The sequence below is a fragment of the Podarcis erhardii genome, assembly GCF_964252035.2.
Source record: "Podarcis erhardii genome assembly, chromosome: 15".
NCBI lineage: Eukaryota > Metazoa > Chordata > Lepidosauria > Squamata > Lacertidae > Podarcis > Podarcis erhardii.
The window spans coordinates 44,479,665-44,550,397 of NC_138505.1; the positions used below are offsets into that span (position 1 = coordinate 44,479,665).

The window sequence follows — 70,733 nt, forward strand, 5'->3', positions numbered from 1 at the left end:
ATTGTTGAGGCTTTGACAGCCAGAAGAGGCTGTGGCAGCAGCGCAGATCGTTGAGGCTTTGACAGCCAGAAGCGGCTGCGGCAGCAGCGCAGGTCATTGAGGCTTTGACAACAAGAAAAGGAAGAGGCAGCAGCGCAGGTCATCGAGGCTTTGACAGCCAGAAAAAGAAGAGGCAGCAGTGCAGGACCTTGAGGCTTTGACAGCCAGAAGAGGCAGAGGCAGCAGCGCAGATCGTCGAGGCTTTGACAGCCAGAAGCAGCAGAGGTAGCAGCGCAGATCGTCGAGGCTTTGACAGCCAGAAAGGGCAGCGGCAGCAGGTCGTCGAGGATTTGACAGCCAGAAGCGTTAGCAGCGCAGGTTGTCAAGGCTTCGACAGCCAGAAGAGGCGGAGGCAGAAGTGCAGGTCATCGAGGCTTTGACAGCCAGAAGAGGCAGAGGCAGCAGCGTAGATCGTTGAGGCTTTGACAGCCAGAAGGGGCAGCGGCAGCAGCACAGGTCGTCAAGGATTTGAGAGGCAGGAGAGGCAGAGGCAGCAGCGCATATCGTTAAGGCTTTGACAGCCAGGAGGGTCTGTGGCAGCAGCGCAGATCGTTGAGGCTTTGACAGCCAGAAAAGGAAGAGGCAGCAGTGCAGGTCGTCGAGGCTTTGACAGCCAGAAGAGGCAGAGGCAGCAGCGATGATCGTTGAGGCTTTGACAGCCAGAAGCGACAGAGGCAGCAGCACAGGTCGTCGAGTCTTTGACAGCCAGAAGGGGCAGCGGCAGCAGCACAGATCGTTGAGGCTTTGACAGCCAGAAGCGGCTGCGGCAGCAGCGCAGGTCATTGAGGCTTTGACAACAAGAAAAGGAAGAGGCAGTAGCGCAGGTCATCGAGGCTTTGTCAGCCAGAAAAAGAAGAGGCAGCAGTGCAGGACCTTGAGGCTTTGACAGCCAGAAAAGGCAGAGGCAGCAGCGCAGATCGTCCAGGCTTTGACAGCCAGAAGCAGCAGAGGTAGCAGCGCAGATCGTCGAGGCTTTGACAGCCAGAAGGGGCAGCGGCAGCAGGTCGTCGAGGATTTGACAGCCAGAAGCGTTAGCGGCGCAGGTTGTCAAGGCTTTGACAGCCAGAGGAGGCGGAGGCAGAAGTGCAGGTCATCAAGGCTTTGACAGCCAGAAGAGGCAGAGGCAGCAGCGTAGATCGTTGAGGCTTTGACAGCCAGAAGGGGCAGCGGCAGCAGCACAGGTCGTCAAGGATTTGAGAGGCAAGAGAGGCAGAGGCAGCAGCGCATATCGTTAAGGCTTTGACAGCCAGGAGGGTCTGTGGCAGCAGCGCAGATTGTTGAGGCTTTGACAGCCAGAAAAGGAAGAGGCAGCAGTGCAGGTCGTCGAGGCTTTGACAGCCAGAAGAGGCAGAGGGAGCAGCGATGATCGTTGAGGCTTTGACAGCCAGAAGCGACAGAGGCAGCAGCACAGGTCGTCGAGTCTTTGACAGCCAGAAGGGGCAGCGGCAGCAGCGCAGGTCGTCGAGGCCTTGACAGCCAGAAGCATCAGTGTCAGCAGCGCAGGTCGTCAAGGCTTTGACAGCCAGAACAGGCAAAGGCAGCAGCAAAGGTCATTGAAGCTTTGATATCCAGAAGGGGCTGCGGCAGCAGAGCAGGTCGTTGAGGCTTTGACAGCCAGACGGGGCAGCGGCAGCAGCAAAGGTCATCGAATCTCTGACTTCCAGAAGAAGCAGAGGCAGCAGCACAGGTTGTCGAGGCTTTGACAGCCAGAAGGGGCAGAGGCGGCAGCACAGGTTGTCGAGGCTTTGACAACAAGAAGGGGCTGCGGCAGCAGTGCAGGTTGTCGAGGCTTTGACAGCCAGAAGAGGCGGAGGCAGCAGCGCAGGTCGCTGAGGCTTTGACAGCCAGAATGGGCAGCAGCAGCAGCGCAGGTTGTCGAGTCTTTGACAGCCAGAAGAGGCGGAGGCAGCAGTTCAGCTCATCGAGACTTTGACAGCCAGAAGAGGCAGAGGCAGCAGCGCTGATCGTTGAGGCATTGACAGCCAGAAGGGGCTGCGGCAGCAGTGCAGGTCGTCGAGGCTTTGACAGCCAGAAGAGGCAGACAGCAGCGCATATTGTTGAGGCTTTGACAGCCAGAAGAGGCTGTGGCAGCAGCGCAGATCGTTGAGGCTTTGACAGCCAGAAGCGGCTGCGGCAGCAGCGCAGGTCATTGAGGCTTTGACAACAAGAAAAGGAAGAGGCAGCAGCGCAGGTCATCGAGGCTTTGACAGCCAGAAAAAGAAGAGGCAGCAGTGCAGGACCTTGAGGCTTTGACAGCCAGAAGAGGCAGAGGCAGCAGCGCAGATCGTCGAGGCTTTGACAGCCAGAAGCAGCAGAGGTAGCAGCGCAGATCGTCGAGGCTTTGACAGCCAGAAGGGGCAGCGGCAGCAGGTCGTCGAGGATTTGACAGCCAGAAGCGTTAGCAGCGCAGGTTGTCAAGGCTTCGACAGCCAGAAGAGGCGGAGGCAGAAGTGCAGGTCATCGAGGCTTTGACAGCCAGAAGAGGCAGAGGCAGCAGCGTAGATCGTTGAGGCTTTGACAGCCAGAAGGGGCAGCGGCAGCAACACAGGTCGTCAAGGATTTGAGAGGCAGGAGAGGCAGAGGCAGCAGCGCATATCGTTAAGGCTTTGACAGCCAGGAGGGTCTGTGGCAGCAGCGCAGATCGTTGAGGCTTTGACAGCCAGAAAAGGAAGAGGCAGCAGTGCAGGTCGTCGAGGCTTTGACAGCCAGAAGAGGCAGAGGCAGCAGCGATGATCGTTGAGGCATTGACAGCCAGAAGGGGCTGCGGCAGCAGTGCAGGTCGTCGAGGCTTTGACAGCCAGAAGAGGCAGACAGCAGCGCATATTGTTGAGGCTTTGACAGCCAGAAGAGGCTGTGGCAGCAGCGCAGATCGTTGAGGCTTTGACAGCCAGAAGCGGCTGCGGCAGCAGCGCAGGTCATTGAGGCTTTGACAACAAGAAAAGGAAGAGGCAGCAGCGCAGGTCATCGAGGCTTTGACAGCCAGAAAAAGAAGAGGCAGCAGTGCAGGACCTTGAGGCTTTGACAGCCAGAAGAGGCAGAGGCAGCAGCGCAGATCGTCGAGGCTTTGACAGCCAGAAGCAGCAGAGGTAGCAGCGCAGATCGTCGAGGCTTTGACAGCCAGAAGGGGCAGCGGCAGCAGGTCGTCGAGGATTTGACAGCCAGAAGCGTTAGCAGCGCAGGTTGTCAAGGCTTCGACAGCCAGAAGAGGCGGAGGCAGAAGTGCAGGTCATCGAGGCTTTGACAGCCAGAAGAGGCAGAGGCAGCAGCGTAGATCGTTGAGGCTTTGACAGCCAGAAGGGGCAGCGGCAGCAACACAGGTCGTCAAGGATTTGAGAGGCAGGAGAGGCAGAGGCAGCAGCGCATATCGTTAAGGCTTTGACAGCCAGGAGGGTCTGTGGCAGCAGCGCAGATCGTTGAGGCTTTGACAGCCAGAAAAGGAAGAGGCAGCAGTGCAGGTCGTCGAGGCTTTGACAGCCAGAAGAGGCAGAGGCAACAGCGATGATCGTTGAGGCTTTGACAGCCAGAAGCGACAGAGGCAGCAGCACAGGTCGTCGAGTCTTTGACAGCCAGAAGGGGCAGCGGCAGCAGCACAGATCGTTGAGGCTTTGACAGCCAGAAGCGGCTGCGGCAGCAGCGCAGGTCATTGAGGCTTTGACAACAAGAAAAGGAAGAGGCAGTAGCGCAGGTCATCGAGGCTTTGACAGCCAGAAAAAGAAGAGGCAGCAGTGCAGGACCTTGAGGCTTTGACAGCCAGAAGAGGCAGAGGCAGCAGCGCAGATCGTCGAGGCTTTGACAGCCAGAAGCAGCAGAGGTAGCAGCGCAGATCATCGAGGCTTTGACAGCCAGAAGGGGCAGCGGCAGCAGGTCGTCGAGGATTTGACAGCCAGAAGCGTTAGCGGCGCAGGTTGTCAAGGCTTCGACAGCCAGAAGAGGCGGAGGCAGAAGTGCAGGTCATCAAGGCTTTGACAGCCAGAAGAGGCAGAGGCAGCAGCGTAGATCGTTGAGGCTTTGACAGCCAGAAGGGGCAGCGGCAGCAGCACAGGTCGTCAAGGATTTGAGAGGCAAGAGAGGCAGAGGCAGCAGCGCATATCGTTAAGGCTTTGACAGCCAGGAGGGTCTGTGGCAGCAGCGCAGATTGTTGAGGCTTTGACAGCCAGAAAAGGAAGAGGCAGCAGTGCAGGTCGTCGAGGCTTTGACAGCCAGAAGAGGCAGAGGCAGCAGCGATGATCGTTGAGGCTTTGACAGCCAGAAGCGACAGAGGCAGCAGCACAGGTCGTCGAGTCTTTGACAGCCAGAAGGGGCAGCGGCAGCAGCGCAGGTCGTCGAGGCCTTGACAGCCAGAAGCATCAGTGTCAGCAGCGCAGGTCGTCAAGGCTTTGACAGCCAGAACAGGCAAAGGCAGCAGCAAAGGTCATTGAAGCTTTGATATCCAGAAGGGGCTGTGGCAGCAGAGCAGGTCGTTGAGGCTTTGACAGCCAGACGGGGCAGCGGCAGCAGCAAAGGTCACCGAATCTCTGACTTCCAGAAGAAGCAGAGGCAGCAGCACAGGTTGTCGAGGCTTTGACAGCCAGAAGGGGCAGAGGCGGCAGCACAGGTTGTCGAGGCTTTGACAACAAGAAGGGGCTGCGGCAGCAGTGCAGGTTGTCGAGGCTTTGACAGCCAGAAGAGGCGGAGGCAGCAGCGCAGGTCGCTGAGGCTTTGACAGCCAGAATGGGCAGCAGCAGCAGCGCAGGTTGTCGAGTCTTTGACAGCCAGAAGAGGCGGAGGCAGCAGTTCAGCTCATCGAGACTTTGACAGCCAGAAGAGGCAGAGGCAGCAGCGCTGATCGTTGAGGCATTGACAGCCAGAAGGGGCTGCGGCAGCAGTGCAGGTCGTCGAGGCTTTGACAGCCAGAAGAGGCAGACAGCAGCGCATATTGTTGAGGCTTTGACAGCCAGAAGAGGCTGTGGCAGCAGCGCAGATCGTTGAGGCTTTGACAGCCAGAAGCGGCTGCGGCAGCAGCGCAGGTCATTGAGGCTTTGACAACAAGAAAAGGAAGAGGCAGCAGCGCAGGTCATCGAGGCTTTGACAGCCAGAAAAAGAAGAGGCAGCAGTGCAGGACCTTGAGGCTTTGACAGCCAGAAGAGGCAGAGGCAGCAGCGCAGATCGTCGAGGCTTTGACAGCCAGAAGCAGCAGAGGTAGCAGCGCAGATCGTCGAGGCTTTGACAGCCAGAAGGGGCAGCGGCAGCAGGTCGTCGAGGATTTGACAGCCAGAAGCGTTAGCAGCGCAGGTTGTCAAGGCTTCGACAGCCAGAAGAGGCGGAGGCAGAAGTGCAGGTCATCGAGGCTTTGACAGCCAGAAGAGGCAGAGGCAGCAGCGTAGATCGTTGAGGCTTTGACAGCCAGAAGGGGCAGCGGCAGCAGCACAGGTCGTCAAGGATTTGAGAGGCAGGAGAGGCAGAGGCAGCAGCGCATATCGTTAAGGCTTTGACAGCCAGGAGGGTCTGTGGCAGCAGCGCAGATCGTTGAGGCTTTGACAGCCAGAAAAGGAAGAGGCAGCAGTGCAGGTCGTCGAGGCTTTGACAGCCAGAAGAGGCAGAGGCAGCAGCGATGATCGTTGAGGCTTTGACAGCCAGAAGCGACAGAGGCAGCAGCACAGGTCGTCGAGTCTTTGACAGCCAGAAGGGGCAGCGGCAGCAGCGCAGGTCGTCGAGGCCTTGACAGCCAGAAGCATCAGTGTCAGCAGCGCAGGTCCTCAAGGCTTTGACAGCCAGAACAGGCAAAGGCAGCAGCAAAGGTCATTGAAGCTTTGATATCCAGAAGGGGCTGCGGCAGCAGAGCAGGTCGTTGAGGCTTTGACAGCCAGACGGGGCAGCGGCAGCAGCAAAGGTCATCGAATCTCTGACTTCCAGAAGAAGCAGAGGCAGCAGCACAGGTTGTCGAGGCTTTGACAGCCAGAAGGGGCAGAGGCGGCAGCACAGGTTGTCGAGGCTTTGACAACAAGAAGGGGCTGCGGCAGCAGTGCAGGTTGTCGAGGCTTTGACAGCCAGAAGAGGCGGAGGCAGCAGCGCAGGTCGCTGAGGCTTTGACAGCCAGAATGGGCAGCAGCAGCAGCGCAGGTTGTCGAGTCTTTGACAGCCAGAAGAGGTGGAGGCAGCAGTTCAGCTCATCGAGACTTTGACAGCCAGAAGAGGCAGAGGCAGCAGCGCTGATCGTTGAGGCATTGACAGCCAGAAGGGGCTGCGGCAGCAGTGCAGGTCGTCGAGGCTTTGACAGCCAGAAGAGGCAGACAGCAGCGCATATTGTTGAGGCTTTGACAGCCAGAAGAGGCTGTGGCAGCAGCGCAGATCGTTGAGGCTTTGACAGCCAGAAGCGGCTGCGGCAGCAGCGCAGGTCATTGAGGCTTTGACAACAAGAAAAGGAAGAGGCAGCAGCGCAGGTCATCGAGGCTTTGACAGCCAGAAAAAGAAGAGGCAGCAGTGCAGGACCTTGAGGCTTTGACAGCCAGAAGAGGCAGAGGCAGCAGCGCAGATCGTCGAGGCTTTGACAGCCAGAAGCAGCAGAGGTAGCAGCGCAGATCGTCGAGGCTTTGACAGCCAGAAGGGGCAGCGGCAGCAGGTCGTCGAGGATTTGACAGCCAGAAGCGTTAGCAGCGCAGGTTGTCAAGGCTTCGACAGCCAGAAGAGGCGGAGGCAGAAGTGCAGGTCATCGAGGCTTTGACAGCCAGAAGAGGCAGAGGCAGCAGCGTAGATCGTTGAGGCTTTGACAGCCAGAAGGGGCAGCGGCAGCAGCACAGGTCGTCAAGGATTTGAGAGGCAGGAGAGGCAGAGGCAGCAGCGCATATCGTTAAGGCTTTGACAGCCAGGAGGGTCTGTGGCAGCAGCGCAGATCGTTGAGGCTTTGACAGCCAGAAAAGGAAGAGGCAGCAGTGCAGGTCGTCGAGGCTTTGACAGCCAGAAGAGGCAGAGGCAGCAGCGATGATCGTTGAGGCTTTGACAGCCAGAAGCGACAGAGGCAGCAGCAGCACAGGTCGTCGAGTCTTTGACAGCCAGAAGGGGCAGCGGCAGCAGCGCAGGTCGTCGAGGCCTTGACAGCCAGAAGCATCAGTGTCAGCAGCGCAGGTCGTCAAGGCTTTGACAGCCAGAACAGGCAAAGGCAGCAGCAAAGGTCATTGAAGCTTTGATATCCAGAAGGGGCTGCGGCAGCAGAGCAGGTTTTTGAGGCTTTGACAGCCAGACGGGGCAGCGGCAGCAGCAAAGGTCATCGAATCTCTGACTTCCAGAAGAAGCAGAGGCAGCAGCACAGGTTGTCGAGGCTTTGACAGCCAGAAGGGGCAGAGGCGGCAGCACAGGTTGTCGAGGCTTTGACAACAAGAAGGGGCTGCGGCAGCAGTGCAGGTTGTCGAGGCTTTGACAGCCAGAAGAGGCGGAGGCAGCAGCGCAGGTCGCTGAGGCTTTGACAGCCAGAATGGGCAGCAGCAGCAGCGCAGGTTGTCGAGTCTTTGACAGCCAGAAGAGGCTGTGGCAGCAGCGCAGATCGTTGAGGCTTTGGCAGCCAGAAGGGGCTGCGGCAGCAGAGCAGGTTGTCGAGACTTTGACAGCCAGAAAAGGAAGAGGCAGCAGCACAGGTCGTCGAGGCTTTGACAGCCAGAAGAGGCAGAGGCAGCAGCGCATATCGTTGAGGCTTTGACAGCCAGAAGAGGCTGTGGCAGCAGCGCAGATCGTTGAGGCTTTGGCAGCCAGAAGGGGCTGCGGCAGCAGCCCAGGTCTTCGAGGCTTTGACAACAAGAAAAGGAAGAGGCAGCAGCGCAGGTCGTCGAGGCTTTGACAGCCAGAAAAGGAAGAGGCAGCAGTGCAGGTCGTCCAGGCTTTGACAGCCAGAAGAGGCAGAGGCAGCAGCACAGATTGTCGAGGCTTTGACAGCCAGAAGAGGCAGAGGCAGCAGCGCAGATCGTTGAGGCTTTGAAAGCCAGAAGCGTCAGCAGCGCAGGTTGTCAAGGCTTTGACAGCCAGAGGATGCGGAGGCAGCAGTGCAGGTCATCGAGGCTTTGACAGCCGGAAGAGGCAGAGGCAGCAGCGTAGATCGTTGAGGCATTGACAGCCAGAAGGGGCAGCGGCAGCAACACAGGTCGTCAAGGCGTTGACAGCCAGGAGAGGCAGAGGCAGCAGCACAGGTCGTCGAGGCTTTAACAGCCAGAAGGGGCAGCGGCACCAGCGCAGGTCGTCGAGGCCTTGACAGCCAGAAGCATCAGTGTCAGCAGCGCAGGTCGTCAAGGCTTTGACAGCCAGAAGAAGCGGAGGCAGCAGTGCAGGTTGTCGAGGCTTTGACACCCAGAAGAGGCAGAGGCAGCAGTGCAGGTCATCAAGGCTTTGACAGCCAGAAGAGGCAGAGGCAGCAGCACAGGTCGTCGAGGCTTTAACAGCCAGAAGGGGCAGCGGCACCAGCGCAGGTCGTCGAGGCTTTGACAGCCAGAAGCATCAGTGTCAGCAGCGCAGGTCGTCAAGGCTTTGACAGCCAGAAGAGGCGGAGGCAGCAGTGCAGGTTGTCGAGGCTTTGACAGCCAGAAGAGGCAGAGGCAGCAGCACCAATCGTCGAGGCTTTGACAGCTAGCAGGGGCAGCGGCAGCAGGTCGTCTAGGCTTTTACAGCCAGAAGCGTCAGCAGCGCAGGTTGTCAAGGCTTTGACAGCCAGATGAGGCAGAGGCAGCAGCGCAGATTGTTGAGGCTTTGACAGCCAGAAGGGGCAGCGGCAGCAGCACAGGTCGTCAAGGCTTTGACCGTCAGAATGTGCTGCAGCAGCAGCGCAGATCGTCGAGGCTTTGACAGCCAGAAGGGGCAGCGGCAGCAGCACAGGTCATCGGGGCTTTGACAGCCAGAAAAGGAAGAGGCAGCAGCGCAGATCGTTGAGGCTTTGACAGCCAGAAGGGGCAGCGGCAGCAGCACAGGTCGTCAAGGATTTGAGAGGCAAGAGAGGCAGAGGCAGCAGCGCATATCGTTAAGGCTTTGACAGCCAGGAGGGTCTGTGGCAGCAGCGCAGATTGTTGAGGCTTTGACAGCCAGAAAAGGAAGAGGCAGCAGTGCAGGTCGTCGAGGCTTTGACAGCCAGAAGAGGCAGAGGGAGCAGCGATGATCGTTGAGGCTTTGACAGCCAGAAGCGACAGAGGCAGCAGCACAGGTCGTCGAGTCTTTGACAGCCAGAAGGGGCAGCGGCAGCAGCGCAGGTCGTCGAGGCCTTGACAGCCAGAAGCATCAGTGTCAGCAGCGCAGGTCGTCAAGGCTTTGACAGCCAGAACAGGCAAAGGCAGCAGCAAAGGTCATTGAAGCTTTGATATCCAGAAGGGGCTGCGGCAGCAGAGCAGGTCGTTGAGGCTTTGACAGCCAGACGGGGCAGCGGCAGCAGCAAAGGTCATCGAATCTCTGACTTCCAGAAGAAGCAGAGGCAGCAGCACAGGTTGTCGAGGCTTTGACAGCCAGAAGGGGCAGAGGCGGCAGCACAGGTTGTCGAGGCTTTGACAACAAGAAGGGGCTGCGGCAGCAGTGCAGGTTGTCGAGGCTTTGACAGCCAGAAGAGGCGGAGGCAGCAGCGCAGGTCGCTGAGGCTTTGACAGCCAGAATGGGCAGCAGCAGCAGCGCAGGTTGTCGAGTCTTTGACAGCCAGAAGAGGCTGTGGCAGCAGCGCAGATCGTTGAGGCTTTGGCAGCCAGAAGGGGCTGCGGCAGCAGCGCTGATCGTTGAGGCATTGACAGCCAGAAAAGGAAGAGGCAGCAGCACAGGTCGTCGAGGCTTTGACAGCCAGAAGAGGCAGAGGCAGCAGCGCATATCGTTGAGGCTTTGACAGCCAGAAGAGGCTGTGGCAGCAGCGCAGATCGTTGAGGCTTTGGCAGCCAGAATGGGCTGCGGCAGCAGCCCAGGTCTTCGAGGCTTTGACAACAAGAAAAGGAAGAGGCAGCAGCGCAGGTCGTCGAGGCTTTGACAGCCAGAAAAGGAAGAGGCAGCAGTGCAGGTCGTCCAGGCTTTGACAGCCAGAAGAGGCAGAGGCAGCAGCACAGATTGTCGAGGCTTTGACAGCCAGAAGAGGCAGAGGCAGCAGCGCAGATCGTTGAGGCTTTGAAAGCCAGAAGCGTCAGCAGCGCAGGTTGTCAAGGCTTTGACAGCCAGAGGATGCGGAGGCAGCAGTGCAGGTCATCGAGGCTTTGACAGCCGGAAGAGGCAGAGGCAGCAGCGTAGATCGTTGAGGCATTGACAGCCAGAAGGGGCAGCGGCAGCAACACAGGTCGTCAAGGCGTTGACAGCCAGGAGAGGCAGAGGCAGCAGCACAGGTCGTCGAGGCTTTAACAGCCAGAAGGGGCAGCGGCACCAGCGCAGGTCGTCGAGGCCTTGACAGCCAGAAGCATCAGTGTCAGCAGCGCAGGTCGTCAAGGCTTTGACAGCCAGAAGAAGCGGAGGCAGCAGTGCAGGTTGTCGAGGCTTTGACACCCAGAAGAGGCAGAGGCAGCAGTGCAGGTCATCAAGGCTTTGACAGCCAGAAGAGGCAGAGGCAGCAGCACAGGTCGTCGAGGCTTTAACAGCCAGAAGGGGCAGCGGCACCAGCGCAGGTCGTCGAGGCTTTGACAGCCAGAAGCATCAGTGTCAGCAGCGCAGGTCGTCAAGGCTTTGACAGCCAGAAGAGGCGGAGGCAGCAGTGCAGGTTGTCGAGGCTTTGACAGCCAGAAGAGGCAGAGGCAGCAGCACCAATCGTCGAGGCTTTGACAGCTAGCAGGGGCAGCGGCAGCAGGTCGTCTAGGCTTTTAAAGCCAGAAGCGTCAGCAGCGCAGGTTGTCAAGGCTTTGACAGCCAGATGAGGCAGAGGCAGCAGCGCAGATTGTTGAGGCTTTGACAGCCAGAAGGGGCAGCGGCAGCAGCACAGGTCGTCAAGGCTTTGACCGTCAGAATGTGCTGCAGCAGCAGCGCAGATCGTCGAGGCTTTGACAGCCAGAAGGGGCAGCGGCAGCAGCACAGGTCATCGGGGCTTTGACAGCCAGAAAAGGAAGAGGCAGCAGCGCAGATCGTTGAGGCTTTGACAGCCAGAAGGGGCAGCGGCAGCAGCACAGGTCGTCAAGGATTTGAGAGGCAAGAGAGGCAGAGGCAGCAGCGCATATCGTTAAGGCTTTGACAGCCAGGAGGGTCTGTGGCAGCAGCGCAGATTGTTGAGGCTTTGACAGCCAGAAAAGGAAGAGGCAGCAGTGCAGGTCGTCGAGGCTTTGACAGCCAGAAGAGGCAGAGGGAGCAGCGATGATCGTTGAGGCTTTGACAGCCAGAAGCGACAGAGGCAGCAGCACAGGTCGTCGAGTCTTTGACAGCCAGAAGGGGCAGCGGCAGCAGCGCAGGTCGTCGAGGCCTTGACAGCCAGAAGCATCAGTGTCAGCAGCGCAGGTCGTCAAGGCTTTGACAGCCAGAACAGGCAAAGGCAGCAGCAAAGGTCATTGAAGCTTTGATATCCAGAAGGGGCTGCGGCAGCAGAGCAGGTCGTTGAGGCTTTGACAGCCAGACGGGGCAGCGGCAGCAGCAAAGGTCATCGAATCTCTGACTTCCAGAAGAAGCAGAGGCAGCAGCACAGGTTGTCGAGGCTTTGACAGCCAGAAGGGGCAGAGGCGGCAGCACAGGTTGTCGAGGCTTTGACAACAAGAAGGGGCTGCGGCAGCAGTGCAGGTTGTCGAGGCTTTGACAGCCAGAAGAGGCGGAGGCAGCAGCGCAGGTCGCTGAGGCTTTGACAGCCAGAATGGGCAGCAGCAGCAGCGCAGGTTGTCGAGTCTTTGACAGCCAGAAGAGGCTGTGGCAGCAGCGCAGATCGTTGAGGCTTTGGCAGCCAGAAGGGGCTGCGGCAGCAGCGCTGATCGTTGAGGCATTGACAGCCAGAAAAGGAAGAGGCAGCAGCACAGGTCGTCGAGGCTTTGACAGCCAGAAGAGGCAGAGGCAGCAGCGCATATCGTTGAGGCTTTGACAGCCAGAAGAGGCTGTGGCAGCAGCGCAGATCGTTGAGGCTTTGGCAGCCAGAAGGGGCTGCGGCAGCAGCCCAGGTCTTCGAGGCTTTGACAACAAGAAAAGGAAGAGGCAGCAGCGCAGGTCGTCGAGGCTTTGACAGCCAGAAAAGGAAGAGGCAGCAGTGCAGGTCGTCCAGGCTTTGACAGCCAGAAGAGGCAGAGGCAGCAGCACAGATTGTCGAGGCTTTGACAGCCAGAAGAGGCAGAGGCAGCAGCGCAGATCGTTGAGGCTTTGAAAGCCAGAAGCGTCAGCAGCGCAGGTTGTCAAGGCTTTGACAGCCAGAGGATGCGGAGGCAGCAGTGCAGGTCATCGAGGCTTTGACAGCCGGAAGAGGCAGAGGCAGCAGCGTAGATCGTTGAGGCATTGACAGCCAGAAGGGGCAGCGGCAGCAACACAGGTCGTCAAGGCGTTGACAGCCAGGAGAGGCAGAGGCAGCAGCACAGGTCGTCGAGGCTTTAACAGCCAGAAGGGGCAGCGGCACCAGCGCAGGTCGTCGAGGCCTTGACAGCCAGAAGCATCAGTGTCAGCAGCGCAGGTCGTCAAGGCTTTGACAGCCAGAAGAAGCGGAGGCAGCAGTGCAGGTTGTCGAGGCTTTGACACCCAGAAGAGGCAGAGGCAGCAGTGCAGGTCATCAAGGCTTTGACAGCCAGAAGAGGCAGAGGCAGCAGCACAGGTCGTCGAGGCTTTAACAGCCAGAAGGGGCAGCGGCACCAGCGCAGGTCGTCGAGGCTTTGACAGCCAGAAGCATCAGTGTCAGCAGCGCAGGTCGTCAAGGCTTTGACAGCCAGAAGAGGCGGAGGCAGCAGTGCAGGTTGTCGAGGCTTTGACAGCCAGAAGAGGCAGAGGCAGCAGCACCAATCGTCGAGGCTTTGACAGCTAGCAGGGGCAGCGGCAGCAGGTCGTCTAGGCTTTTACAGCCAGAAGCGTCAGCAGCGCAGGTTGTCAAGGCTTTGACAGCCAGATGAGGCAGAGGCAGCAGCGCAGATTGTTGAGGCTTTGACAGCCAGAAGGGGCAGCGGCAGCAGCACAGGTCGTCAAGGCTTTGACCGTCAGAATGTGCTGCAGCAGCAGCGCAGATCGTCGAGGCTTTGACAGCCAGAAGGGGCAGCGGCAGCAGCACAGGTCATCGGGGCTTTGACAGCCAGAAAAGGAAGAGGCAGCAGCGCAGATCGTTGAGGCTTTGACAGCCAGAAGGGGCAGCGGCTATTGCGCAGGTCGTCGAGTCTTTGACAGCCAGAAACGGAAGAGGCAGCAGTGCAGGTCGTCGAGGCTTTGACAGCCAGAAGATGCAGAGGCAGCAGCGCAGATTTTCGAGGCTTTGACAGCCAGAAGGGGCTGCGGCAGCAGCTCAGATCTTCGAGGCTTTGACAGCCAGAAAAGGAAGAGGCAGCAGCGCAGGTCGTCGAGGCTTTGACAGCCAGACAGGGCAGCGGCAGCAGCGCAGGTCATCGAGGCTTTGCCCGTCAGAATGTGCTGCAGCAGCAGCGCAGGTCGTTGAGGCTTTGACAGCCAGACAGGGCAGCGGCGGCAGCAGCAGCACAAGTGGTCTCACTGGCAGAGCCTAAGTGACACCAGATAAAGTTGAGCAATGGACTCAATCCTGATATTCACCTGAGATGGTGGTGCTTTGTTTTGACCCCCAGGCTTGTTGTGACCCATGGAAGGTATAGAGCTGCTGCCCCCCCCCCCCCCCTTATCAGACAACAAATATCATGTATTTCATAAGCATATATTTTCATGGTTTTACAGTTTTAGTGTGAGCTCAGTTTCTAAAAAGCACCTCTTGAACGGGTTATTTTGGGATTGATTCAGGTTGGCCCCCAAAGCAGCTCACTTCAAATCAATGGTCTCCAGCAAGAAGCACCCACCACGCATGACCCCTCCTGCCCCTTCTCATCCCAACGTGGCTGCAGCAGAAGCTAGGCTGGTGCTTCCATTTGGAACTATGGAGTTCTCTGCTGGTTTCTGGTGGGCCTGGACCCCGCCTTCCAACCTCTAGGGCTGGGCATGGCCCTCCCAATCTAACTCACCTCTGCTCTCACAGTCAGGTACATTTTGGTTGGAAAGGGAAGGAAAGAGTATGAGCTGGTTGGAATCATGCTGAACCAAACACATCCTAAGCTGGGTCTGAACTGCAGGAGGGTTTGGACTTGGCTCATAAAGAGCATGAGATGACGCTTGAAACTGGAGAAATCTCTTCAGTTCAAAGACTTAGTGGCCTCAATAAATATATGAAAAAAGCGTATTTGGACGAGCAAAGAATTATTATTGTTGTTGTTGTTGTTGTTGTTGTTGTTGTTGTTGTTGTTATTATGTCTCCCCACCCCGATACATAGCGGAACAAAGAGAAAAAAAGATATATAATAAACCAGCAGACATACAAAAATCAATCTTTAAAGCAGGCAAAAATAAATACATATGAACTTATACCAGCTTTAAGGTGTTTCCAATAGTACATATAAAAATGTAATTTTAAGAAAAATCTTAGCCTTCCAAAGGTGAAGACTTGCTCATCCATTAACGGAATACCTGTATGATTGCTGCCTGCAGTAACTTGCGCGCTAGGTCATGGAAGTGTCTGTATCAGAGTCGGACATCCCCTAAGTTGGAGCAAAGCCACTGTAAGTGCATCTTTTATTATGTATACATTCATCTTCTATCAAAAAAACACTGTCCATATATATTAGACATGATAGCAGTGAATGCAGTTGAAGTTGTACAATTAAATAAAAAATGTGTAAATACTAAAGAACATTTGACAGTTAAATTGTGAGGAATAAAGAAACCATTAGAAACATTAGAACAGGCATTCCCTGTTTCCAGTTCCTACCTCCAAGTAAAACGCCATGCCAATGGCTTTCTTCTTGTTGTTCGGACAGCACATATATTTCCGTGCCAATCGGGCAATCCTATTATACTGTTCTGTTGAGGAGGTGAACAAAGTCCTGAAACATAAGAGTAAGAGACAAAGTATTCACAAGTCTGAAGCTGGCAGGAAGAACCACCCAGCGTTCCTGCACAACAACAACCACCACCAGGTTACTTGAACGCTGAGCAGAGCCTCCCGCCTGCATTCGCTCCCTAAGATGCACACACATTTCCCCTTACTTTTTAGGAGGGGGAAAGTGTGTCTTATAGAGTGAACAATATGGTACATTTTCTGAAATAAATAAGAAGTTTATCCCCATTTCCCCAGAAAGCAGGCCTTGCTCTTCATGCCTCACCTGCCAGTCCTTTTCACCTTCTTACCTTGCCAGAAGACGAATGCCTTTGAAAAAGCTTTCTGGACTTGACAGCATATCCCAGCAGCTTTGCAACCCCAAAACCTCAAAATCGTCAAGGTATTCAACACGCCCAATCAGTTGTTTCAGGGCCTGCACAGCGGTCCTGAGTCAAGTGAAGGAATTAAGAATATTATATTTTAAAAATTTGTATACTGCCCTTCACCCGTAGATCTCCGGGCAGTTCACAACATAAAAATGCAAGTTAAAAAGCACAAAATACAGAATAAAAACAAGAACCAAAGCAAACCAATAACTCCTCTCCCTCTAACAAACACAGTTGAAAGGGCATAGGAGGTTAATCAGCCAATGGCCTGATTGAAGAGGACCATTTTTGCCTGGCATCTAAAGGCACCAGGCAAGCCTCCCTGGGGAGAGCAACCCACTAATGGGGAGCCACCACAGAAAAGGCCCCTTCTTGTGTGGAGGAGGCATGTGAAGAGGGGCTTCCGATGATGAGCGCAAGGTCTGGGTAGGTTCATCTGGGGAGTTTTAGGTCCTTGACATCTTGCAGTCCAACCCCAACCATCACCCCCTGCAGCCTCCCCCATGTTTCCAGCACAAGCGGCAACCTTTCGGCTGTGATGGAGACTTAAGGTTTCATGACACGTGAGTCCCACCACGCCCAAATCAGCCCATCATGCGGGAGAGTCTCCAACATCCTCTCCCATCCTAGTGTCCTTCAGATGTTTTGGGCTACAATAACTCCCATCTTCAGCCCCGTTGTGCTGGCTGGGGCTGGTGGGAGTTGTGGTCCAAAGTGACTGAAGAGCACAGGGGTTGGGGAAGCCTGGGTCTCCTAGCTATCTAACCTAAGCAGAACCTCCATGTCCAAATGAAGCCTATCTCTTGGGGGAGAGCTGAGCCATCACCACTATGGGTCAGAGAGAGAAGGGAGGGCCCCCCCCCAAATGCATTAGCAGGTCCCTTACATCAGTGGATCGAGATGCGAAGAGGGCTCCGGGATTAGACTTGCCGCCCTCGAACCTCTTCTTCTCGCCTCATGGACAAAACAGATCTGAGTGCTAAGTGCAAACAGCAGGTGGTGGAACATGCTCTTCAGGATACCTGCAGCCTCAGGGAACGACAGGATATGACACAGAGCGTTGGTAGCCTGGAGGGACAAGGACAGGAGAACGGCATTCAGCAGAGGTCATCGTCAGATCAAGATCTCAGACTCAGACGCGACTCAGAGCCCCGGTCCATTTCCCTCAGTGTTGTCTACACTGACTAGCAGTGGCTGTCCAGGGTTTCAGGCAAGGAACTCCCCGACATGGAGATGCTGGGGCCCTTCTGCATACAAAGCAGGTGCTCACAGGATGGACCACTTATTAAGATGCACCCCCCTCCCAGCAAGAAGCCCCCAGCCCCATCCAGCTCCCATTCAAAACAATCCAGGAGAGAGAAACTGAGTGGTTTCGTACCGCCATTGGCATTTGAGAAGTGCTGCGTCGCCTGGAAGTGACTTCCGCTTTGGGGTCTTCATCCTGCAGCCTTTTCAGGAGAGGTCTCAGCAGCTTGACGCTGGAATACTGATCAGCGACCAAGGCCTTCCAGATCACCGTGGCACTTCTGCAATTTTTCAAAACAGAATTTTTCCCTTTTCCTTTTCTTAAAAAAAGTCAGGCCTTTGATATTTTCTTTATATTGCACATACATTAGCAAAGAAAGAAACCACAACTCGGAGCACAATTTTTTGCAAGTACGAAATTCAATATAAATAAATATAAATTAAGAAACCCCTTAAATCTACCCCTCCCCATTTTCACATCACAAAAACTTACTCATCACACTCCATCGAACAGTCCAACAGGCTGTCTACGACCGGCTGCATGCGCTTGGTGGCTAGGCTGACAAGAGCCGAAAGTGTCACTTCCTTAGTGCGGGTGTCGGGGATCTGGTGGAGACGGTTGTAAATCTCCTTCACAACCATAGGCAGCTGGAAGAAGATAAAAGAAGACCAGGATGAGAAAGTGTGGTGAACCTGTTTCTATTTTGCTTAATGTATGTAGGGTTTGGTGTCAGCGTTACTCGTGCCGGTTCTCTGCCGTTCACTTGTGTTCCTTTGGTGGTGAGAGAGGTTGGGGTTGGCCTAGGGTGTGGTTGTTTGTTTGTGGTTGGCTGTGGTGATCTTTGTTTTGAATCAATTCCAGTACCCTTTTGGTACTAGATTCTGGCTCCTGCAAAGTCAATACTAAATCGTCAGCAAATGCTTTCAGTTTGTACTGTTTAGCACCCACTTGTATGCCTTTAACCAATTGGTCCTTTCTGATCATATTTAACAAAACCTCCAGGACCGATATAAAAAGCAATGGAGAGATTGGGCAACCTTGTCGTGTTCCTTTCTCAATCTTAAACTCTTCTGTCACTGCATTGTTCACAATTAATTTTGCCTTTTGTTCTGAATAAATTGCACCTATACCATTTTCAAAACCTTGACCTACCCCCATCCCCTGTAGATTCTTCTTCATAAAACTCCAAGAAATGTTGTCAAAGGCCTTCTCTGCATCCACAAAAATCAAAACTGCCTTAGTATTGATATTCACTTGTAATTTTTCTAGAATATAAATTATATTCCTCGTATTATCAGACAAATGTCTGCCCGGGAGAAAGCCCGCTTGGTCTTTATGAATTTCTTCTACTAACACCTTTTTTAATCTTTTAGCCAAAATATCTGCAAAAATTTTGTAATCTTCCATTCTATTTCCTGGTTCATCAATTTCATATATTGTACTTGATATAACTTTATCTCTTTCAGGATCTCCTGTGATTTTGGTTTTGCTCTCAGCTTCTTCTCTCCTTCCTTTATTTTTTCCAAGATTTTATCCTTTTTTCATTTTGGGTTCTCTTCTTGTTGACGACTCTTAACGACTGCAATAGGTCTTACAGGAAAAAGCAGGAAAGAGACTGGAAAGAGAAGCTGCTGAATTGCAACTTATTACCAAACTTAAAACCATGGAGAGACCTGGTCTGAACAAAGACATTGGATTCTTATCTCATTATACATGACAAAGCCACTTTTCACCTTCTCACCCCTTGCTTTTTCCTGTAAGACCTATTGCAGTCGTTAAGAGTCGTCAACAGGCTCATCACAGCTATCTGCCAATCACCCATTCCCACCACCCTTCTGAGTAATACCCATCCCCACCTTCTCACTATATAAAAGGGTCTGGTGACTTCTGTTTCAGTGTATTTGAAGAAGTGTGCATGCACACAAAAGCTCATACCTAGAACTAACTTAGTTGGTCTTTAAGGTGCTACTGGAAGGAATTTTTTGTTTTGACTATGGCAGACCAACACGGCTACCTATCTGTAACTCCCCCACAACAAACACTCTGCGAGGTGAGTGGGGCTGAGAGACTTCAAAGAAGTGTAACTGGCCCAAGGTCACCCAGCAGCTGCATGTGGAGGAGCGGAGACGCGAACCCGGTTCCCCAGATTACGAGTCTACCACTCTTAACCACTACACCACACTGGCTCTTCTTACTTCCCACACAATGCCTTCTTACTTCCCAGAAACAAGCTAATTCTAAGTCCGAAGAGAATGTTTGATTTAGAGGAAACCTGCTCCCCCTGCCTCCGTTTTGAGCCTTACGTCCTCCATTTCCATGCCGCATTCCTCAAGGAAGGACCTCAGGAGCTTTCCTGCAGCCTGAGAGACGGCTCTGTCTTCCACTGTCAGGTTGTCAATCGCCTTCAACACGACTTCGTTGATCTGGCTGGGCGTGAGGTGCTCCCCAAAAGCCTGGCACAAAGAAGAAAGAAGAGGGAGTTTTCTTCTGCTCCACACTCTGACCACGTTTCAGTAGTCCAAGGGTGCCTTCACAAACCAAGTGAAAGACATCTCCACTCTGCCTTGAGAGGGTTGAACTAAGTGACCCCCACGTCCCTTCCAACTCTACAATTTGGTGATTCTATTTATGTGTTTATTTAAGTAGCTGAAAGATTTTACAACAAACCAAACTAAAAGTCAGGTGACGCCTTGCTATTTTCGATCCACATCTTAAATTGGTTATGACATTGGAACATGAAGAGGTTCAATCTAAAATCAGACTAGAAAATTTTAAAAAAAAATCCCTCCAGGAACAGAGAGGGTGAATAATAGTGGCTATCCGTTATATAACCAATGCCTAACAGACTGGGTGGGAACCTGCCGGCTGTGTGTTTTGTTCTTAATATACAACAAAAACACCCACCACAAGGTTGGCATAGTCCATTGGCTTGGCAGTGCCTTGTGAAAGATGCATCGAATGAGTCAACTTTTCCTATTCTTTTTCCGCCCTGAGGAGCCCAAGGTGGCAATGCATGGTTCTCTCTCCTCCCCGTTTTAGTCTCATGAGGTAGGTTAGACTGAGAGACTGTGACTGACTCGTGAGTGGGGATCTGAACCCTAGGTCTCCCAGCACCTGGTAGAATTTCAATAAGTAGAATTCTGCATGCAGTTTAGGCTACCGGGCACTTGTCTTTGAGCAATTTATTCTAATACAATGCATTTCTGAATGTTATTTACACTAATAGCTCACGCATGGATTTTTTTACACACTGTTTGGCATTGCGAAATTCAAGGACATGTGAATTTCAAAGGCGGGTTGTGTTTCAGTTCTCCTGTTGTTTCTGAAAGCCTTGATCTGATAGCTTTGGCTTCCAGTGTGAACTGCTCTGAATCTCTCCCTCATCCCTAGAAGGCGTGGGCTGCCTGAGGGCAGGCTGAAGTTGGTGGGGCAGGGCCCCGTTGGCCCGAGTGAGCAAATCTTTGCTAACTGGGAGTGGCTGCGGTCTTAGCAATAAAGAGTACAAAAGGCCACCCCTACCTTGGCCACTTTTGCGATGTTGTAGTGGAAGAGAGAGGGCCCAGGGATGAAGAAGTCTTCTCGGACCCATCTGACCATGTTGCCTTTCTTATTTTTATTCCTCCTCTTCTCCAGTTCCTTACCTAAGCAGGGTCGGGTTTTGGAATATGCATGCAAAAGAACCCAGCATTAGTGCTCCCTGCTCAAAACCTCCAGTTTTCCCGCTGGGACCAACAAAAACAATTATTGGTTTCACCTCAAAAATTATAATTCGGAATTGGAAAAAAGGTTCAGAAGGGGGCAACCAAAAGGACTGGGGTGCTTGTGGAGCAAATGCTGGTTGCAGCATTTGGGGGGCGGTTCCGTTTAGAAAAACGGCGAGGAAGAGGAGACACAATGTATGGCTTGGAGAAAGTGGAGAGAGAAAGCTTTCTCTCTTGCCCTCATAACATGAGAACAACTGGACCTCCAATGAAACTGAAGTTTCAGGATGGTCCTTCTTCTTGCAATGCACAGCTAAACTCTGGAACTCCCTGCCACAGGAGGCACTGATGGCCACGGACCAAGATGGCTTTCAAAGAAGATGAGGCAAATTCATGGAAGAGAAGGCTACCCATGGCTATTAGCCAGGATGGCTATGCTCTGCCTCCATGGTCAGAGGCAGCAAAGTACAGGAGTAGAAAGAGCTTGAATTCTGCTTGCTGGATTCCCACAAGCATCTGATCAACCCCTGTGGGAACAGGATGCTGGACTGGGCTGGGCCACTGGTCAGGTACAGAAGGCTTTTCTGATGAACATCAGCAGTGAATTCCTCCCCCAAGACTGCCCTCTCATCTCTGGCCAACGGGGTGTTGGCGTTAGGCCAGTGCTAGCACAATTCTGGCCCTCCTGAACTCCCTGATCAACCCCAGCAGCAGCCAGCATGGGCAACACTCAGGGATGATGGGAGTTGGAGCAGCCTCTGGAGGGCTACAGATCTCCCACCCTGCGGCTTACAAGAAACCAGCCATTTCCCAGCATCCCCCTCACCCATTTTGGCTATCATGATGTAATGGAGATGGTACAAGGCCTCTGCTGACTGCAGGCCAATCTCCTCCACGTTGTCTGCGAGGTGAAGGGACAAGAGCGCCACCAGCTGTCCAAGAAGGGGGAAATCCTGGGATACCTAAGAAGTGGAGAGAGAGAGATGCACAGTCAGCCCTTGTCCCACAGAGCCCAGCAAGAGAAAACCGTCTGGCATGCTTTCAGAAGAAGAAGAAGAAGAGTTTGGATTTGATTTATTTATTTTTTAATGGATTTTTATTAAGATTTTAAAGGTTAGAAAAAAAAGATAAACAAATATCAATTTAATAAAAAAAAAAAACAAAACAGACAATTAAAAAAAACAAATCAAACCTTTACATAACTGTCAGAGCTGCCTCTAGGTCCCAGCTCACAGAGGACCAACGCCAGGCTGATGTTATGTACAAAAGTCTTTATTGAAGTTTAATTTCCATTTCAAAGCCAGGGCGTGCAGCCCTACGTCTAGACTCTAGATCGGCGAAGTCCCGTCTGAGTCTCCGCCCCTTCCACACCAGTTTAAGATCCTAGCACTGCTCCACCTCCTGCGCTGCACTCTTCTCCTCTGGGTCCTCCTGCCCGCTGGGGCATTGCCCTTTCTGGACTCTTCCGACGCTGAGTCGCTTAGCTCCTCCCCCTGCCTCCGGCGTGCTTTAGGACCCGGTTCCCAATCCTCACTCTCTGCTGTCCCGCGCTCCTGTACATTTGAACTTGCTTCTCGCGCCAACCCAGTGACCTTTCTCCTAACCATTACACTACCACAATAACTGTCAGGGGCTCAGGAGCAGAGGCACAGGGGAGAGAGGAAATGGAGAGCGAAGGGGAAGAATCGGAGGGCAGCGTAGAGGAGTATGAAAGTGGCCCGAGAGATTCCATGAGCTTCTCCAGCGAATCAGAAGATTCCCAGAGGGGGGCGCCGATGGCCAGTGCAAGGGGGGTCCCAGGGGGGACACACCAGAAGCAAGGGGCCAGCGGGGACTCCCAAAGCAGCAGCGGGAGATCAGGACCAGCTCCTCCACCAGAGCGTGGTTTGGGGAAAGAGTCCCATGTATCAGGGCCAGCTTCTCCTCCAGCAGGGAGAGAAGATGAATCAGGGCTGGCCACGCCTCTATCGCAGAGTGAGGGAACGGAGGGGAAGTCAGGTCCAGCTAGCCTCTCCGAAGGGGGAAGCAGTGACAGGAGCAGTGTAACGGTCAGGAGGAAGGTTGCCGGCTGGGCGCGCGCGCCAAGTGCGAATGTACAGGCGCGCGGAACAGCAGGAAACCCGGATTGGGAACCAGGTCCTAAAGCTCGCCGGAGGGAGGGGGAAGACTCAGGGGACTCAGCGTCAGAAGAGTCTAGAAAGGGCGAGACCCCAGCGGACAGGCGGGCCCAGAGGAGAAAAGAGCAAAGGAAGAGGTGGAGCAAGGCTAGAGTCTTAAACTGGTGTCGGGGGGAAGGAGATTCAGACGGAGCTTCAGCGGTCTAGAGTTTGAGACGTAGAGCTACGCGCCGCGGCTTTGAAATCGAAACTGAACTTCAATAAAGACTTTTGTATATAACAACGAACTGGCGTTGGTCCTTTGTGAGCTGGGACCTCGGGCAGCTCTGACAATAACTTTCTTTCCTTTACTTATTTCCTTGACTTCCTCACACCTCCCTTTTTTGTATTCTAGTTCAATTAGATATTTCAGCAAATCCTTTCCATCTTCGTTTTTATCCTAATAATTTATCTTAACATACTATAATTTTACATTCTCTTCTTTCACCAATTAACAATCCATTTTTACTTAGACCTTTATATCATTTCTGCTAAAACCACATAACTTCATTCCAACATCCTTCTAACATTCCTTAATTTTACAATGTTTCTGTAGATAAACTTTAAATTTCTTCCAATCTTCTTCCACCAACTCTTCTCCTTGGTCTCGGATTCTGCCAGTCATTTCTGCCAGTTCCATATAGTCCATCACCTTCATCTGCCATTCTTCCCAGGTGGGTAGACCTTGTGTCTTCCAATATTTTGCAATGAGTATTCTTGCTGCTGTTGTGGCATACATAAAGAAAGTTCTATCCTTCTTTGACACCAATTGGCCAACCATGCCCAGGAGAAAGGCCTCTGGTTTCTTCTGAAAGGTATACTTAAATACCTTTTCATTTCATTATAGATCATCTCCCAGAAAGTCTTAATCCTTGGGCATGTCCACCAAAGGTGAAAAAATGTACCCTCAGTCTCTTTACATTTCCAACATTTATTATCGGGCAAATGATAAATTTTTGCAAGCTTGACTGGTGTCATGTACCACCTGTAAATCATTTTCATTATGTTTTCTCTTAGGGCATTACATGCCGTGAATTTCATGCCTGTGGTCCATAACTGTTCCCAGGCAGCCATCATAATGTTATGTCCAACATCTTGTGCCCATTTAATCATAGCAGATTTCATTTCATCCTGAGTATTCCATTTCAACAGCAAGTTATACATTCTTGACAAATTCTTAGTTTTAGGATCTAACAGTTCTGTTTCCAATTTTGATTTTTCCACCAGAAAGCCAATTTTCTTATCCAAATTGTAAGCCTCCATTATTTGGTAATAATGAAGCCAGTCTCGTACTTTGTTTTTTAGTTTTTCAAAACTCTGCAGTTTTAATCTGTCCCCTTCTTGTTCCAAAATTTCCCAATATTTCGGCCAATTGGCCTCCATATTGAGCTTTTTCTGAGCCTTTGCTTCCATTGGTGACAACCACCTTGGAGTTTTGTTTTCAAGCAAATCCTTATATCTTATCCAGACATTAAACAGTGCTTTCCTGACAATATGGTTTTTAAACGCTTTATGTGCTTTGACCTTGTCATACCACAGATATGCATGCCACCCAAATACATTATTAAAACCTTCTAGGTCCAAAATGTCTATGTTTTCAAGAAGCAGCCATTCTCTCAGCCAACAAAATGCGGCTGATTCATAATAAAGCTTAAGGTCTGGCAGGGCAAATCCACCTCTTTCTTTAGCATCAGTTAGTATCTTAAATTTCTTGCCCTGCCAGACAAATCTAGAGATATCTTTCTGCCACTTCTTGAAACAATCCATTTTGTCCAAAATTTGCAGTGTTTGAAACAAAAACACCATCCTTGGCAATACATTCATTTTTATCGCAGCAATTCAGCCTAGCAATGATAACTTCAAATTTGTCCATATTTCTAGATCCTTTTTCACTTCCGTCCAACATTTTTCATAATTATCTTTAAATAAATTCACATTCTTAGCAGTCATGTTAACCCCTAAGTATTTCACTTTCTTAACCAATGTTAATCCTGTCTCCTTCTGAAACTTCTCTCTCTCAATCACTGTTAGATTTTTCTCTAAAACCTTAGTTTTCAACTTATTCAACTTAAATCCTGCGAGCGGTTGCCGAACAACTCCAGGCACGCCTGGAAGAAGCGGACCATTTGGATCCCTTCCAGTCGGGATTCAGGCCTCATCATGGGACTGAAACTGCCTTGGTCGCACTGGTTGATGATCTCCGGCGGGCTAGGGACAAAGGTGAGAGCTGTTTCCTAGTTCTGCTGGATCTCTCAGCGGCGTTTGATACCATCGACCATAACATCCTTCTGGACCGTCTTGAGGGGCTGGGAGCTGGGGGCACTGTCATACAGTGGTTCCGCTCCTTCCTCCTGGGCCGTGTTCAGAAAGTGGTGGGGGGGGATGAGTGTTCAGACCCCTGGGCTCTCACTTGTGGGGTGCCTCAGGGTTCTGTCCTCTCCCCCATGCTTTTCAACATTTACATGCAGCCGCTGGGAGAGATCATCAGGAGGTTTGGGCTGGGTGTTCATCAGTATGCGGATGATACCCAGCTCTACCTCTCTTTTAAATCAGAACCAGTGAGGGCGGTGAAGGTCCTGTGTGAGTGTCTGGAGGCGGTTGGAGGATGGATGGCGGCTAACAGATTGAGGTTGAATCCTGACAAGACAGAAGTACTGTTTTTTGGGGACAGGAGGCGGGCAGGTGTGGAGGATTCCCTGGTCCTGAATGGGGTAACTGTGCCCCTGAAGGACCAGGTGCGCAGCCTGGGAGTCATTTTGGACTCACAGCTGTCCATGGAGGCACAGGTTAAATCTGTGTCCAGGGCAGCTGTGTACCAGCTCCATCTGGTACGCAGGCTGAGACCCTATCTGCCTGCGGACTGCCTCGCCAGAGTGGTGCATGCTCTGGTTATCTCCCGCTTGGACTACTGCAATGCACTCTACGTGGGGCTACCTTTGAAGGTGACTCGGAAACTACAACTAATCCAGAATGCGGCAGCTAGACTGGTGACTGGGAGCGGCCGCCGAGACCATATAACACCGGTCTTGAAAGACCTACATTGGCTCCCAGTATGTTTCCAAGCACAATTCAAAGTGTTGGTGCTGACCTTTAAAGCCCTAAACGGCCTCGGTCCAGTATACCTGAAGGAGCGTCTCCACCCCCATCATTCTGCCCGGACGCTGAGGTCCAGCGCCGAGGGCCTTCTGGCGGTTCCCTCATTGCGAGAAGCAAAGCTACAGGGAACCAGGCAGAGGGCCTTCTCGGTAGTGGCCCCCGCCCTGTGGAACGCCCTTCCAGCAGATGTCAAAGCGATAAACAACTACCTGACATTCAGAAGACATCTTAAGGCAGCCCTGTTCAGGGAAGTTTTTAACGTGTGATATTTTACTGTATTTTTGGTTTTTATGGAAGCCGCCCGGAGTGGCTGGGGAGGCCCAGCCAGATGGGCGGGGTATAAATAATAAATTATTATTATTATTATTATTATTATTATTATTATTATTATTAACATGACCAAATTCTTGAATCAATTCCAATACTCTTTTGGTACTAGATTCTGGCTCCTGTAGTGTCAATACCAAATCATCAGCAAATGCTTTCAATTTGTACTGTTTAGCTCTGACTTGTATACCTTTAATCAATTGGTCCTTTCTAATCATATTAAGCAGAACCTCCAGGACCGATATAAAAAGCAATGGAGAGATTGGGCAACCTTGTTGTGTTCCTTTCTCAATCTTAAACTCCTCTGTGACTACATTGTTTACAATTAATTTAGCTTTTTGTTCTGAATAGATTGCACCTATACCATTTTCAAAACCTTGACCTACCCCCATTCCCTGTAAATTTTTCTTCATGAAACTCCAAGAAATATTGTCAAAGGCTTTCTCCGCGTCCACAAATATCAAAACTGCTTTGGTGTTAATATTCACTTGTAATTTTTCTAAAATGTTAATTATATTCCTCGTATTGTCAGACAAGTGTCTCCCCGGGAGAAAGCCCACTTGATCTTTATGGATTTCTTCTACTAGTACCTTTTTTTAGTCTTTTAGCCATAATATCAGCAAAAATTTTGTAATCCACATTGAGCAAAGATATGGGGCGGTAGTTCTTAAGCTGTGTCTTCTCAGACTCTGTTTTCGGTATAAGTGTAATATAAGCTTCCTTCCACGACTCTGGTGCCTTTTTCCCTTCCAGTATTTCATTGCAAACTTCCTTTAAAGGCTGTACTAGCCATTCTTTCAAGGATCTATAATATCTTGAAGTGAAACCATCCAGCCCTGGGGATTTGCCCAATTGCATGTTCTGAATGGCTCCTTCTACCTCCTGTTCTGTTATTTTATAATTCAACATTAGCTTATTTTCTTGAGAGATTTTTTGTAATCCATTTATTTTCAAAAATCGATCAATGTCCATTTCTTTCTGAGTCTCCTGTGTATATAGATGTTTAAATACCTCTGAAAGCACTTCCTGATCTCCACTGGATTCTGTATATTCTTTCCCTCCACTTCCAAATTAGTAATAGTATTAAGTTTTTGTCTTTTTTTCATTTGCCAAGCCAGCAGTTTCCCACATTTATTTGCCGATTCAAATGTCTTCGGTCTCATCTGTTTGATCTTCCATTCTATTTCCTGATTCATCAATTTCATTTTGCATAAAGTATTACTCCTCTTTTCTTAACTTTGTCTGATGAAATAAATTCATGTCCCAATCTTTTATTGCTCAATATCTTCCTGTGTAGCCTTATCACATGTGTTTCTTGTAGACAAATCAAATCCAATTGTTCTTTTTTTAATAAATGAAAGACTCTCGCCTTTTTTCCGGGGAGTTGAGTCCATTCACATTCCAGCTTAATACTTGCAGTGCCATGATGTAGTTACTCTGCTTCTCCTCCAACAGCACTTAGTACTTTATCTATTTCTGTCAGTGGTGTTGATTTCCCTCTTTTTGGTGAACTTCTGTCCAAAACTCCTGGCTCTTTTCCAAGTTCTTTCTGCAGATCTTCTCCATGGTTTCCCCAAAACTTATCTTTTTCCTTCACTGATCTTATCTTTATCTTTCTTCCTTTAAAGCTAAAGAATAGGCCTTGGGGAAATTCCCACCTGAAGATGATTTTGTTCCTTCTCAACAGGGCAACCAAATCTCCAAAGTTGGACCTAGGATCCAAAAGATGTTGTCAGGGACCTGACATTGGAGCGTGAGGTGGAGGCTGGGCTCCAAAGCGATGCAGGAGAGGGGACCAGCAGGAGGGAAGGAATTCAACGTAACACCAGTAGAGAAGGGAGGGAGATGGAGGATTCAGAGAGAGGTCTCCGGGACCCTTCATCTGAGACCAGTGGAGAGAGCACGGGCACACCTCTGCCCACTCCTTCCTTGCACAGAAGAGTCCCACGCAGGGAGATAGGCGGAGACTTGGCGTCAAACAGCTCTTATGCTGGAAGAGGTTCAAGAAACGCCCACTGACGGATTCTGCAAGCGACTGAACGGCCACGGAGTGAGGGCTTTCAGCCAAAAGCATGGTTAGCCAGGCAATCTAGCCAAAAGTGACGGCAACTTATGCACAAGTAACCCCTTATAACCATTACAGATGTTTCGGTATATCTTTAAAGATTTCCACTCTTGACTGCAGAATTGTCAAAGAATTCTGAAAGTGCAGACCCAAAATTTTATCTCTCTCTTCTTTAGATCGGAGAGTAATCAGACAGTCCCTTATTTTATTCTTGTTTCCTCCTCTTCCAAGTCTGAAGGCCCTCACGATTTTGAATTCTTCTTGTTTCAAATCCAACTTCCAGAACTCTGCAAATTCTATCAAACTGCCCTTCTCTAATTCAGGTACAGCTCTAATCCTTAAATTCGTCTGTTTTTCCTTAAGTTCAATCATAGAAAGTGTCAATTTATGGTCCTCAATTTGCCTCTGTAGATCTGGGACTTTCTCTGTTTCCAATTGTGTTATCTTAAATTCCACAGCAGCAGCTTTTTCCTTAGCTTCATCTGCAGTCTGTCGGATCAAAGTAGATTCCTGCAACAATTTCTGAATAGATTCTGTATTAGTGTTCACCTTTTGTCCCAAGCTATTTAAGCTTTCTGTATTTAAGTCAATTTTAGTGGTTGCTGCGTCTACCTTCACTTTTGCCTCGTCCACTGTCATCTTTGTCTCTTCAACCGTCTTATTTGTCTCTTCGACCCTCTTATTAAGTTGCTCCAAAGATTCATTAATCTTGGCCAGTGCAATCGCTAAAACATCTTCTGATGACATTCCACTAGGCTTAGATTGTGTTGGTACAGTCGCAGATGGGGTAGGGAGACCAACGGCTGATGGTCTTCACTGCCAAATCTTCCCAGACCTTGTTGTTTTGTCTGGGAATGACGAGTCTACTTTTTCTTTCCCATGTGCCATAACACTACACAGTTTCTCTTTGCAAGTGGAAAATTCCCCTAGTATCGATTTCAGAAACTTCCTCTAGGTGGAAACAGTTGCAATAGTCCAAAATGACACCTTTTAAACTCAAATAAAAAAAATAAACACTTCCAATTTTTTGTTACTTTCCAGTTACTTTCCCTCCTTTTTAAGAGCAGAAGAGGACAACTAACCACAATGTATCTCTCTTGCTGAGCTAGCTGTCAGCAAGTCGTCTATTCACAGTTAATACGCAGTTCAAAGCACAACAGTCTTTGTCTATTGGCAGCCCGTTCCCAAGTTTTGAGCGGTGGATTTTAACTTCTTTCCCTCTCTCTTGCAGGTATATATAGTCCAAAACTCCCCCCTCCTTCCCCTGCTTCCTAGGGGGGGGGTTGATACTTTTTGTGTTAGGAAATTAATCCTTTCCAGTCGGATTTCCAAAACTTTAGCTTGTAGTCTCTTTGCTTTGATCTATTTACAAAAGCGGAAGGCGGACTTCCTGTTTAAACCTCCCCGCATCGGTGCCAAATTAAGTCTTTTTCGTCCTTTTATACTTCCAATTTTTCCTATTCATGGGTAGTTGCTTTTGAGGTCGAATTGTCACAGGAAGAAGTCAGCGCTCTCCGGTAACGGCTGTGCGGCTTCGCTCCAAGGAAAAAGCAGTTGATTCACAGCACCGTGCCGCTCACCCTGCTTTGCTCCGGAACCGTAATCGGTATTCCCTGCGAATTGGGGGGGCCCAAAAGGTGCCCGCCGAATCCCACGCTCACAGGCTTCTCCCGCCTGTGATTTTTGAAGGGTCTCCACTTCGCCGTAGCGGTACAGACCCGATTTCCTCGAGGCAGATCCTCCTAGTCAGAAGGATTCCGCCATTACTGATGGCGCTAACCCGAAAGTCCCCAAGAGTTTGGATTTGATATCCCGCCTTTCTCTCCCTTTAAGGAGTCTCAAAGCGGCTAACATTCTCCTTTCCCTTCCTCCCCCACAACAAACACTCTGTGAGGTGACTGGGGCTGAGAGACTTCAAAGAAGTGTGACTGGCCCAAGGTCACCCAGCAGCTGCATGTGGAGGAGCGGAGACGTGAACCCGGTTCCCCAGATTAGGAGACTACCACTCTTAACCACTACACCACACTGGCTCTCAGTCGGCAAAGGTGGCAGAGGGGCACAGGGCAAGAGAGCTGTGCTTAGGTGGCCCACCCTAGGCTTGCCCCAGGGCTTTTTCCCCAGCCAGAACTCACTGGAACTCAGTTCTGGCTGTTGAATGGTTGAATGTTGAATGGTTGAATGTTGAATGGCTGTGTCAGCATTTGGGTGTAGTATATAAGGAGCAGCACCTAGCTCTCCCATTACCCTGGGGGATTGGTTGGTGGTTGGGTCTGGTTTGTTGTTGATGTATTTAGTGTTTTTGTTTTTGTTATTAAAACCTTGTTTAAGTTATTTTTGAGTCCTTTTTTAATGCATGGTCTCCCCAGCAAGCTCTCTGCAGTGCTACTATACTGCAAATAGCTAACATCTTTGGTTATGGGCCCAGCTGCTGAGTGGATGACTGCCTTATTTTGGACTCTGAGAAAGCTTTGAAAACTCCTTCTCCTGCTAGTGTAGTTTCTGTGGGTCTGGAAGAGTTCCAGAATGGTTGACCGGGTTCCAGAAGCTGAGAAGGCTCTGGTGTTCCCACAGCTAACAGATGAGAACTATAGTTTATGGTCTTTTCGGGTGGAGGCGCTTTTGACCTCTAGAGAAGTATGGACCTATGTAACTGATGACCCTCCTGACCCTGTAACTAATGCTTGGTCGAAAGGAGATGCAAAAGCCAGGGCAATAATTAATTTGGCAGTCAGTGACCAGCAAGTAGTCTATATAAGAAATAAGAAAACTGCCAAAGAAATGTGGGACAGTCTTGCAGCAGTGCATATTAGAAAAGAGTCAGTGTCTGCATTGACGTTTTTCAAGCAGCTGTACCAGACCAAGTTGCAGCCTGGTAGTGATTTGGCAGCACACTTGAGACGTCTGGAGGCAATACACTGCGAATTAATTCGAAGGGACATGGAGATACCTTATATTCAGTATGTTTTTATCATTCTTTCTTCCCTTAATGAGGACTTTGATGGTGTAGCTAGCCAGATATCTGCCGTTCCACCAGCACAATTAACCGTGGAAGGGGTAACGGCATGATTAGTGGACTTCCGGGTTAGCGCCATCGACAATGGCAGCATTCCTCTGACTGAGAGGAACCCGCTCCGTGGAATTCGGGTCGTACCGCCGCGGCGAAGGCGGAGACCCTTTAGAAATCCCAGGTGGATGAAGCCTGGGAACGTGGGATTTGGTTGACACCAGGAGCGCTCCCCTACCCACAGGGAAACCCCTTTTCGGGGGTTCCGAAGTGACGTGGGGTGAGCAGCGCGGTGTTTTGAATCGACCGCTATTTTTACGGAGTGAAGCCGCGTAGCCGTTGCCAGAGCGCGCTGACTTTTTCTTGTGGACAAATGGATTTTAAACAACAACCCGTGAGTAGAACGGAAATTGGAATTCTAAAGTATTTAAAGTTTTTTTTTAAAAAAAAAATAATTGGTACCGATCAGGGAAGGTCCAAACAGGAAGTCCGCCTCCCCTTTCTGTAAATAAACTGAAGCAAAGAACCAGTTAACTAAGGTCGTGGAGAGTTTTGTGTAAAGGACCTAAATTCCATTGATTGAAACTATCATCAATATCTTTTTTGAAAGCAGGGGAACCTGCAGGAGAAGGTTAAAATCCGTGAAATTGAAGTGCCACATCCCCAGACCCGGGAGTGGTCTGTGTGAGCCCGTTGACAGTGATTTGACAGCTGTCAAGTTAGCTGTTAGGATACAAAAGAAGGACTTTGTTTCTACTGCCTGTTTTTGTTACAACTTTATGTTTAAAAGGAAGAAAGGAACTGTTATAATTCAATGTATGGGACCTTTGGGTCTGTGCTGGAAGGAGTGAAAAAGAATTTGAATCCCTCTAGAGGGAGCTTTGGGTTATTGTCGTAAGGATGCAGCTAAAGATAAAAGCCTTGAGAAACTAGTTTTTGACCTTGGACTATTTAAGTATGGCTGTTAGGAAGGAAATCGAGTGTGAACTGAACAGGACATTTTATCTCTTGGGAAAGCTGCAAGACCAGATAAATGTTATGGCTACTAACGTGGTAATCTTGGAAACAAAAGTAGGTTTTGGCAAAGAAGTGGACAAGAACCAAGCACAGGAACCTCTTTCAACTGAACAAATTGAAAAATTTGAAAAGGAGAATCTTGTTGTGAGCAAAGTGAGGAAAGGGGGAGCCGTAACCCTACAGAGGCCAATAGTGGATTACTACTTGAGGCCCTACATGATGACAACTAGGAGAAGTAAATATTTGGAGATGGAAGCCTGGTTTGGCCTGGAAGATGAAAGATGGAGAGATCACCCTATGTGGAGATCAAATGACCTTTGGAATATAAATCCGAGCCAGGTGGAGATTGGAAGATTGGAGCTTTGGGGGCCTTTGGATTTGAAAAGAGTGTGAAACAAGATTTGGAATACTTTATAGGCCCTACTTTTAACTATGGAAGTTTGGCAGGAAGTAATATGATGACTGTTGGGTTGGGGCTTCCCCAAGATCTGATTTTCAACATTAAAGACTATCAAAAAGACTGGCAGAGGGGACAGACTTAAGAGCCTCGGATTTAAGATCTCCGGGCTGATGGTTTTCTGAGATTAATGGAACTATTGAGGGGCTGAAACCGGGGAGGGGATTTGGTGAAAGAAAATTGGGAATCTAAAGTATATATAATATAAATTTGTTTTTTTTAAAATGAGAGATGGGAAAATCGCGGAATTGAATTTTTTCTTTGACCTTAGGGGAAATGTCTTAAGAATAAGTACAGATATATAAGTTTTAATGGGAAATAAGATTAAACAAAGTTAAAGTGGATGATAACTTGGTGAAGGAAAGAATGGAAAATTACAGTATATTAAGATAAGATATGAGGATAAAATTAAGATCAAGGATGTGTTGAAATATTTATATGAATTAAAATATAAAGAGGGGAAGTATAGTATGTTAAGATAAACTATTAGGATAAAAACAAGGTTGGAAGGATTTCCTAGAATATCTAACAGAACTAGAATACAAAAATGGGAGGCACGAGGAAGTCAAGGAAATAAGTGATTGCAACTAAGCGAGTTAAAGGTTTGATTTGCTTTTTTTCTTTTTTTTCTTTTTACCTTTGTTTTTTATCTTTCTTTTTTCTGTATTTTGATATATGTATTTTTTTTATTCTTATTTTCTTTTTTGACTGTATTTTTTCTTATTTTTTTGTAACCTTTAAAATCTTAATAAAAAATTATTTAAAAAAAATAACGGCACGATTAATGGGCGAGTTGGATAGAAGGGAGGCTTGTGCCATAAGCACTCCTATTTCCAGAAACAATGAGGAACGCCATATGCAAACTTGTGTTGATACGACTGCATTTAAAGCTGCAAAGCGTTGTTGGTTCTGCAATAAGCAGGGACATTTTGCAAAGGACTGCAGATCCAAAAGAAAGCAAAGTACTCCCAAGTCTGTTTCTGTTCGTCAGTCACAGTCATCAGCCCAGCAGCCGACATTGTACCGTAAAGACAGAAACGAGCCGCGAGCTTTTCATGCTCAGACTACAGATCGTAAAAGAATTAAAGGTGCCAAGTGGAAGTTTTTTATTGTGGACTCAGGAGCATCTCAGCACATTTGCAACAATCGAAGCTTGTTTATTTCTTTCGAAGAGGAAATTGGTAATGTACATTTAGCCAATTCACAAGTCTTGCAGTCGCTTGGCAGGGGTACTATTAAACTTGACTCTTTAAACATTACGATAGCGAACTGCATTTACTGCCCGTCAGTGGACAATTTATTGTCAGTAAGAAGTTTTGCTCGTCAAGGCATAACTGTGCGTTTCTTAAAGTCAATGTGTGAGTTTTTCAATGGGAACAAATGTCTATTGTATGCCCGGGACTCTGATTATATAGACTGTATTTTCACACCTACTCCCAATCGCCTATAAATTGCAGAGCAGCACAGTCAAGCCAGGGGTTGAGGAGTGTAAGGCCACATTCCGGGTGTGTCCATGAAGCACACAGAATTCTGGGACACCTGAATTTTGCTGATGTGATTAAGACAAAGAATATTGTTAATGGCCTAAACTTAAAACCATGTAAATTCTTTATGCAATGTCTATCCTGTTGCAAGAATAAGATTAAGGTTGCACGCAAGGGTAGGTGCTCAGATAGGAAAATAACTGAGCCATTTGAGCATGTACATTGTGATTTAGTTGGGCCACTCCCACCATCATTAGGAGGTTCTAAGTACTGGCTTACCCTGATAGACCAGTATAGTAGATATTGTTGGACTTATGCAATAGCTGAGAAGTCCCAAGCATTTGAGAAATACAGAGCTTTTTGCAACTGGGTAAAAAATGCATTTTAACAAACAAATTAAGTATCTGTTTTCTGACCGGGGCGGGGAATTTTCTTCTGAGGCACAGGGGCCTACTCACGAGTTATCTTGCCCCTGAAGTCCCTGGCAAAATGGGCTTGTTGAAGTTGTGCAGCATGACCTGCAGGCAGGGGTTAAAACTTATCTGTACGATGCTAATCTGCCCAAAGTCTTTTGGGCTGAAGCGCTCAATGCCTTTTGTTACGTTAGAAATTGCAGTTATCATTCTGGTTTAGATGTCACCCCCTATGAGAAGCTGTTTAAAAAACGCCCTAATCTGAAATACCTACGCATTTGGGATTCAGATGTAATTATGCATTATCCCGCTAAGCAGAAATTGGGTGAGTGTAGTGTTCTGAGAAAATTAATGGGCTACCAGAAGGGGGCGTACAGAATTTACATACCAGCAACTGGCAAATTTCATATTACCAGAAGCATGATACAAACTGTAAATTGGAATGGCGTTGCTGTTTTCCAAGATACTAACGGTATAAATGATACTGAGGAAGAAGAGGAAGCAGCAGCAGCAGCAGCAGCAGGAAATGGTGCTTCTGAATTAATGGAACAAGACAAAAAGCCTGTTGAATCTGATAATTTGTTTGATGATTTAAAGTCACAGGCACCCGAGGGGAGGTTAGATTCTCTTGAGTTTTCTGACCGTGATCTTAGCCTACAGGCACCTCTTCAGTCTGACAATGATGATTTACAACCTGAAACTAGTAGTTTACTTAGTCCCATTAAGTCTGAGGAGTCTGACTCTCCTTCCGGACTGAGACGTTCAGATAGAAAGAGACAGAAGCCACAACGTTTTGCAGATGAACTTTTAAATACTGTGTATGCCAATAAGGCGGTTTTTGAGCCAAAAAGCTACGATGATGTTCAGAATTTACCTAAGCACCAAGTAAATTGGTATAAAGCTATCAACTCTGAGATAGCTTCTTTAAAAGAGCATAACACCTGGTCTCTTGTACCACAAACCCCAGAAATGAGACTTATTGATTCAAAATGGGTTTAAGAAAATGCAAATGGGAAGGAAACGCCTATGGTATGTGGTTTCACCTTTACAGGTGAAGATAAGCCATTTCCTAACAAAACTTTGTATCGTTCTGCTATAGGCAAGCTAAATTTCATTCAAAGAATCTCAAGACCAGATATAACTTATGCTTTTCACTTTCTGGCAAAATTTGTGGAAAAGCCCACTACGCAATGTTTCTCTGCTCTTAAGAGAGTTTTAATGTACTTTAAACATACCAAACATTATAGGTTGCAGTTTACATCATGTATTGACAAAGGTTTTGAAATTTTCTGCGATGCATCTCATGCAGTGGAACAAAATAATTGCAGGGGTGTGTCTGGTATGGTGTTTTGTTATAAAGGTTGTCCATTTGAATGGAAGTCCCAGACACAAACCATTATTTGTCTCTCCACAACAGAGAGTGAATTATGTGCATGCGTTCAGGCCACTTGTGATGTGGAATGGTATCTGCAAGTATTTGCAGACCTACAGATGAAAGTAACACTACTAGTAAGAGTTTACCTTGATTCCCAGAGTGGACTCGCTATCCTGTTTTCAGAGACCAATACGCAGCACACTAGAGTCTTAAGGTTACGTTTACAGTTTGTAAAGAAACTAATTGCTGATGAAATGATTGTATTTCAATATGTTCCAGGTGACAATCAAATTGCAGACATTTTTACTAAAGCACTTCCAAAGGTTACACATGAAAGACATGTACAAAATATGCTTTATGTTTTTGTTCCACAATGATGAACCGCAGGGGAAATGTTGAATGGTTTCTTTAAATGTAAAGGTTCATCATTGTTCCACCAGTTGTGTATGTCTTTTTTTTAAAAAAAAAAAAAATTTTATTAACAATTTTTTGTAAATCACAATTCCAATAAAACAATACAATATCACATCTCTTAACATAGATCTTTTCACTGCTTTGGACTCCCTCACATCTCCCGCTCCTGCGTTCTTAGTTATAATTTTATTCAGCAAATTTGTCCCCTTGTTTTTAGTCTTCATAACTAATTTTCAATGTTATACCTCTAATTTTAACTATCATTTTATTCGAATCTTAAAAAGTTTAGATATAACCAACATATTCCAAAATTTTTATCATTTCTTAAATTTATCTTATCTTCATAATTCCCTTCCTTGAACTCAATGGTGCCAAGTTGTTTATACTCTAGCATCCTTCTTAACATTCATACAATTTACAATATTTTTGTAGGTAAATCTTAAATTTCTTCCAATCTTCTTCCACCGTCTCCTCTCCCAGGTCTCAGTTGTGTATGTCTTTAAGGGGCCAGAGCAAAATAACGAGACCCAGCTTTACAGCTGTGAAACATAGCAGGTGCTGAGTTGTATTGATTAAGCTGTGTCAGCATTTGGGTGTAGTATATAAGGAGCAGCACCTAGCTTTCCCATTACCCTGGGGGATGGGTTGGTGGTTGGGTCTGGTTTGTTGTTGGTGTATTTAGTGTATAAGGAGTTTTTGTTTTTGTTATTAAAATCTTGTTTAAGTTATTTTTGAGTCCCTTTTTATGCATTGTCTCCCCAGCAAGCTCTCTGCAGTGCTACTATACTGCAAAAAGCTAACACTGGCACCTCTCAGGTGGGCACTATTGCCATTATAAGAGAACAAGGGTGGTGAGTTCATGGTGAGTCCTGGCACCTCTTTTTCTAGAAAAATAGCACTGGCTGGCACCTTCCCCTGGAATGGCCATGCCATACAGCTTTCATCTAGTTCACACCTGAACTTTCCAACGCAATACGATTTGAAATTGCAGCGTTAAGCCTTGGTCACTCACATCAAAGTCCAAATGCTCGGAGACATATTTCAGGAGTACGTTGGTGGTCTTGACTGCTCTTTGCCTCTCACTGATTTTTGTGGAGTCAATCCAGCCATTTGTGTGCTGCGGGAGAGAAATCATCGTCATCACATGGAAGGACAACCCTTAATCCAGGTTTGCAAATTCACAAAGCTTCATAGAGGGGACAAATTGCAAAAGGGGGTTGTTTTGTAAAGGAGAAAGTTTGCTGCAATTTGTTTATTATTATTAATAATAATAATAATAATAGCCCACCTTTTTCCCAGACAGGGACTCGAGGCAGCTTAGTAGAATTAGATATTAATTGGCTCTTGGGTTGCTTTTGCTTTATCATGCATTTTCTGTTCTGATTTTGTATTTTTATGTTGTGAACTGCCCTGCAATCTGTCATTGGTGTGTTTGTGTGTGTGATAATTACAACAATACAACATACACCTCACCACAGCCATAGCAATGGAATGCAGGAAGCATCCTTAGACCAAGCCCAGCCATTGATCCACAGGTAATGAGGACTGGCAGTTGGCCCTTTGGCCTTTCAGACAGAGAGCCTTTTCACAGCCCCACCTGGAGTGCTGAGGACTGAACCGGGGACCTTGGGCATGCAAGACAGATGCTCTGCCCCGAGCCACGGCCCTTCCCCACAGGCCATCAGCAGAGGACATATCTTGTGTGCCTTGCACAAGCATTGCTAGCAGAACAGAGGCCCACTTGACCATCAGCACCCACAACCAGCGAGTTGGCCACAGATGCCCCCCGTGCAATCATTTCAAGAGGGTCTGTCCTCCGGCATGGGAGCTGCTGCTTCCCCCTGCTCTGACACCTTGGGGACTCCCTTACCACTAATATCTTCTGCAGCGTCTCCAGAGAGGGGGCCTCCGACAGCAAGCTGGTGAGCATGTTGAGCCAGATGTCGATAGTTTCGTGATAACAGTCCTGGAAGGAGAGAAGCAAAAGCAGTTAGAAGCTGAAGACCCCCATGGAAATCCCATATGCTCTGGAGCCTTCTAGTCCAAATTCGTAACAAAGCTTATGCAGGGGTTCAAGCAAGGCACACAAAGAGTCATAAACATCAAACGTTTCTTGATGTATATAAGGTTACAGGTCATGCGATATAAAGATACAGGACTCCACACTGGGCTCAACTTCCTTGGGGTGTTCCAAGGCAGAGGGCCTTCTTGGTGGTGGGGCCCACCCCGTGGAACACCCTCCTATCAGATGTCAGAGAGATACATCATTATACTTCCATCTGAAGACATCTGAAGGCAGCCCTGCATAGGGAAGTTTTAAATATTTGATGTCTGGCTGTGTTTTAATTTGTTGGAAGCCGCCCAGAGTGGCTAGAGTAACCCAGTCAGATGGGCAGCATATAAACAAACAAGCAAACAAATAAAATTAAATGCAGCGTAGGAGGGAGGCATGAGAGTCACAAAATGCAGGCATGCAGGAATCATTCGTGGATGCATTCTAGCCAAAGGTGAAATGCAATAAATATGGAAACAGGATTAAAATCAAAAATATACACCCCAAGTCTCTGGCTGTTACATCATTGTGATGGGTCAAGTGTCTCGGGCAGCATTCTTGGCAGCTTACACGGCTCAGACTCTTTGCCCTCAAATCCTTTAACCTGGCAACCCCATTTTCCTCCAGAAGCAGAAGGTCCAGTCACCTGGCTCTGTGTTGCCGGCACGGAGCTCCCGGCTTTGACCTTCGTAACCTGCAATGATGGCAATTGGAAGACCTTCCTGGTGGTTTTTTGTAGCAGCTGAGACCGGAGCAGGGGGTCCATGCGTGGTCTCAAGGCACTGAAAAGAGAAAGAAGGGGAGAGGAAAGGATCAGCACCCAGCAGTCCATAAACCTGGTGAAGAAATATGTACTGTGTCTGGCCGTACTTACGTCATGCGAATGATCGTTTCCATTGCGGGCTGTAAGATGGTGAGTGATGCCATTGGCTCCTCTTTGATGACCTCCTGTGGTGGGGAAGCACACAGCATGTCAGGGAACTGGAGGCGCCATCCCTGCCACCACCACACCAAGCCCTGAGTTGTGCTCTCTATCCAGCCCACTTGACAACTTCTTTGCAATTGGCAAGTGGGTCCTCCTAGGGGAGGAGAGTGGGCTTCCTGGATCTGGGAATAAGATCCCTTTTTCTCCTGGGCAGAGCTCTACCGCATAAGAACAGCATAAGATCAGCCTTCTGGACCAGGCCAAGGGCCCATCTAGTCCAGCATCCTCACAGCATTCTCACAGTGGCCAACCAGACGTCTGTGAGAAACCAGGGAGCAGACCATGAGCCCAAGAGCCCTCTCCCCGCCTGTGGCTTCCAGCAACTATATTCAGAAACATTGCTTCCTTCCTCTGTGGAGGTAGAACATAGCAATCATGGCTGGGAGCCATTGACAGCCCTCTCCTCCTGGGAGAACCTAGCCTCTTTTACTTAGGCACTGGTGACATCCTACTGAGGTTGCCACAATGTAGGGCTGCCTTTCAAGTGGGTTTGGAAACTTGAGTTGGAGCAGAACGTGACCACCCAGAAATGGTTTGGGGCCAGATGATCAGAACATGCAACCCAGAGCTAGACCTACACAGCTATTTTTAAGAAAAAACGCTCTGAAAAGAAACCCCAGGAGATTCCCCCTCTTTTTTTCTTTTTCTTTTTACTCACTGTGATGCAGAAGGTGAGCTCGTCTTTGTGGGGGAAGGTGACATATCCCACATTCGATTGCACAAGCGCCTTGGTTGTTAGAGTTGCTGCCTTCATAAAGCTCTTCTTCAAAGCCTCATTCTGAAAGGAGAAGGGATTTTATAAAATTGAGTTTGAATCAAAATCACAAGGAAACATAAAGCCACACTGACCCTAATCCTAATTCTAATCCTTACCCTAACACTAACCCAATCCAAAAACAAAAAATTCCTTCCAGTAGCACCTTAAAGACCAACTAAGTTAGTTCTAGGTATGAGCTTTCGTGTGCATGCACACTTCTTCAGATACCAATCCAAAAATTAACCCTAACCCAGAAGTGGTCTTGTTAGATAGTTAAATTCATGTTAAATTGCTGTTTTAGGGTTTCTTTAAAAAAAGTCTGGAACAGATTAATCCATTTTGCATTACTTTCTATGGGAAAGCATGCCTTGGTTTGGAACGCTTTGGTTTCAGAATGGATTAAGTTTGAGAACCAAGGTACCGCTGTAATGCCCCATCTGGTCCTAAGTGTGGAGCCAGTATACACCCCAGTCTACAACCCTTCGGTGGATGAAGCCAAAAACCCTGCCCTAGGGCACAGTCTGAAGGCATGTGGTGCAAGGACCTTGATGGAGCTCAGGAGGTCTGCTCAGTGCCTGGATGGTGACCACGGGGGAAATGGTTGCACACCTCCTGGAGACGTATGACAGGAGAAAGGCAGAATATACCATATTTTTTCGAGTATAAGACACCCCCTATTTTGGGGGACTCCAAATTAAGAAAATGGGGGAAGGATTGCCCAGAGTTGCTGAGCTTTTCGGGGGTAGGATTACCCACAGTTGTTCAGCTATTTGGGGGAGGGGATTCCAAAAATTGCTCACCCGCTGAACCTATGCTGCCACTCACACATGTCGCAAAACCCACCTATTGTCTGTCCCTCGCCGGCAGAAACCGCCAATCGCCTTCCCAATTTCCGCAGCGACAGCCAATCAACACCACCCCTTGCTGCAGCCACCAATAACGCACACAATAGCTGTTGACTATCTCCGGCTTGCAGCGGCAACCAAACCCACGTCCCCCCAATGCACTCTCTGTGTATAAGATGACCCTCATTTTTAAACATCATTTTTTAATAATAATAAAAAAAACCCTCGTCTTATACACGGAAAAGTATGGTATAGCTGAGAGAACAAACAACAGGAGTCCGTGTGATAATCAGAGCCATACCTTCCTGCTGTTCTGGAATTGGAAGAGGAGCTCCTCTGTGATGAGGTCTATAAAAAGGGGGAGGTCATCCTGCCGTGCCCCGGATGCCATTTGACCACAGCAAAGGATGACGGTGATACTGGCATTCGTCTCGCTGGTATTCTGGAGGGAAAGGATGGGGAAAGTGAGTTTGGGAACCTTAAGTGCAATTGGAGACAAATCACCATTTAGTTGGGACCTTTTAGCAGCTGGGAAAATATTAGTAGTCAGTAAGTTGTTGTGCGAAAGGTGGAGGGCACAAGGAGAAGGGGACAACAGAGGACGAGATGGCTGGACAGCGTTCTTGAAGCTACCAGCATGAGTTTGACCAAGCTGCGGGAGGCAGTGGAAGACAGGAGTGCCTGGCGTGCTCTGGTCCAGGGGGTCACGAAGAGTCGGACACGACTAAACGACTAAGCAACAACAACTTGTTGTGCAGACTTACAAATTTTGTATTTTTTTTCCTCCAGGAAACTCAAACTGCTGGCAAGCCAGGGCTCCCCCACCCTATATATGTGCATCGGGTTCTTCCTGCCTAAATATAGAGCCTGACATTTGACCCTATTGAATTTCATTTTGTTAGTTTGGGCCCAGTTCTCCAATCTGTTAAGGTTATCTTGAATCCCGATTCTGTCTTCTGTGGCATTGGCTACCCTTCCCAGTTTGGTGTCATCTGCAAATTTGATGAGCATCCCCTCAATTCCTTCATCCAAGTCTTTTATTTTTAAAAAAGTGGAACAACAACGGGCCAGGACAGAACCCTGTGACACCCCACTGGTCACTTTTCCCCCAGGATGATGAGGAACCATGAAGGTGTTCTCTTTGGGTTCGGTCAGTCAACCAGGGAGAAAGTGCAAGACAGTGTAGGGTAGACTGACCACTGGTGCTCTTTTCCATGGGAGCTGCTTTTTAAAAATTAAAATGAACCAGGTGGATCTGCTCATCTTCTCCATAGTGAGGGTTGGGAAATTTCCTTGGTCATTTACCAACTCACAGCAAAAATCCAGAGGTACCACACTCCTGGGTTTCATTTCTCTTGGATGGCAGAGCACAAGAGAGTTCAGGGCTGCGTTCAGATGTAACAATAAACCAGAGGGCATCAACATAGGTTGGCCTCTAGCTCCCATCAGCCTCAGCCAGCATGGCCAGAGGTCAGGAGGGATGGGAGTTGCAGTCTGTAGCATCTGAAGGGCACCATTTTGGTTACCTCTGTGATAAACTATGGTTTATTATTGTGTGAATGAGCCTTGGACTCATCGGCTCCTGCTCCCTTGAGGGAAGCTTGAGGGAAGTTAACTGAAAGTGGAAGGAAAAGGATCTGATCTCCTTCCAGCTGGGTTGGAGAATTGGAGAGTCGGGGGCACATGACCCCAAGGCCCCCTCAGGTTATGGAACTGTTAGATCCGCACGCAGTTACTATGCCTTGTGAGATAAGATGGCGCCCAGTACACTTCTGCTGCGCCGATGGACGTCTGTGCCGATAGAAAACTTGAGCTCCCTTAGCTCTCTTAGCATAGTCCTTAGCAGAGTTTTGCAGCGGCAGAAACTGTTGCCTTGTGTGTGGATAATAAATCAGACTGAATGCAGGCTTCTTGCTAAACTCCAACAGTCTTTTAATGAGTAGAAAAACATCATAAATCAGCCCGGCGAAAGAGCAGACATCCTTTCGCCTCTCAGCCAAAAATGAAAGGAAACTCACACACAAAGAAAGATTCCCGTATGTGAACATAACCACGCCTCAGAATGTGAGACGTCACACAGAACTGTTTAACCCTGTAAGTTCTGATTCTCCTCACATGCCTTTGTAATAATTCGCTTAATTGACAAATATATGGAGGTGAACACAGAGAGCGACACTCAACTATGCTTTGCTTCAAGTAGACCTGTCGAAATGAATGGGCCTCGTCATCTTCATTAAATTCAGTGGGTCTACTCTAGAACATAGTTGAATGGGGCCAGCAGGCACTCCCGTAAGGCAGAAGAACCCTTGCACGAGAGCAAATTGGGCAGGGGGTGCAGCTGAAACCTCTCCCCTCTTTCTCTCTGCCTCTCCCAGCCTGCCGCCTGCCTTCTCTCTTGGGTTCTGCTCCCTCCCCTCAGTTGGAGAGGTGTCCCCTCTTCCAAACTCTAAGAGGTTCTTCATTCAAAGCTTTCTGACAGCAGAACACTCTCCCTTGGGAGGTTGTGGACTCTCCTTCGTTGGAGGTTGGATGGCCATCTCCCAGGGATGCTTAAGATTCCTGCATTGGAGGGGGTTGGACTAGATGACCCTTGGGGGTCCCCATTAGCTTCCACTATTGAAGAAATGCCAACCAACCATCTGACAACCAACCTAAAAACAGGGGTCAGTGTACTTTGGGGGGTGACCAATGGTTTCTAACGAATCTGTTTGTTTGACTGACTGACTGAGCCAAGGGATCAGATCAGATCTAGGATCTGGAGCCACAGAGACAGGACTGCTGGAGCCCACTTCAGAAGGATGACTGAGACATACCCACAGAGGAAGCTGTCTGGCTTCCATACTGAGAGCAGATCCAATTGCCTTTTTGGAATGGTAAGGATCCCATCCCTTGAAAAAGAGCATGTTTGGAAATGGGGCAGGATTCGTTCTTTTCCAACATGCTTTGGTGTGGATGTAAAGAGCCGCTAAGGATCCAATCCGCCAGGATCTTCGTCTAACCATTGGCCATGCTGTCAGGGGCTGATGGGAGTTCCAATTCAAAACACACGGATGGGGAAGGGGCACCAGGCTGGGGATGGCTGACCTACACTCTTGCTACGCTCCTTCCTCACTTCACACCCTTACCTCAGATGTCTCAGTATTCCTTGCAATGGCTGCGTGGCCGAAGTCCCGCACTGCCATCAGCACCTGTGAAATATGGGTGCTTGAAGCCACACCGATAGCCTCAGAAATTCCCTAGGGAGAATGAGGCACGTCAAACATGTCATTTTCTTGATTGCAATTAGTGATAATAATAATAATAAATTTTATTTATATCCCGCCCTCCCCAGCCAAAGCTGGGCTCAGGGCGGCTAACAACAATTAAATAGTACAACATTCTAAAAACATTTCATTATAAAAATTAAATAAAATCAATTAAAATGAAATTGATGGCAACCATTAAGCTAAGCTGATCATGAGGGATGGAGGATAAATGTGATTCTGTAAGCAGATTCCTGTGAAATGTGGGGAACCAAATTTAAGAATGGAGAAATGAGACACTTAGAGAACCAATTTGAAGAGATCCTTTCATCCCGGATAATAATAGGGGTGGTTTGAAGAACGATATTTCTGTGGATTCTGATGTGAACTGACCAGACCACACCTCCCAGACTCGTGCAGCTTGCAACGCAAGGATGCCTTGCATTCTGACATTTTCAAATCTTGTGATACAGTTCTTGGCTTCATTAAATACTCAACTACATTAAAATGCATCATTTATTCCCTGGAAGTATTTGTAATCCACCGCTCACCCAAAGGCGCCAGAGCAGGAATATGCACCATCTAAACCAGGGTGCTCCAGTTTCTCATACCAAGTGGGCCACAAGAGTAGTTCAGCACAGAACCTGTGGGCCGCACACTGACTTGTCGTGTGGGAGAGGGGAGCAAGGCCAAAATTTGACACACACGCCCCGGCCCGCATGCTGCCTTCCCAAAGGTAGGCAGGTGAGGCGCTGGGTTTTGGGAAGGAGGCACGAGGCTCTGGCGGGACCTAGAGCCTTCCCACCTTCTTGCCAAAGGTGGGAAAGAGCTAACTGAGGACCCTAGGACCCTGACAGATCACACCTGCCTCCTTCCCCAAGCCCAGCACCTCCTTACCCAGCTTTGGGAAGGCAGTGCAAGGCCTACAGGTGTGTAGGGGTGCCTCCAAGCTTGCTGAGGGCTGCCAAGAAAGGCATTGAGGGCCACTTGCTGGCTGCTCTGATCTAACCCAAAACTAAACAAATCTGCCCAGATATGTTGAATGCTGAAAAGCAGTTGCTCCTGTAAGAGGCTTTGAGGGGGTGAGTGGGTGGGTACAAAATCTTTGGAGGGAGGAAGGTCATGAGCAGAGACCAATCCGGAAATCAGGACAGAGGGCTGGTGGGGTAATGTCAGGGACTGGCTGGATGAGTAAGAGTGGGGGACCCTGGATTGTGGTGGTGGGACACTGGGGAGCAGCCTGGGGAGGCGCTTGAATCAAGAGGGTTCAGAAGGAGGAGGCTCTTCCAGGACAGTCTCCGTGTGAGCGCAGTCCCAGTCCCGCTGGCTCTCCTCCCCCCTGACATCCCACACATTCACTCACCTCTCTGTCTGCTTCCTCTTCGAGAGGCAACCTCAGGAGTAAGTGCAGGTACTGGTGGACTGTCTCTGCGCTCCTGGAATCCCGCAGCTTGAGTCCATAGTATCTATAGAGGGCGTTCTAAGGGTTGGGGAAGGTTTGGGTGAGTCACAGGGAGGAGACCCCACCAGCTACATCAACTGCTTTTGGAAAACCAAAAAAATTCAATTTTACCGTCTGAAAATGTCGGGTAATACTAAATAATAATAATAGATTGCAAGTACTAGGCAATTGTTTTAATGATTTGTATGCAATTTTACACATCTTCTGAATTCCCAAGTCACGTTACAACTCTTTAAAGGTAAAGGTAAAGGGACCCCTGACAATTAAGTCCAGTCGCAAACGACTCTGGGCTTAAAGCTCATCTCGCTTTAAGGCCGAGGCAGCCGGCATTTGTCCGCTTCCACAGACAGTTTTTCCAGGTCATGTGGCCAGCATGACTAAGCCGCTTCTGGCGAAACCAGAGCAGCACACGGAAATGCCGTTTACCTTCCAGCCGGAGCAGTACTGGCTTCAGCTGGGGAGGGTGGGATATAAATAAATTATTATTATTATTATTATTATTATTATTATTATTATTATTATTATTTTATTTACTTGCACTATGTGCTTTTGAACTGCTAGGTGGGCCGAACAACGGGAGCTCACCCCATCGCAGGGATTCGAACCGCCGACCTTCCAATCGGCAAGCCCAAACGGCACAGTGGTTTAACCCACAGCACCACCCGCGTCCCTATTACAACTCTTTAGTACTCCTCATTTGGGGAATTTGAAAGTTGACAAGTTCAGCATGTCCTAATTGCTCTGCCTCCACTGTTGGAGGCAGGAATGCTTCTGAATACCAGTTGCTGGAAACCACAGGAAGGGGAGAGTGCTCTGTGTTCGAATTCTGCTTTCCAGTTTCCCATGGGCATCTGGTTGGCCACTGTGAGATAAGGATGCTGGTCTAACCCAGCAGCCTCATCTTTCATTCTCATGACACACTTTTGTCCTAGATACGCTGACCCTAGGCTCTTCCCACTTTTTTAGAGGACTAATACCTGCACCTGCAGCCTCTTACAGGTGTCCCCAGCCTCCCTCCACAGTAATGTGGTTGGCTGTCACCGGTTTAAAAGGGAAGCCTGTCCAATAGTGGTGGAGTGGTGTAGATGAGTGTGGAGTCTTCTTTTGCCTCAAGGCGCAGGTACTCTGTCTGATTAGATGAACTGCTTTTGTAGATATTTGTATATATATTTAGCTCACAATAATAAATACTGCACTAAAGAACCTAGGACTCTGAGCTTTCTGCTAAAAGCGCTGCGAGGAATTCGTGACAGGGTTATGGGCCCAGCACACTTCTGCTGCGCATGAGTACAGGTGGCTGTTATCTAGCCGTGGGTGCTGGAGGGGAGCTGCAGCAATGGAGCAGTCCAGAGCTGGCGTGCTGCTGGAGAAGCTGACGGCCATGAACTACAGCATCTGGTCAGTCCGCATGCAACACTTCCTCAAGCGTGAGGGCCTGTGGAAAGTGGTGGAAGATCCACCGCAGCCCCCTGAGGAGGATGAAAAGGATGAGAAAGCCTTGGCTATGATCATCCTTGGAATGGACGACAGCCAGCTAGTCTACGTAGCTGATAAGGTGACAGCAAGTGAGGCGTGGGATGCGCTCAAGCTGTCCATGTGCGAGAGACATCTGGCTTGCTGATAACACTGACCAGGAGAACGTACCGGTGTCGGAAGACACCGGGGGACTCCCCGGTGAACCACCTAAAATTCCTTTGGACTTGCTGTGGACTTGATCACGCAAGTACCTTCTGCTATCCGGAGAGCAGAATAAACTCTTTCTTCTTTGAATCAACCTTGGTGTCATTTGGCTTCCTTCCTCCTGTCCCGGAGCAACGCAGACCCAATCAGTGAACTCCAATAAGGCTACAGATCCAATACTCTCTGTGGAAGTGCTGGGTCAGAATGACGCAGCAGTAATGTGATTGGCTGTCACCGGTTTAAAAGGGAAGCCTGTCCAATAGTGGTGGAGTGGTGTAGATGAGTGTGGAGTCTTCTTTTGCCTCAAGGTGCAGGTACTCTGTCTGATTAGATGAACTGCTTCTGTAGATATTTGTATATATATTGAGCTCACAATAATAAATACTGCACTAAAGAACCTGGGACTCTGAGCATTCCGCTAAAAGTGCCGCGAGGAATTCGCGGCAAGGACTTACCTTGTTGTGTCCAGGCTTGGATGTCTTCTGCTGGGAATAAAATGAAGAAAAGTGTCATGTTTCTTGTCTAGAGAACAGTTGCCATCTATCTGCCACTTGTCTTCTCTAAAAAAACCCCACATGCCTAGAAATAGACTTCTTGCAAAAATCATTTGGAGTAAAATCTATTGCAATCAATTCTTCTTCTTTTTTAAAGTAACACTCCAAAGAAGATTCAATAAATCCTCTGGACTGGGAGACACACCATTCATTTAAAGCACTTTGTTTCTTGCCATGAACAAACAGAATCTAGGCATTGTGGCTATTACTATTATTTATTAAATTTCTGTACTGCCCTTCATCCGAAGATCACTGGCCGGTTTACAATATAAAAACTCAAAAATACATACCATAATAACAAACAGACAATACCACTCCCAGTATGATTATTTATTAAATTTTCTGTTGCAGAAAGTATTTGCTTGCCTGCTCTGCCAAATGCCCAGGCCTGGCAAATTAACTGCTCTTGAGAGCGAAGAGGAAATATTGGCCATATCAGGCACAATACAGTCACAAAAACTTTTACTGCACAATATCGGATTCTCAAACGTTCCAAGATATCGGGAACGATCAGTTGCAAAAGTTAAAGAAAAAAACATGCAACATTTCCTGGGGTCCAAGTCATCCCACCAAATCAAGTTCATGGATTGGTTCTTCTTCCGGTCTACAGATGCTGCACTGATCGCCTTCTCTGCTTCCCCAAATTTGCCTGGTCCTCTTTTCAAGCCCCACCAGGAGAAAGTCGTCTCTTGCATCTGCAAATAGGACCTTCCTCCAAGCTGGGCTCCCAATAGTTCAGGCGGAGGCAAACACGGCCCTCCAGCTGTTTGGGGACTCCAATGCCCATCACCCCTGACCCGCTGGTCCTGTTTGCTAGGGATGATGGGAGCTGTAGTCCCAAAACAGCTGGAGGGCTGGGTTTGCCTTTGCCTGTGATAGTTCATGGCAGTTCCCCTTCTACATGCTCCCACCAGCCCCAGGCAGCATATGGTCCAGAACATTTAGAGGGCACCAGGTTGGGGAATCCTGGTTCACGCTGCGCAACATCAGACCAGGGTGGCTAAAAATCAATGACCCCCTTTTTTAAAAATGGATTTCTTTGATTTAAATCACATTTTTTTAAAAATTAATTTGGATTTCTAAAATAAAATGCTTTTGGAGGAAAAATCTTCCAAAATATATTTTCTTTTTAAGTTGCATTATAGTCCAACGGCTATTCACTGGGAAGTAAGGATTTATTTTAAGTTTTTCATATATGCTAAAATTCATTCTAAGAATTTTTTTAAAAAAAGTTAACCACATCAGTTAACAAACATGGATATATAAGCTATAATGTTATTGTTTTAGTTAAATAAATTGTTTAAATTCTAATTAAGAAAATGGTTATTTTTCTTCCAATAAGGTACAGCAGAAAAGTTGTCCAAATATACAGTGGTAGCTCAGGTTAAGAACGTAATTCTTTCCGGAGGTCCGTTCTTAACCTGAAACTGTTCTTAACATGAAGCACCACTGTTAGAGGTACCGGTTGGTTGCTTGACAGCAATCAGGAAATATGGCTCAAGAGTCGGTTTTCCAGCTTTCTTCTTAGTGATCAAAACCTTCAGAATGCAGAGCACCTCTATTCCATGTCTTGCTCATTCACGGGCAGAATCTGAGAGTGGGCGGCCCTTCAACCTTCCCCAGCAGAGTAATTTCTTGGCGCCCAGTCTGCGCCTCCCCTCTCTGCGCGGAAACCTACTGCGCAAGGAAGGCTTGGGTAATGGGGGACCCCCCTCCTCCCCGCTTTGCTCAGGCAAGGTGTCCTGGCACCGCCTTGCCTCCTCCAACCCCTGCATCTCCTCTCCTTCCTCCGCTGAGGAAGTGCTGCTTCCCACGATCTTTGGGGGCTCTCTGAAATCCACCCGGCTTTTCCCCTCTCGCCCCTGAGCCGATGGCAGTTCTTAACCCGAGGTACTATTTCTGGGTTAGCGGAGTCTGTAACCTGAAGCGTATGTAACCTGAAGCGTCTGTATGCAGTTAACTTATTATACCCCACAATAATTTCATAATTATGTGTCTATGCATTCCTAACAGTATAACCAAATCAGTAGTAAAAACTACTCTGGAAATTTATTATTCCCAAAATGAAACCTTCATCTGGTTGTAAATATTAAGATTATACAAGCAAGAATGTAAAAAGATGCTTTAAATCGATTTGATTTCAATCAAATCCACCCTGCATCACACACACCTGGGGAGGTGGCTGGAGGTGTTGGAGGATGGTCTCCAAAATCTCCTTTTCATCCATCATCTCCAAAGCTTCTCTGACGGTTCTTCCTCCCAGCATTTTCTTACCCACCAACAAGTACTCTAAGTTTTCATCAGAGAGTTCTTCAGAAAGAAAGAGAGAGAGAGAGAGAGAGGTGAGTAAATGAGGCGGATGAGAGGGAAAGGTACTGTGTTTTTCCATGTATAACACGCCCCCATGTATAAGACGCCCCCTATTTCTGGGCACTCAAAATTTAGAAAACGGGGGCAGATTGCCAAGACTTGCTAAGCTTTTTTGGGGAGGGGTTGCCCAGAGTGGTTGAGCTTTTTTTGGGGGGAGGGAGCCATTAATCAAATTGCACAATTGCAGGCAGGCATCAACCACCAAGTCACCTATCGTCTGCCAGTTGACAACAGCCCTTTCCACAGCAAAGAAATCATAGCTGGGAATCTCTTCCTGGCGGCTACAATCAAGCGCCCGTCCCCCCTCAGCACTCCCCCTGTAGAAGAGGAGCCCCAATTTGACACTTGATTTGGGGGGTAAAAAAACCTCGTCTTATACATGAGAAAAGACGGCAAGTTCTTTCTCAGGTGGCTTCTCGCCTGTTGCAATGAGCGGGTGCATGCCATATCTGAACAGGGATCATAGAACTGTAGCGTCTGAGGGGACCTGCGGGGTCACCCAGTCCAACCCCCAACAATGCAGAACAGGGGCAGCCACCCGGAAGTCCCTGCTCCATGTTACACACCTCTGAACAAGGAGGGGTGGGATGGGGGGGGGACTTCCACCCAGACATCAAGGAAACCAAGAGAGACCCTGACCTTGTATCATAATAATAATAATTTATTATTTATACTCCGCCCATCTGGCTGAGTTTCCCCAGCCACTCTGGGCGGCTGCCAATCAAGTATTAAAAACAATACAGCGTTAAATGTTAAAAACTTCCCTAAACAGGGCTGCCTTCAGATGTCTTTTAAAGATAGGGTAGCTACTTATTTCCTTCACATCTGAAGGGAGGGTATTCCACAGGGTGGGCGCCACTACCGAGAAGGCCCTCTGTCTGGTTCCCTGTAACCTTACTTCTCGCAATGAGGGAACCGCCAGAAGGCCCTCGGTGCTGGATCTCAGTGTCCTGGCTGAATGATGGGGGTGGAGAGGCTCCTTCAGGTATACTGGACCGAGGACGTTTAGGGCTTTAACACTTTGAATTGTGCTCGGAAACGTACTGGGAGCCAATGCAGATCTCTCAGAACCAGTGTTATTTGGTCCCGGCGGCCGCTCCCAGTCACCAGTCTAGCTGCCGCATTCTGGATTAATGGCAGTTTCTGGGTCACCGTCAAACGTAGCCCCACGTAGAGTGCGTTGCAGTAGTCCAAGCGGGAGATAACTAGAGCATGCACCACTCTGGTGAGACAGTCTGCAGGCAGGGAGGGTCTCATCCTGCATACCAGGTGGAGTTGGTAGACAGCTGCTATGGATACAGAAGTAACCTGTGCCTCCATGGACAGCTGTGAGTCCAAAGTGACTCCCAGGCTGCGCAGGGGCACAGTTACCCCATTCAGGACCAGGGAATCCCCCACACCCGCCAGCCCCCTGTCCCCCCAAAACAGGACTTCAGTCTTGTCAGGATTCAACCTCAATCTGTTAGCCACCATCCATCCTCCAACCGCCTCCAGGCACTCACACAGGACCTTCACCGCCTTCACTGGTTCTGATTTAAAGGCGAGGTAAAGCTGGGTGTCATCTGCATACTGATGAACACCCAGCCCAAACCCCCTGATGATCTCTCCCAGTGGCTTCATATAGATATTAAAAAGCATGGGGGAGAGGACGGAACCCTGAGGCACCCCACACGTGAGAGCCCAGGGGTCTGAACGCTCATTCCCCAACACCACTTTCTGGGCACGGCCCAGGAGAAAGGAGCGGAAGCACCGTATAACAGTGCCCCCAGCTCCCAGCCCCTCTAGACGGTCCAGAAGGATGTTATGGTCGATGGTGTCAAAGGCCGCTGAGAGATCCAGCAGAACTAGGAAACAGCTCTCACCTTTGTCCCTAGCCTGCCGGAGATCATCAACCAGTGCGACCAAGGCAGTTTCAGTCCCATGGTGAGGCCTGAATCCCGATTGGAAGGGATCCAAATGGTCTGTATCCTCCAGGCATGCTTGGAGATGTTCGGCAACCACCCGCTTAACCACCTTGCCCAAGAATGGTAAATTTGAGACTGGGCGATAGTTGGCCAAATTGGCTGGGTCTAAAAAAGTTTTTTTTAAGAAGTGGTTTAATGACCGCCTCTTTCAGTGGGTCTGGGAAGGCTGCCTCACAGAGAGAAGCATTCACTACCCCGCAGAGCCCATCGCCCAGCCTTTCCCGGCTCGTTTTTATCAGCCAGGATGGGCAAGGATCAAGGAGACAGGTGGTTGGTTTCACTTGTCCAAGCAGCCTGTCCACATCCTCGGAGGTAACAGATTGGAATTGATCCCATGTAACAGCACTAGACAGAACTAGACAGTGCTACTCTCCCGCCCTGTCCCTGCTCCCACGGTGGAGTCTACCTCCTTCTGAATCTGAGCGACTTTATCTGCAAAAAACTTTGCAAAAGCACTGCAGGAGATCTTGGGGTCCCTACCAGGCCCTGGTGGTGCAAGTGGTTCTGATAGATTGTGAACCACCTGAAAAAGTCTCCCGCTGCTGTTTTCTGCATTGCCACTTGGTAGGCTCGACGTTGAGCTCTAGCCCGTGCCCAGTCTGATTCAGAGTGAGTTTTCCGCCACCGGCGCTCTAGCCGTCTCAACGATTCGCCCTCAGCTCTGGGGAAAACCACGGGGCTGTCCAGGCTCTGCAATCAGAGAGGGCGCTTCGGAGCCAGACAGTCAATAGCCCTGGTTAACTCCGCATTCCAACGGGCCACCAGGGAATCAGCCGAGAGGCCACCAACTTGGGATAAAACATCCCCTACTGCTCTCTGGAAACCAGTTGGATCCATTAAGTAGCAGGGGCGGACCATCCGAATCGGTCCCACCTCCCTGCAGAGGGGAAGGGTCGCGGAGAAGTCCAGTTGCACCAGGAAGTGATCTGACCATGGCACTTCTTTTGTTTCGCTTTTAGTTAGTGTCAGATCACCAACATCCGTAGAGGTAAACACCAGGTCTAAGACCAAGGGGAACAACCCAAGAGGGATCTGGTTCTGCCTACTCACCTGGGAACGCTGGCCCAGAGTCCTCAAGGCTCTTCTTTTTTGAGGGCCGCTGCTGGCTTGGGTCTTGCTTCACCAGCCCTGGCAAGACTAGGGGTCTGGCCTCTGCCGGTATGGCCTCTGCCGCTGATGGGGTAGGCTTTGCCAATGCCGGCAGTAGGGCAGGGGCCTCTTCCTCATATGAGGGGTAGATCTTTTGATTTCTCCTCCTGCCCTCTGTGGCTGATGTTGAAGGCTTTGCCAATGCCGGCAGTAGGGCAGGGGCCTCTTCCTCATATGAGGGGTAGATCTTTTGATTTCTCCTCCTGCCCTCTGTGGCTGATGTTGAAGGCTTTGCCAATGCCGGCAGTAGGGCAGGGGCCTCTTCCTCATATGAGGGGTAGATCTTTTGATTTCTCCTCCTGCCCTCTGTGGCTGATGTTGAAGGCTTTGCCAATGCCGGCAGTAGGGCAGGGGCCTCGTCCTCATATGAGGGATAGATCTTGTTCTTCTTTTTTCTTTTTAGAAAAAAAGCCATCCTGCAAGATGCAAAAAGATTAGGAATTATTGGGAAATGATATATAATGAATTGAAAAAACTGTTTAAAAAGACTTTTGTTAAGAAACCAGAAGCATTCCTTCTAGGAATTTTAGACCAAGATGTAAAAAAAGAAAATTGGAAATTATTTATGCATGCAACAACAGCGGCAAGAATTTAATTAACACAAATTTGGAAGACAGAAGAAATACCAACGAAAGAACAATGGCAAGGGAAACTTATGGAATATGCAGAACTGGCAAAACTAACAGAAAAATTACATGAAAAGGACAACAAAGACTTTAAAAGAGAATGGGAACCATTTACAATATGAAGAGGCAACATAAAGAAATGGACTCATTGGCAGTGAACAATCACAACTGTCTACAACAAAAAATAAGACTATATGTATTGAGGAAATTTTGGGGAAACATCAAATACGCAATGTGAACAATAGGGAAATAAAACAAAATGTGAGTACGAGGGAAGTCCAGGGGAGGAGGGTCGAAATATGAAAAATTGTTAAAGATATATTGTTAGAAGTAGAATCCATGGAAAAATCAATACAAAATTATTTTTTAAAAATAAATAGAATCTCTGGATAACAAGTGTCATTTTTAGGTAATCTATTAAGACTGGAATATGATATTCCAGTTTTGATTGCTGGAAATTTAGCAATTGGGAAATATTATCCTGGATATTGACAGAATCTGGGAATGATTCAAAGTATTTGGTATTGTATTTTTATTTGTAAACATTGAAATGAGGAAGTCTTTTTACTCAGAGTGAGAAGGATGACCAAATATTTGACAGACCTGGAAATAGCAAGCTCATGTAGATCCAAGGGGGGAGGAAGTGGATACAGCAGAAGAATATTGTAAAATTTGTGGAGGAAAATGATCTGACATGATCTACTATTCCAGCCTGGTTATCTCTTCCTAATTTTGGGTGCTGTGTTTTATATCTCTTGTGAAAAGGTATTTTAATGTACGGTCAGTAAAAGCCTGGATGTAAGGCCTGCCTTTTGTGTGAACAGTTTTGTTTTCGTTTTCTCATTATGGGTGGATCCCAAGACAGACTAGGTCTGGCTGAAGGTCTGCCCTGAAACCTTGCTGGAAGGATCTCCCCTTGCTGGGCCACTTTGCAGGAGTCGACTCCTGCAGGCGGCTTGTCTTGTGTGCGGGTGGAGGCGCGCTGCCTGCAGAAGTGGACCCTGGGACTAGCTACCTGGAAAACCTCTGTGCCTGAGGATGCCACAACTCCTGTAGCCTCTTCAGGCTTTGCCCTCGGATGGGAAGAGCATTGCACCCGGGAGAGGGAAAGGGGAGTCAAACAGGCACTCAAGGGATAATTTCAGAGAAAGAGCTTTATTTCTATCATCTGGGCTTGGTAGAAGGAGCTAGTGTGATAACTTCACAAACAAGCACAAGTTCACAGCCATTTGCACAGAGCATATATTCCCCTCCAGTTCCCTCCCCCTTCTCCCCCTCCTCAGGAGTCCTGCCTCATGAGTTTCCCTGAGCATGAACAGAAAGCTCCTGTCCTGGGACTCTTGGGACTCTTGGCGCCCTTCCCAGGAAAGGGGGATGAGAAGCCAAGGGGGTTGAGAAGCCTTGCGTTCAGCGTGTCCAAGATGTGTTGCAACTGGATGAGATAAGACTCAGTTCCCAGACCTGCTTATTCCTGGCATTGACAGAGCCTATTCATTAGCTTTTTGAAGGCTTCTTGTACTGATAAAAAATAACCGTTTGCTTATGCAGCAGCATCTTGTGAGAAAGCAGAGAACAGCAGAGAAAAGCTGTTGTAGACGAGAGAAAGGGGAAATTTGGTTTTGAGGCCTGGGGTGACTTTGGGCCTAGGGGGGGTCACCTGTCCTCACCTCCTTCACTCCCTGGCTTCTCCCCCCCCCCCCGGAGAAAGGGGAAGGCATGGACAACAGACAGTCGCTTCAGGACACCGATCCGCTTTCAAGAAGCCGGCGCATGGGACGAGCCGCACCCCATCAGCTTCGAGCAGTACCAGTTCCGCCTCCAAATAATCATTTGGGCTTCTGTGTATATTCCCAGGTTGTACTTTCAGTTAGTTGGAAGGGGGGGTGGTTCTCCAGCAGATGCAGGAGTGAAACTCTATCCCTTTTGTTGTGTTGAAAACAACAACTCATCAGTGGGAGCCTCAGCTTCTGATCCTAAGGATGAGGCTAATGCTTCTGGTCCTATCCCTGAAGTTCTTTTATAGGTACTGAAGATTGACTGGATATTCTGTTTATTGGTTTGGTAATGCTGTGTGTCATTTAAAATGTGGTTGAACAACTCACACCGCTCATGTGATGTCTCTGGGAAGTCAGCCCAAATCACGGCCTGTACCGCATCCCAGACAAAAAGGGTACGTGAGCCTTAAAAACCCTTTTGGATCTCTATCCCAACAGAACAGCTGCATTATTTCTCTAGGAAGGTTTTAGTTTAGGTTTTAGGATCCCAGTTGCCTTGCCCCCCAATTCAGGTGACCCACCATATCAGAAGTCAGTTAGAGAGATGCCCAAAGTGGCGCGCAAGAAAATACTTAAAGAAATTAAGGCAGGGAGGGCAGCCGGCCCCTTTTCTGTCCCTCCCATAGAGGGTTTGCATATCTCCCCATTAGGCATCGTCCCCAAAAAGGCACCCAGTGAGTTTCACATGATTCACAACCTATCCTACCCAAAGGGAGGGTTTGTCAATGATGCGATACCTCAGGAACTTTGCTCTGTGAGGTATGCCTCATTTGACCAAGCGGTTAAACTTATTCGCAAATTTGGAAAAGGCGCGTTGCTGGCGAAATGTGATATAGAGTCTGCTTTCTGACTCCTGCCAGTCCACCCGGAAGTTTTCCGGTGGCTGGGTTTTAAATCTGACGGGGCATACTTTGTAGACACAGAACGCGGGTGGCGCTGTGGGTAAAACCTCAACACCTAGGACTTGCCGATCGTATGGTCGGCGGTTCGAATCCCCACGGTGGCGTGAGCTCCTGTCGTTCGGTCCCAGCTCCTGCCCACCTAGCAGTTCGAAAGCACTCTTAAGTGCAAGTAGATAAATAGGCTCCACTTTATAGCGGGAAGGTAAACGGCATTTCCGTGTGCTGTGTTGGTGCTGGCTCGCCAAAGCAGCTTCATCACGCAGGCCACATGACCCGGAAGTGTCTCCAGAGAGCGCTGGCCCCCAGCCTCTTAAGCGAGATGGGCACGCAACCCCAGAGTTGGACGTGACTGGCCCGTACGGGCAGGGGTACCTTTACCTTTACTTACTTTGTAGACAAAGCAATGCCTATGGGTTGCTCAGTGGCCTGTGCAGCCTTTGAGGCATTTAGTACCTTTTTGGACTGGGCGCTTCGTTTTAGAATAGGCTCTGAGGGTGTGTCGTGCTACTTGGACGACTTTATTCTCGTAGCTGATAGTAGGCATAAGTGCTCGGCCCTTCTAGAAGCCTTCACATCTTTAGTAGGACAGCTGGGAGTACCTTTGGCTGCAGATAAAATGGAGGGCCCCGCTACAACTATGGTTTACCTAGGCATTGAGTTGGACACAGTCGCCCAAACTTCAAAACTTCCTAGTGAAAAAATGGTTGCGCTTAGGGACCTCATTCAGCAACTTCTCCCTCTAAGAAAAGTTACGCTCAGGGACTTCCGGGTTAGCGCCATCGTCTAATGGCGGATTCCCTCCGAGCTCCGGAGGGAACCGGCTCCGCAGGATTGGGTCTTGTCCGCGGCAGCCACGCGGGGACCCTTAAAAATCACAAGCGTGGATGCCTGTGAGCGTGGTGACTCGGCGGGCACCATTTGCGCCCCCCAATCTGCGAAGGAGCCTTTTTAAAGGCTCCGGAACGGGGACGGGGTGCGGTGCGGTGCTGTGAGTAGACTGCTCCTTCTGCGGAGTGAAGCCGCAAGCCATTGTCGGAGAGCGCTGACTTTTTCCTTGGAACAATTGGACTCTAAAGTAACAACCCGTGAGTAGTACGGAAATTGGAATTTAAAGAAAATTTTGTTGAATCAGGAACGAGCAGGGAAGGGTTAAAAAGGAAGTCCGCCCCCCCCCTTTGTAAATAACCTAAAGCAAAGGACCTGCTAACTAAGGTCGAGAGAATCTTTTCTTTCTTTTTTCTAAAAGACTTTAACTTTCACGTTCTGACATTATAAGAAATTTTACTGGAGGATAAAAGATTAACTTTGGGAGCTGAAGTTCCACCCCCCCCCCGGACCCGGGAGCGTCCTGCAAGAGAGCCTGTTGATGAAGTATTGAAGAGTTTGACAGCTGTCAAGTTAGCTGTCAGAAGGAAAAAGAGAACTTTGTTTCTGTTGTTTCTGCTGGTTATATTTGTTACAATTTGTTGAAAATAAGGAAGGGCTGATACAAACTAACTTGATTTTTGGATTTGAGCTGAAAGGAACATTAAGGAACCAAAATCCCCCTAGAGGGGGTTTAGGGACATTACAAGAATGGCTGGAGGAGGGAAAATCGAGGCTGAATTGGATAGAACATTTGTTCTCTTGGGAAAGTTACAAGGTCCAATCGATGTTTTGGCTATAAACGTCACAACTTTGGACTTAACAGTAAATAACATTGTTGAATCTGATAAGGATTTGAAGCAGGAAGCCCATTCAATTAAACAAATAGAGAAACTTGAGAGCCATGAGAATATGGAGGAGATATATGTTGCCCCTGAAGAAAAGGTAGGAGCAGCTGTAATTTTGCAGATGTTAAAGGAGAGCTGCAATTTGAGGCCTGACATGATGGCAACAAAGGAAAATAAAAACCTGATGTGGAAAGTCTGGCCTGAATTGGAGAGCGGAAAACTGAGAGATCTCCTTGTGTGGAGATCTGAAGACCGACGGATTATAAATTTGATTAAGATGGAAGTTGAAGCTTTGGGGACATTTGGATTTGAAAGGAGTATGAAACAAGATTTGGAGTACCCCATAGACTTTACTTTTAAGTATGGGGATCTGGCTGGAAGAAACATGGATCCTGTTGGGCCGGAGCCTCTCCGAGATTTGGGGTTTAACATTAAGGACTATCAAAAAGACCAGCAGAGAGGAATTGAAAGAGATTTAAGAGCCTCGGATGTGAGATCTCCAGGCTAAACAGTATATTGAGACTGATGGACACTTGTTGGGGACTGAAACCGGGAAAGGGGTGGGTGGAGTTTGGGAATCCAAAGGGTATATAATTATAACTTGCTCTGTTTTTATTTTGTTTTGCTATCTGTATGGAAATTGGGAAAGTCGTGGAAGGGAAATTTTGGTCGACTTTAGGAAAAATGTTTAAGAATGAGTAATGATGTATAAGTATTGAGGTTTAAGTTTGGATAAGTTAAAATTGGTTTCTAAAATGGTCTAAATTAAATGAAAATAAGGTTTGCAAAAATAAATTGAGGAAATGGAAGGAGGAAAAGTAAAATAGCAACATGCTAAAATTAAATTATTAAGTTAAAGTTGAGAAATAAGTAATAAGGACTTGCTGAGTTAATAATTTAAATTGGAATACAAGAAGGGGAGGTGTAAGGAGGTCTGAGAAACAAGTTAAATGAAAATATGTAACTGAAATTTTATGTGTTTTTAATTGTTTTTTTAAGAATTGGATTTTTGTATTTTTGTTATTTTTGTCTACTTTTGTTTTTGTGTGGTTTTTTGAAAATGCCAATAAATATTCATTAAAAAAAAAGAAAAGAAAAGTTACGCTCAGGCAGATTCAGCCGTTGTTAGGCCATTTGAACATTGCTTGCCGGGTGGTTTCCCCAGGCCACCCATTTTGCGGCTGCCTCGCGAGGTTGTCAGCAGGCTTGCGGTCACCCCATCACAGGGTTCGCCTATCTAAAGAGGTAAAATCCGATCTGGAAGTCTGGCTGAAGTTCTTGGAAAGGTATAATGGTGAAGAAGCAACCGTTGGAACGCAAAGGCAACGCGGCCAGTACCAAATGCAAAGGGGTAGCGACAAAGACGTGTCCTTTTAAGCCTCCCTCCTTTTGCTCCACCAAGCCCCCCCCCAAACGTTAAAGGTGCCCCACCACCCTGCGAATGCGGCTAGAAATAAGAACCCCCAGCCAAACCTGATCTGTCGGGCGAGCTGTGCGCTTCCAAGTAAAAGGACTAAATGGCGATGGGCTGGCGTTGAACGTGCAAACCGCGTTCCGCAAAGCTCCGCTGCAGAGAAGCCACCCAGAGAGAACAGAACACCCGGTCGATGGGGTTTTCCAGCGCAGTTTCAGCCCTGCTGTTTCGGAGCTAAATGGCTCTGGTGCCGAAGCGGCTGCCTGGAACACGGGTGGGCTTGAGGCAGGCAATCTGATGGGAGGCACAACACCGATGCACGGGTAAATCCAAGTGAAAATCGATCACCGAAGGAATTGAGATACACAGCCTAAAGAAAAGGTAAGCAAGAGACAAAACAACATTAATACAAACCAAAGCGGGATGGCTGGCCAGGTGAAAAGAGGGTGAGCCCCGGCCGCGCCGGCCCTAAATAGGGCAGGCTACGCCCCCCCAGCCACCCAACTGGCTGGCTGGGTTGACGACGCAGCTGGGATTCCCTCAGTCTCACGGGGGCTGGAACCAGCCCCCGCGCACAAGGAGTGGGCATGAAACCCACAACCCCAACTCCTCGCCAGGTTCGGAAGTGGCTTTGTTGTGTTGAAAACAACAACTCTCATTTGTGGGAGCCTCAGCTGAAGGTTGACTGGATATTCTGTTTATTGGTTTGGTAATGCTGTATGTCATTTAGAATGCAGTTGAACAACTCACACCCCTCATGGGATGGTGTGATAGGCGCACATACAAGATCAGCACAGGAAGACCGACCTGAAGCCATTTTGTTTTGTTTTTTTAAAATATATTTATTTGTTTTTATAGAAAAAGAAGAAACACCAGAAAAATACAGAACAGCAAAAGCAATCACAGATACACATCAAGAAAAAAATAAAAAATAAAAACTCCAATTTTTAAATTCATGTTTACAAAACTTTCTTTCTTGACTTCCTCACGCCTCCCTTTTTTGTGTTCCTCTTTGTCCAATCAAATACAGCAAATCCTTACCCTCTTTAAAAACTCATTTCTAATTATTAAAATCACTTCTATTATGTCTCCGCTCTTTCCTCCTTATGTTTAAACACCTTTAGCATATTGTTTACTTTTGACATAATATAACTTTAGTCTTTCACCCTATTTCTATTGCATTTTTGCATACTTTTTAACACTGTATCACTAATGCCATATTATTTTTATGTCCAACAACATTTTAGCATTCATAAACTTTGCAGTGTTTCTGCAGGTAGTTCTTTAACTTCTTCCAGTCCTCTTCCACCGCTTCTTCTCCCAGGTCTCGGATTCTGCCAGTCATTTCTGCCAGTTCTGCCAGTCTATTACTTGCATCTGCCATTCTTCCAAGGTGGGCAAATCTTGTGTCTTCCAATACTTTGCAATAAGTATTCTTGCTGCTGTTGTCGCATACATAAAAAACGTTCTATCTGTCTTTAACACCAATTGGCCGACTATACCCAAGAGAAAGGCCTCTGGTTTCTTAAGGAAGGTATATTTAAATACCTTTTTCAGTTCATTATATATCATCTCCCAGAAAGCCTTAATCTTCGGGCACGTCCACCAAAGGTGAAAGAAAATACCCTCAGTTTCTTTACATTTCCAACATTTGTTATCAGGCAGGTGATAAATTTTAGCAAGCTTGACTGGGGTCATGTACCACCTATAGATCATTTTCATAATATTCTCTCTTAGGGCATTACATGCCGTAAATTTCATACCGGTGGTCCACAATTTTTCCCAGTCAGCAAACAAAATGTTATGACCTATGTCCTGTGCCCATTTAATCATGGCTGTTTAACTGTTTCATCCTGAGTGTTCCATTTCAACAGCAAGTTATACATTCTTGAAAGGATCTTAGTTTTAGGTTCTAACAATTCTGTCTCCAGTTTCGATTTTTCTACCTGGAAGCCCAATTTTTTATCCAAATTATAGGCCTCCCTTATTTGATAATAATAAAGCCAATCTCGCACTTTGTCTTTTAATTTCTCAAAACTCTGCAAATTCATTTTATCTCCTTCCTGTTCTAATATCTCCCAATACTTCGGCCATTTGGCCTCCATATTGAGTCTTTTCAGAGCCTTTGCTTCCATGGGTGACAACCACCTTGGGGTCTTATTTTCCAATAAATCTTTGTACCTAATCCAGACATTAAACAATGCTTTCCTGACAATATGGTGTTTGAAGTTTTTGTGCACTTTAACCTTGTCGTACCACAAATATGCATGCCATCCAAAAGCATTATTAAAGCCTTCCAAATCCAAAATGTCAGTGTTCTCAAGAAGCAGCCAATCTTTCAACCAGCAGAATGCTGCTGATTCATAATAAAGTTTAAAGTCCGGCAGGGCAAACCCCCCTCTTTCCTTCGCATCAGTTAATATTTTAAATTTTATTCTGGGCTTTTTGCCCTGCCAGACAAATCTAGAGATTTCTCTCTGCCACTTCTTGAAGCAATCCATCTTGTCCACAATCTGTAAAGTTTGAAACAAAAATAACATTTTTGGCAATACATTCATCTTTATAACTGCAATTCGACCCAACAAGGAAAGCTTCAAATTAGACCATATTTCTAAATCTTTTTTAACTGGACCTGAAGCCATTTTGATTCCTAAACTGAGCAAATGTTTTCTCTGCAAGGTCAAATTGGAAAAGCCTCCCCATTGTCTTTTCCTTCACAAATCCTGTCTTAAGGGTATGTCTGTGTTTGAATAGGGTGAGCCTGTGACCTGGCTCAGGAACTATTTATCATTACAAAAGACTGGCCAGGCTCCCCAGGCAATTCAATCAAGTAACCTGCCAGACAGGAGATAAACAAGGACAAAAACAACATTAAATTTCTGTTTAGGCCGCCTTTTCTGTGATGTAGGTGTGATGTATCTGAGGGGTGGCCTTAGGTTACACCCCTTCTGTGATGTATGTATGATGTTCCAGGGGTGGTCTTGGTCTACAGGGTGGCAATTTCAAGAGTCCATGTAAGGCCTTGCGCACCATTGTTCTGGGTTCCTCGTCTCTCCTGCGGGTGAGGGGAGCCCCCTGTTGCAACAGATCAAGAAAGATCAAGCTTACTAGCTGCCTTGCTTCTCAATATTCTCTGGTTGGCCTCTGTTATCTTCTCCTACCAATAAGGAACCCATGTAAGGACTCTATATGGGCTCTTGGATACCCCATAAGGAAAAAGGGCCATTTTTATTTACAACAGAGGCTCTCTGGGAAGTCAGCCCAAATCACAGCCTACACCGCATCCCAGAGAAAAAGGGAACGTGAGCCTAAAACGTACAGGGGAGGGAACCAAGCAAGCTGTTAAGGGCCAATTCTCATTTACTGCACCCTCCTGGTAAGACCTTGGGAAAATGCCACCTTTTCCCAGACATGAGCTATATAGAGCATGGTTATTCCTCTTGTGAAATCAGGGAGACTTTAATTAGTAAGGAATTCCATGAGTAGTAATGATACCACCACAAATAGCTCTGAACAGGCCTCTGTCTCCAATTTCTACATTTTACCCTGGCCAACCCCTGAAAGAGCTGAATGGTTCTGGCTTTGGAACAAAATTCTGCCTAAAAGGTCCTTCCTGGGGTTTTTTTATGAGCCCGGCCTCAGCCGGGGAGGGCAGGATACAAATAAAAAATTCTCATTCTTATTCTTATTAAAAGGGAACACAAATGTCAAGTGAAAACTAAATATACCACACTGACTTGGGGGAGAAAAAGAAAACACACTCACTCTCTATGGAGGTCGCTGTGTACCAGCGTTGCTAAGGGCCCCCAAGCCCCTGGAGACATGAGGTCACAGCACTATGACAACAGAATGCAATGATGATGTCAGTGGAAAGGAGACCTCTTGCTCATCTCTTTTTCTATTGACATTATATTTGCTGATTTATGATCCGGCAAACCTTCATCGAAGATGAACTAAGAACTTCTTAATGGATTGAATATTTTTAAAATTAATTCTCCATTAGTAACATTCCAATGATAACAAATCAAATCAATTCTTGCCACATCATAATACAAACAATAAAGCAAATTATACATTCCAAACTAAAAATTTTGGGGAGGCCTTTCCATGTTCTCGCTGTCGGGAGAAAGTTTCTTTCACTTGTTCCTGCGTTCTTCTCTCTTGTTTCCCCCCAGATTCAGCTAGGTAGACCAACTACCTACCTCTAAGGGGCTACGGTACAATTTTTTTATTTTTTGGAAAGGATTCTTTTAAATACTTTTCAGGACTTTTTTTAAAAAAGACTTGATTCTTTTAAAGGGATTTTTGGAAGAGTTTTTTAAATATATTCCTCCCCCCCCCCCATTTCATAATTCTGATCTTCCAGTCATTTTAAAATATCCTTCCTTCCAGAACACTCTCCTGTTTCTTAGTCCAAATTCTAATAATTTTTGAAGAGCTGAGTCCAGGGTGTCGTACATTGTCCTGGGCAAAGGTGGTTGGCATTGCAGGGTAAATATTAGGCTCAAGTGGCATCGCAAATTTTGCACACAGTGATCTCTAGGATAAGCCAGGCATGTGTTGCACTGGGACCTATAGCACTGTGTTTAGAGGTCAACTACAGTTCCCATGATTCTAGGGGGGAAGGAGTCATGTGCTGTAATGTTATGGCATGTCCACAGCCACTAACAATAACCAAAGTGAATAGTTTCTGATTAATTTCTGATTAATTGTCTTGTCTCAATTATATTTTTAGAGTTTATCATTGCAATGGTGAGCTAGATACTGCAGTTTTTGGTTGTGGTGACCTGCTATTTGATATAATTAGTTAAAGATGTTTCTATATGTAACAACAGCAGCTAGGATTCTATATGCGCAGAAATGGAAGGAAAAAGAAGTTCCAAAGAAGGGATAAGTGAGATAATGGACTATGCAGAACTGGCAAAATTAGCAGTTTTGTGGGCAAATAGGCCTTTTTCGGATTATAGTACGCTGAACTCGTAAGGAGGATTTGAGCTATGAGCAACGTAAGTAATTGGATTATAATACTGCGGTTATGATTTGACAAACAGAAGACGGGGTGCAGCAGGAGAGAAACAACTCCATGGAAAACAGGGTGGGAAGTTGACGAAAATTAAGAGAAAAGTCAAAATTGTGTTTTGACTGTATATGATTTTTAAAATATTGAAACAATAAAATATAATTGTAAAAAAAGAAGAAGTTGTAACCATTTTTAAGCTTCTGGGTAGGCAGCCTCAGAATGGCTTGCAAATGTACTTTGAAGAAGCCAGCTTTGGCAGAGGCCACTGTAACTTCAATGCCAGCCCATAATAGGCCTTATGGTAGATGGAAGCTGGGCTCTCTCCTGGCACCTCGGAATTCAAAGAGGTCAGCTCAAGCCCTGCTGTTTCCTAGCTCAGGGCGCCATATCACCAAAGTCTACCCCTGGGGGGTTTTTCATAGAATCATAGAATCATAGAATCATTGTGTTGTGACGTGGGGTTTGTGATTTCAGCTCTCTTGACATAATATGCTGGCGACAGTTCTCTAGTAACACTTCTTTATTAAAGCAACAAGGCTAAGACCTGAAGAGGGGAGAGCTACATTTATAGGGACAGGGAACTAGCTAGAAAGGATACATTTTGGAGGGAACAATATCAGGCAATCACAGTCCTGCCTTTTGGAGGCAACCAATAAGACAGAGGATCCAAATACAGCAGCTTAAATGAACCAATAGTAGCTGTACCCTCTGGAACCAAAAGGCAGTTACTTTACCCTAATGCAATTACAGACAATAATAATACAGATATAAAATCATTTGACTCAATACACAACACATAGAATCATAGAATCATAGAGTTGGAAGAGACCACAAGGGCCATCGAGTCCAACCCCCTGCCAAGCAGGAAACACCATCAGAGCACTCCTGACATATGGTTGTCAAGCCTCTGCTTAAAGACCTCCAAAGAAGGAGACTCCACCCCACTCCTTGGCAGCAAATTCCACTGTCGAACAGCTCTTACTGTCAGGAAGTTCTTCCTAATGTTTAGGTGGAATCTTCTGTCTTGTAGTTTGGATCCATTGCTCCGTGTCCGCTTCTCTGGAGCAGCAGAAAACAACCTTTCTCCCTCCTCTATGTGACATCCTTTTATATATTTGAACATGGCTATCATATCACCCCTTAACCTCCTCTTCTCCAGGCTAAACATGCCCAGCTCCCTTAGCCGTTCCTCATAAGGCATCGTTTCCAGGCCTTTGACCATTTTGGTTGCCCTCCTCTGGACACGTTCCAGTTTGTCAGTGTCCTTCTTGAACTGTGGTGCCCAGAACTGGACACAGTACTCCAGGTGAGGTCTGACCAGAGCAGAATACAGTGGCACTATTACTTCCCTTGATCTAGATGCTATACTCCTATTGATGCAGCCCAGAATTGCATTGGCTTTTTTAGCTGCCGCGTCACACTGTTGGCTAATGTCAAGTTTGTGGTCAACCAAGACTCCTAGATCCTTTTCACATGTACTGCTCTCAAGCCAGGTGTCACCCATCTTGTATTTGTGTCTCTCATTTTTTTTTGCCCAAGTGCAATACTTTACATTTCTCCCTGTTAAAATTCATCTTGTTTCTTTTGGCCCAGTTCTCTAATCTGTCAAGGTCGTTTTGAAGTGTGATCCTGTCCTCTGGGGTGTTAGCCACCCCTCCCAGTTTGGTGCCATCTGCAAATTTGATCAGGATGCCCTTGAGTCCATCATCCAAGTCGTTGATAAAGATGTTGAAGAAGACCGGGCCCAAGACAGAACCCTGTGGCACCCCACTAGTCACTCTTCTCCAGGATGAAGAGGAACCATTGATGAGCACCCTTTGGGTTCGGTCAGTCAGCCAGTTTTGTGGGGGGGGGGTATTTTGTTGAGTGCTCTCTTGTTGCCGCACCTGCTCCTTGTATTTGCTCCTGACCTGAGCACAAGGAGACCCTTTTGTTTCTGGCGGACCACCTGATACAAGCGTTTCCTCACATGTGCAAGCAGACAAATACCTCTGCGCATGCGAAATGCTTTGCTCTGCCTCCATGCTTCTGAATCCCAGTTGCTGGAAACCTCAGGAGCGGGGAGGGCTCACGCGCTCGGGTGCTGCTTGCTGGTTTCCCACGGCCATCCGGTTGGTCACTGTGATAACAGGAGGCTGGACTAGATGGGCCATTGGCCTGACCCAGCACAGCCTTTTCTTCTGTTCTTAAGCAACCATAAGGCCTGATTGAAGTGGAAGGTGGTTGCGCTCCATAGACAGAGGGGCATGGAGCTGAGCGTGGCTGCGAGGCAAAAGGCTGGGGCAAGGTTTTGGAAAATGCTCCATTCAGTTCTGCCAAGCTTCACCTGCCGTGCCGCTTGCCTGTACATTTGAACTTGGCGCGCGCGCCCAGCCGGCAACCTTCCTCCTGACCGTTCCCCCGCTCTCCGATGGAGGCGTGGTCAATTCCGACTCATCTTCTCTCGCTGGTGGTGAATGCGCTGTCCCCGATACCTGGGACTCCCCCCCCCACTGCGCTCTGGTGGGGAAGCTGGTCCTGATTTCCAGCTGCTGTTCTGGGAATCCCCGCTGGCCCCTTGCTCCTGGGGTTTCCCCCTTGGGGCCCCCCTTGCCCTGACCACTGGCGCCCCCTTCTGTGAATCTTCCGATTCGCTGGAGAGGGACCTAGAGGCAACTCTGACACATACACTTTGCGTTTTCAGGCTCAATGTGCGTTTACACCAAAGAAGACTTGAAATAAGCGACATCCAAGATTCTTCTATGTAGATGGAACCTAAAACAGCCGGTTTATGCTTTGTTTAGGCTCATTACACTTTGCTTTGATATGTGTGTGAATGAACACCGAAAGAACAATTAAAGCTTATTCATCCTCTTTCTATTGAGATGGAACCAAAACTCCTATGCTTAATTTGGGCTGATAAGATATTTTTCACTTTGTGATTTTTGGGTGAATGTGTATTCTAACCCCAAAAACAACAGTTGGAAATGAGCTTTATCATCTTCTTTTTATGTAGATGGAACCCAAAACTCTTTTGCTTTGGTTGGGGGAGATTCTGGTGCACACCCAATAAACACCATGCGAATTGAAAGAAGGCCAATCAAAGCTTATTCGTCTTCTTTCTACGCATATGGAAGCAAAAAGACGCTTGTTATTTTGGTCTCATTACATACACTTTGCGATTTCTGTGTCAATGTGCATTTACACCAAAGAAAACGACTTAAAATACGCAACATCCAAGATTCTTCTTTCTATGTAGATGTACCCCAAAACAACCTCTTTTGCCTTGTTTAGACTTATTATACTTCGCTTTGCTATTTGTGGCTGAACAACGAAAGAAAAATGAAAGTTTATTCGTCCTCTTTCTATTGGATTGGAACCAAAAGACCTATGCTTTATTTGGGCTGATAACATATTGTTCACTTTGTGATTTTTGGGTGAATGTGCATTCTAACCCCAAAAGCAACAATTGGAAATAAGCCCAATCAAGCTTTATCATCTTCCTTTTATGTAGATGGAACCCAAAATGCCTTTTTGCTTGGGTCGGGGGCGATTCTGGTGCACACTCAAAAAACACCATGAGAATTGAAATGAGCCCAATCATAGCTTAGTCGTCTTCTTTCTACGCATATGGAAGCGAAAAGACAGTGTTTTCTTATTTTGGTCTCATTACATACACTTTGCCATTTCAGGGTCAATGTGCATTTACACCAAAGAAGACGAAATCCAAGATTCTTCTTTCTATGTAGATGGAACCCAAAACAGCCGGTTTTGCTTTGTTTAGGCTCATTACACTTTGCTTTGATATGTGGGTGAATGAACACCAAAAGAACAATTAAAGCTTATTCGTCCTCTTTCTATTGAGATGGAACCAAAACTCCTATGCTTAATTTGGGCTGATAACATATTTTTCACTTTGTGATTTTTGGGTGAATGAGCTTTATTATCTTCTTTTCATGTAGATGGAACCCAAACCTCCTTTTTGCTTTGGTTGGGGGAGATTCTGGTGCACACCCAATAAACACCATGCAAATTGAAAGAAGGCCAATCAAAGCTTATTCGTCTTCTTTCTACGCATATGGAAGCAAAAAGACGCTGTTTTGTTATTTTGGTCTCATTACATACACTTTGCCATTTCAGGGTCAATGTGCATTTACACCAAAGACGACGACTTGAAATAAGCGACATCCAAGATTCTTCTTCTATGTAGATGGAACCCAAAACAACCGGGTTTGCTTTGTTTTAGCTCATTACACTTTGCTTTGATATGTGGGTGAATGAACACCGAAAGAACAATTAAAGCTTATTCGTCCTCTTTCTATTGAGATGAAACCAAAACTCCTATCTTGGATGTCGCGTATTTAAATTCGTGTTCTTTGGTATAAATGCACATTGACCCAGAAATCGCAAAGTGTATGGAAAGAGACCAAAATCACAAAACACCGTTTTTTCGCTTCCATAAGCATAGAAAGAAGAATAAGCTCAACACCATGCGAATTGAAAGAAGGCCAATCAAAGCTTAGTCGTCTTCTTTCTACGCCTATGGAAGCAAAACAACAGTGTTTGGTTATTTTGGTCTCATTACATACACTTTGCGTTTTCAGGGTCAATGTGCATTTACACCTGTCAGGGCTGCCCCAGGTCCCAGCTCACAAAGGACCAACGCCAGTTCTTGTTATATACAAAAGTCTTTATTGAAGTTCAGTTTCTATTTCAAAGCCATGGTGTGCAGCTCTACGTCTTAAACTCTAGACCGCCGAAGCTCCGTCTGAGTCTCCTCCCCCCAGACACCAGTTTAAGACTCTAGCCTTGCTCCACCTCTTCCTCTGCTCTTTCCTCCTCTGGGTCCTCCTGTCCCCTGGGGTCTTGCCCTTTCTGGACTCTTCTGACGCTGAGTCCCCTGACTCTTCCCCCTGACTCCGGCGGGCTTTAGGACCTGGTTCCCAATCCGGGTTCTCTGCTGTCCCGCGCGCCTGTACATTTGAACTTGGTGCTTGCGCCCAGCCAGTGACCTTCCTCCTGACCGTTACACTGCTCCTGTCACTGCTTCCCTCTTCGGGAAGGCTAGCTGGACCTGACTTCCCCTCCGTTCCCTCACTCTCTGATGGAGGCGTGATCAGTCCTGCCTCATCTGCTCTCCCTGCTGGGGGAGACGCTGGCCCTGATACATGAGACTCTTCCCCCTCACTCCGCTCTGGTGGGGAAGCTGGCCCTGATCTCCAACTGCTGCTTTGGGAGTCCCCGCTGGCCCCTTGTTTCTGGTGTGTCCCTCCTGGGACCCCCCTCGCCCTGGCCATCGGTGCCCCCCTTTGGGAATCCTCTGAATCACTGGACAAGCTCATGGAATCTCTCGGGCCACTGTCATACTCCCCCACGCTGCCCTCAGATTCCTCCCCTTCGCTCTCCGTTTCCTCTCTCCCCTGTGTCTCTGCTCCTGAGCCCCTGGCATCCATCCCCCCTCGAAGCCCCCCCTTCCCCCCTCCCCCTCTTCGGGTGCGGGTTCCGGGTGCTCCAGCGCTGTGGGGGTGAGCGCGGGGTACAGGTCTTCCCCTCTGGTGTGCAGCTGGCCGGCTGGGTCCGGCCAGTCCGGAATGGGCTCGTCGACGTCGATCTCCTCTGCTTCCATCTCTCTGCAGCTGTGCTCGAACCCAGGATCCTCCCCCAACACGTCCATGTCCGTCTCCCCCCCGTTGCCTCGGGGGATGCTGCCTGTAAAGGCCCCCTCCAACCCACTTCCGGTTGATCGTCCCACCAATAAGAGCGTTCTGTGGCAAACCCCGAGAGTGATCCTTCTGGGGAGCTTGTTTCTGGCGCCGTTTCCTCGGCTGATGAGAATCCCTGGAACGTGCTGGCTGAAAGTGTGGGTGTGAAAAGGTAGTCGTCGAAATAATCTGCCGGCATAGGTCTGTGTGGGAAGAGTGCATGGAACTCGTCTTTGAGGTAGGGCTCCTCTACGGCATAGTACGGTACCCACCTGTTGGCGCTGGCTGGGGTACCTTCCCTGGCGAGTAGATATTCAACCCCCTCTTCCCCCCATCTCGAGTCTAAAATCTCTGTGACCTCGTTGAGTGGCCCCGCCCCCGGTGACCCCCCCTTGTTGGCGATTTGCGGGGTGGGTCTGGT

General features: G+C 47.9%; 1 protein-coding gene across 1 annotated transcript; it reads right to left on the bottom strand.

Moving 5' to 3' along the window:
- Positions 1-16,705: 16,705 nt before the first annotated feature.
- On the bottom strand, positions 16,706-53,147 carry LOC309330769 (maestro heat-like repeat-containing protein family member 7). Its single transcript, XM_081842623.1, has 9 exons — positions 53,084-53,147; positions 49,870-50,009; positions 47,601-47,627; positions 45,367-45,483; positions 37,992-38,087; positions 37,134-37,238; positions 20,132-21,275; positions 18,916-19,065; positions 16,706-17,259 (listed from the first exon to the last, which is right to left on the bottom strand). Exons 2-7 carry the CDS (start codon positions 49,963-49,965, stop codon positions 21,012-21,014), a joined length of 705 nt encoding a protein of 234 aa, XP_081698749.1. The 5' UTR covers positions 49,966-50,009; positions 53,084-53,147; the 3' UTR covers positions 16,706-17,259; positions 18,916-19,065; positions 20,132-21,011.
- Between the last annotated feature and the right edge of the window lie 17,586 nt (positions 53,148-70,733).

Coding starts and splice junctions, on each gene's coding strand:
- LOC309330769 (XM_081842623.1), bottom strand. CDS start 49,965: ATGCTGGGAGGAAGAACCGTCAGAGAAGCTTTGGAGATGATGGATGAA. Junction 47,628..49,869: donor ACCTCCAGCCACCTCCCCAG/GTGTGTGTGATG, acceptor TATTCCCAGCAG/AAGACATCCAAGCCTGGACA. Junction 21,276..37,133: donor CCGAGCATTTGGACTTTGAT/GTGAGTGACCAA, acceptor TCCACTTCTTAG/GTATCCCAGGATTTCCCCCT.